At 38.4% G+C, this 51,359-nt stretch overlaps 1 protein-coding gene across 1 annotated transcript; it reads left to right on the top strand.

The window, feature by feature from the left end:
- Positions 1-3,269: 3,269 nt before the first annotated feature.
- Positions 3,270-50,265, top strand: LOC122975189 (NACHT, LRR and PYD domains-containing protein 3-like). Its single transcript, XM_044343475.1, has 8 exons — positions 3,270-3,515; positions 6,534-6,928; positions 18,671-18,685; positions 37,015-38,800; positions 40,998-41,171; positions 43,249-43,410; positions 47,920-47,966; positions 48,992-50,265. Exons 2-8 carry the CDS (start codon positions 6,652-6,654, stop codon positions 49,531-49,533), a joined length of 3,003 nt encoding a protein of 1,000 aa, XP_044199410.1. The 5' UTR covers positions 3,270-3,515; positions 6,534-6,651; the 3' UTR covers positions 49,534-50,265.
- The last annotated feature ends 1,094 nt before the right edge of the window (positions 50,266-51,359 follow it).

The following is a 51,359-nucleotide window of genomic DNA, read 5'->3' as shown; positions in this document are numbered from 1 at the left end:
ATAGATGAATATACTGTAAGTAACTGACTAATGTTATAATATATCAGATTTATAAAAGAGTGTCTGACAAGAGTGGAAAAAAATCTACAAGATACAAGGCTCTGTGTTTTTTGTGGTAAGAGACTCTGATATCACCACTAGTATTTCAAATAAAGTTCTGTGAGTTTGAATGATGTTGAACAAAACAACATGTGGTTCTCTAGTGCCTCCATGTGGCTGCTGGAGCAAATTACACTAAATTAGGAACTGAGCCTGAAGACTCACAACATGTTAAAGGGATGAAGGACAAAGAGGTAGAGGAGGAAGGGGGAGCCCACATGGAGGCACTGGTATTTAAGTTACTTATTATGTATCAAGTGTCCAAATTACCCTAAAGTGTTTCAGGCTAACCATTAGCTTTCTAGCTATGTTAAATTGTATCTTTGTAGATCGTATTTGGACATAGTTATAATAAATTGGATAATTTGCATAATTGGATAAAATTGTGTTTGTTGTGTGGTTAATAAATTGGCCTGCAAGATACATATAACGTACCTATGTAATGTCTCATGGCCTATATTTAAAAAATCTTAATTATCTGATATATAATCTTCTCAGGGGCGGAACTTCCACTGTACCAGGACTGTCTACGTCATCAGCTGACATGACTGCTGCTGAGGGGACATCATCAGAGACTTCAGAGGCATCTACTCCCTCTTCTGATGTGACTGCAGCTGCAGAGGTCATAACAGAGGTACTACAGCCTTCTACATCCACCTCCAACAAGACTGCGTCTACAGTGTTTGAAACACCTGGAAAAGTTAAAAGCTTTGGTGTACTGCTAAACTTCCCGACCTTGGATGATGAAACATTGGAGAAACAATGTGAGGAGCTTGAGAACACACTGACGAGTGGCGAGGAAGCCAACATTAATGGGAAAGAGCTGGCTATGGAAATCAGAAACCTTCTTCAGTTACAAACAGGATGACTGCATTTGAACTGCTGGACTTTATCCAGAAGAGGGAACTGACAGAATTGCATCCAAATCCTAGAGTTCACTTTGTTTAGAATATTTTGCACTCTTATTGATTGATTTTTCATTGCGATTTATTTGGCAAAATATTTTTGCTTTTATTGGTGTTCATTTGTCGTTGTCTTTTTTATAGACCTTGGTATGTGCAAGTTTGTTGCTTTTGATAGTTTAAATATATTGACTTTATTATTTATTAATTTGAATACTTTCTAATTTTTAATTGTAACTTAACTGCTCAAACTTTAATATATTTTTAATAGACATTGTTTTGTTCGTGTTTATTCAGTTATGAGCAGTGTGTGTGATTTGGTGGTTGCGCTGGGAGTTTTTTGGGGGGTGCTATAGACAAAATCTTGTTTAGGGCCACCAAAATCTAGGATTGTAGTCAACCAAAGAAAATCTTGGTCCACTGAAATTGTACTGTGCTGTATTTTTAGATCTGTGTAAAGCATTCAATACAGTCAATCATGATGTTTCAATATTGAAACTCTCTAAATCTAACTTCTCATCTAGAGCACCGGCATGCATGTCTTCATATTTATCCAATAGGATACAATGTGTTAAAGTTGGTGACACACTGTCCAGTAACATGAAGTGCACAATGGGTGTTCCACAAGGGTCAGTGTTAGGTCCCCTATTATTTAGCCTATATATTAAAGATCTCTCTCAACAGTGTCATGATGCAGAGCTACAAATGTTTGCAGATGACACCGTTGTGTACACACATGCAAAAACAGCTGAGTTAGCTGCTGCTAAGCTAACAATTGCATTGGAAAGGATCACACATTGGCTTGGTCAATCATGTCTGAGTCAAAATGTAAACAAGACAAAAGGTATGGTTTTCTCTAAAACTATGGTACAACCTCCTAACGATGATATTTTCATCAAAGGTGAAAAAATTGGCATAGTTACTGATCTTGGTGTGACACTGGATCCAAATTTGAACTTTAAGAAACATGTTTAAAAAATGGTTAAAACCATAATGTACAACTTAGCAAATTTTAGACATATTAGAAACTGTCTCTCCGTGGATGCAGCCAAGATATTTATGCGGCTATGATTCTGTCTAATATGTCTTACTGCATCACATGTTGGGGGCAGGCTGGAGAAACAGACATAAGACCTCTTGAGTCCTTATACAAACAAACTCTAAAAACTCTGGACAAAAAGCACTTGGGGAAACAACAGACGTGACTTTTGAGCATTCATTAACTGTTACACTGTAGTCTGTACTGTACATTTACTGCCAGACTGACAACTTACTACAAACCTTTTCCCCTGTCCCGCTTGCATCCACCGTCACTTTCCTGCCGGTCGCTCTTTCCCACTTGCTGCGAAAACATACTACATAATATTCCTATTCCTAAACAGGGTTATGCTACCAATAGTTTCCTAGGTAACAACACAGCAGTTGACTCACATTTTAGAACAGCGCTGCACAGAGACTCCCGAATGCTTTTGATTTCCAAATGAATGGATATTTGGCCTTATTTTTGGCATTAAAAAATATTTTTTTGGCCTGGTTGGGGTTCTCGTTGTGTCATTATGGAGAAACACAGATTCAGTAAACGTTGAGTACAGTTAGACCCAGCAGTCTCCATTAGGTTGGGCGAGTTCAAAGTTGTGAAAACAATGAGGGTGTTTTGAATACACCCCCGTTTTCTTAATTTGTTAGTCTGTCCCTCCTGCTGCAAGAAATAATGGATTAATCTTGAAAAGCTATTGATGTAGCACTTTTCTCCTTATGAAAGTAACATGGCAATTATTCGACCAATGAGAATTTGGTCGGACGAGACCATATTGACCAATCAATCGACCAGTCGACCAGGAGACTATAATATAATAACATTTATGATAATAAAAAGCAGGAGAACCAGTCACAGCTGATCAGATCACTATTTATGGTCCTAAAGTCAATACACAGTTTAATGATTGTATAAATAAACTTCACAGTGTTTCAGGTGGAGAGTCGTGGAGAGAAATATCAGTGAGTTCTGAGTTTAGATTTGTTCAGTTTAGACTTTGTGTTTGCATGTGGTCATGGTGAGAGTGTGTCAACTTTGAATCTGTTTAAAGTTCACCTAAATTAAAAAAAAAAATCACATTTTCTGTCTTCTTTCTAGTGGTGTCAGTCCAGACAGATTTGGTTTTATGTGTCCATGTTCTGAGCAATTTGTCTCCATCCTGATATGATGCAGGTGAATGAATTTAGTGTCTCTGTCGCTGTTTTAATGTGTTGCAGAAGTCTGTGTGTCAGCTGCAGTAACAGGATGTGGAGAGTCAGTGTGGCAAAGTTACAACTACATTTCCTGGGTGTAGTGACATGACATCCTGGTCTACTTTTTACCAATCATGTTCTTTCTCTCTTGCAGGAGGAACTGTGAAGTTTAGTTCCTGTTTGAGGTGTAATCACTCTTCATGTTCTCATAAAGACTCCACAGATTCAGTTCTCTCAGTCTGCAGGAGAATCTACAATCAACAAGACTTCAGTTGTTGTTTCTCTGTGAGTGTTAAATACATTTCTATCCCTTCACTGTTTTAAGGAGTGGACGACCTCATTCAAGCTAACCAACCTATCTGATGTTGTAGTGGAGTGTTGAGTCCTGTAGCATTAACGTCATTAACTCTGCTGAGACAGTATGAGACCTTTTGTTTACAAAAATATGGAAGCACCAAATGTGCTTGTTGGAAATCTTCCTGAACCTTTTCATGAAGAAAACGGACGGAATTGTCATAATGTGTGCTATCTTCTTAATGATTCACCACACATTCATCAAACAATCTGACAAACTTCCTCAAACTGATATCATACAGTCTGACACAGATTCTGACCAAGACTTTATTGGAACTGTCTCACACAGTGTGACACAATAAACTTACACAACTGATGTTGTTAAAGAGTCTCAAGGCACCTTTAGTCTTAGTGGCAGCTGGTTATTGTGAGGTGCCCCCCCCCCCCCCCCCCCGTTCCAATTATCCAGAGAAGAAAGGCTGTTATGTTAAACATAAATTAATAATGTACAACAAAATAACTATGAAATAAAAAAGTTAATTCTTAATCTGTGTCTCGTAGTCATATCAGCATTAATTTAAAATTTGTTTTCAAATTTCATTTGGTTAATTTGGTATGACACTTCCTGTTTGAGGGGCGCTGGCCAAATGAGACTGTGTTTCATTAGTTGTGCAACATGCCCTTGTTAACTTCCCCTCAGCATGTGACCTCAGGGAAATCCCTGTTGCCATGATGAGTGTTGTTTCAGTTCTCTTGAACTCTTCTTCTCTTCTTGAACTTTGTGAGATTGACCCTTCAAGGGCTGAGGATCTGTTAGTCGACTGTCTCTCCCTTTCCTGTGGTTTTGCTGTAACAAGGAAGACCTTGGGCCCTATTTTAACGATCTTGATGATGATCTTGATTATATAGTTATTTCAGGGGACTTTAATATTAATTTTGACCATGATTCGAGAGAGTTCATAAGCCTAATGGAGGCTTTTGAGTTCTCTCAGCACGTGTCTGGACCCACCCACATCCAAGGTCACACTCTGGACCTGATTATTGCAAAGGTACTTAATATTACTGTAACCTCAATCAAGGATATTATTGTATCAGATCATTTTTGTATTTCTTTTGATGCCTCCTTTACTCCCAGAAAATGAATAAGGAAGCAAAAATGTGCAAAAACCCTAAATTGGTTTTGACACTGCCGAAGCCTTTACTAGCTCCATGTCCGATCTGGTATTGTCCACTTCAATATCTCCGGATGTTCTTGTAAACAACTTCAACTCGAAAGTAAAAAATCTTATTGACAAAGTTCCTCCCTTGAAAACAAAAAGCTGCTTGGACAAATGATATTTTTGTAAAACAACTAAAAAAGCAAAGTAGACAGGCAGAGCGTAAATGGAGAGAAACCAAGCTGCAATGACATTTACAAAGATTGCCTCATCAATTATAACAAGGCAAAATCAAAATCTAAAATCAGAAATAATAATATGAATAACACACGAGTGCTCCACAGATGATCGGCTCATCAATCCATCATCTTCGACCCACCCTGACCTACTATAAAATACAGGGAATTTGCAACGTTTTTCAACAGCAAGATCACCACCATCAGAAAAACATAAGTTCTTTTAGTTTTGGCAAAGAAGATGTGTTACCTACTCACAAGAATAGGACTTGTGATATGTCAAATTTTGCTCCTGTGGACTCCACAGCACTGGAGGATGCGGTGCTGATGCTCAAGTCCTCCACCTGCTGTCTCGACCCATTTCCTACAACCTTTTTTAAAATTGTTTTTAACTGTTTAAATATGGAGATACTACAAATTGCCAACTACTCCCTCCAGTCCACACTTTTCCCAAGTGCTCTTAAAACTGCTGTCATAAAACCTTTGCTAAAAAAGAACAATCTAGTTCCCTCAAACATGAGTAACTACAGGCCAATCTCAAATTTCCCGTTTCTCAGTAAGATCCTCGAAAAAATTGTGTATAATCAACTGAATAGCTACATAACAAAAAATGAGCTGTTTGATGTTTTTCAATCTGGTTTTGATCCCACCACAACACAGAAACTTCCCTTATTAAAGTTGTAAATGATCTCCGCATAAACACGGCCTCTGGTAAACTCTCAAACCTCGTACTCTTAGTTCTCAGACCCATGTTCGACACTGTCATTCATGGGATTTTGCTAGACAGACTACAAAACTGGGTGGGATTGTCTGGTCCTGTTCTAAATTGGTTCAGAACCTACCTACTAGACAGGAATTTCTATGTCTCTATTTCATTGAAAAGGTTGCATCTGATAAAGTTGTTGTGTCGTGGGGTTCCACAGAGCTCAATCCTTGGTCCACTCCTGTTCAATTTACATATGTTTCTACTTGGGCACATCATAAAGAAACACAATATACAATACCACAATTATGCAGATGACACGCAACTTTACATCTCCCTCTCTCCTGATGATTTGAGCCCTATGGAAACACTGATTAAATGCATCAAGGGCATTAACACATGGATGAACCAGCATTTCCTGCAACTAAATAGTGACAAAACAGAAGTTATTATTATAGGTGTAAAAGCAGTGAGAGGAAATTGCAGACTCGACTATTGCAGTGGTGTCTTTTCTGGACTCCCCTAAGCGACTGCAGCTTATACAGAATGTTTTGCACATATTTAAACTGGGACTAAGAAAAGTGCACTGTCTGCTCCTGTTGTAATCTGAATCATTATGCAATTTAATTACCTATGCATCCATTTATGCAAGCGTATGTTTGCTTACTTTTATGTATGATAATATGTATGTTCATATTTTGTCTTTGTAATTGTATTGCTTTCTGTATGAAATGTGCTCTATAAATAAATTTGACTTCACTTGACTTTGACTAGCGTTTCATACACTGTCCAGCCATATACTTGGTTTTGACCTAGTCTTGTTTAATTTTCATGTGCAATGTACTCATGTAATTCTTAACTGTTTGTACATTACATGTGCGATTCATTTATAATTTTCCAATGTTTTTGGTAGGTGATGTTTGGACTCAAAAGCAAGACTCAGCCACAGAGAACATCTGGCTGTGGACTGGTGTTTATGGAAATGGCAAGTCCTTCATGTTGAAAATATTCTGGGATTTTAACAGGGAGAAATGAACACGAAGGAGGACCTACTGAACACTCTGGAGGATTTGAAAGACGATAAATTCAAGAAATTCAAATGGTTTTTGGAGCAGCCTGATATCCTGGAAGGCCTCCAAGCCATCAAAGCATGCAAGCTGGAGAAGGCAGAGAGACAGGACACCGTGGATCTGATGGTGCAGACCTACCAACTTCCTGGAGCTGTGGAGGTGACCAAGAAGCTTTTAAAGAAGATCAACAGGAATAATCTGCTGCAGAGTTTATCAGACAGCAGCTCAGGACCAGAAGGTCAGTCACAGGAAGAGAGAAACATGATGTCACTGCAGGGTGAGAGGTGCATTTTGATACTGCAACGATCTTATGCAAACAAGATATTAACTTGTTTGAATAAGATGCCATCTCTCACATCCAGACTGTGGAGGTCAGACAGAAACGCTACGTTCATGTTATTTTTTTTGTTTTAAGACTGATTAACACAAACATTTCTGCTTTCACTGACAGTGGAAAAGTCTTCACTTTCACTATCATGCCACAGGAATGAAGCACTTGAAAGCGCAATACATAAATCAGCCACTTTATTCGTCTATATGTATAGATTTGAAAAACAGCAGAGCAATGAAAAACATCAGCAGCTTTGGGCCCTCCTCACTTTGGAAAGTATTTCCAGGATGTTTCCTGTTGTCCCACAGTGAGGAAAAGGAGCCGTAAAACAGCATAAAGACAAGATAAACAGAAACAAAACAAGTTAACAATTCTTCATTAATAAGGGCTGAGTGACAAACCTAATTTAAAGAGTGAATACTCAACAAAAGAGTAAGAAATGTCAAAGTTAATTGTATACAGAGGCAAGTTAGACAGAATTTGAAGGGCTAAAATAAGAGATTGGTTAATGAAATGTTCCAATATATGTATGCAAGTATGTTGACAATGTATAGAGGCAGACATACACATTTATTGTTATTACTGCCTTTGTGTTTTTTTTGTAATTAACCTGCTTACGTTCCATCTATGTTGTTAGTTTTATCTGCAAGCCTATAAATACCATCTCTAGAGTAAAGTAGGGGTGGGAATCTTGGTATTCCACTGACCTGCAATCTGAAACAAGCTAACGGGTGTTGATGAAGGTCACTGTCTGACCAACAGAAAAGACAAAAGTGTGTGAGAGTATAACAGTTTCATGTGGAAGCATCTTCTTCCAGTCTTCTGAAATCAACTTCTGAAGTCATTTACTGACCAACATCACTGGTTCAGTGTTTGTTGTAAAAACACCAGTTAGTGAGTGATGGAGGAAGAGGGGAAAGTGAGTGAGTGACCTCTCAGCGGAGTTCCACCTTTTTCATTCATTCAACATAAAGCTACTTATTAACATTGTGTTACGTCCCCAGTCTAACATGTTTAGAGCCCCCGCTTTTCCCAGGCCCAAGAACGGTCAGCCTGACAACCATCAAAGTTCTCTGTAGCAGTTTATTTTGCAGAACTTCGGAGTTGAGCAAAACAACAAACAAAACTAAACTAAACCCCCACCCTAAACTTCCCTATCGAAAAACAAAATAGAAACAAAAGACAAGGCATAATCTAACTCCTACTCAAGAAAAACAGGAGAAAAAGGTTCACACAAAAAAAGGGCTTCTCACTCCTACGAATTAAACTGCTACCTAAGTTTGTGCAAATATTTACAATGTACAAGAACTCTCATCTAATGGAGAAGAGCCTGCCTAGCACTTTACCACCCACACACACACCCACACACACCCACACCCACACCCACACACACACACACACACACACACACACACACACGACTAGCAGGATGGTCCTCCATTGCAAGAGCCGGCCAATCAGCTGTCCCGGCACCCAGGCCAATCAGGGAGCACCACCTGCACGCAATCAGACATGCACACACTAGAGGGGTAAGGAAGAGAGAGAGCGGTTATTGTAAAAATAGAAATACAGATGACCTGCAGGAGCAAAAAACACAATAGTGACCAAGGGTCATAACACATTGTTACAAAAATCTATGTTTTGGCTCAGAAGTGACTGATAGGGGATGCGGACCTGTGACCCCTAACATCTCTCTGTCTCTAATTTACTTAATTTGATGCAAAATATTTGCACAAGCCCCTGTTGCAATTGTACTGCATGATACAACATAGAAATTATGTAAAAATGACAAATGGTCAATAAAAATGATCAATTCAAAAGGCAAATATAAGACACTGAATCAATCTCTCAGTTCTCAATTCAAATCAGCTTTATTGGCATGAATGCTGTTAAGTTATTGTCAAAGCTAAATTGCATATTATTACATTTTACTGATTATTAATTATCTCTCTCTCAGTGGATGTCAGCGATGCCTGGGAGACTTCAGAGAACAGGGGACCTTCCTCCTCTCAGACTCGTCCTCCTTGTCATCTTCATCCTGTTCCTGAACTTCCCTCACACACCAGTCAGAGTGAAGGTAAAGCTGCTGTAATCTCTGGATTGTATTTGTTGGTATATTTGTTGGTGTAGTTTCCACATTGTTAACAGATGATAACTGGAGTTCTTAAGTTAAAAACACTGCAGCAGATTTAGTGGCTGCAAATCAGAACTGTGGCTCATTAACATCACAAATCTTTCTGTGTTGATGCAAAATTTTGTGTCCCGCATGCTAATTTAATGCAGGGTTAATAAATGTCCAAATTATGTCTCTCTGTTTCTCTTTGTGTCAGACGATATCAATGATGATGAGGAGGCTTCAGAGAACAGAAAACTTTCCTCCTTTCAGCTTCTGACTGACAGCAGTCAGAGCGAAGGTAAAGCTGCTCAAAGCTGCACATGCTCAGTGGCGTCTGCCTTACACAGAACTACTCTCTAGGGACTGAAAACCTGATCGCTGTTATTAGTCTTTTGAGCTGTTTCTAAACAAACTAATGTGACCAAACTCTTCATAATGAAGGAACATGTCACCCAGTGCAGCTTTGTGACTGCCGTGTTTTAATAGTTTTTGGACAACAATGGAGGTCTACAGCACAGAGGAATAAGATATATCAGACTCTGAATACACACACAATACTTTTTAGTAGATCAGTTCATTGTTGGTTTAGATCCAAACATGAGATTTGCTGTTAAAATGGTTTCTGCCTAGAGATAACCAATACCCCCTGCTGGTGTGGATAAGGTACCGACAGAAGGTTGTCCTCTTCCTCTGACTGAAGTATCGAACGTAGTTTCCAAAATCTACACGCTTGACCCTCCAAGCCTTGCTTAGGGAACCAGATTCACAGTTATCACAGTGGCAATGGTTTTTATCTTTTGTTGTGATGATCACGAGGTTAACAGTCAAATATGGCATTCATGTAATAAAGACCACCAGGAATGTATGTGATTGGCCCATGCAGCACCTTTCTGGATGGCATCACATTGCAGCAAAAGTTGGGCCCAGTTCTACTTTTTTTGAACAGCAGTGTTTTTCTGGGCCATCTGCAATGGCACCCTCACTGCACAACGCACTGCCCCCATTCAAATAAAGGAGGAGAGAGGGAAAGGAGAGGGCTGCCTTTTTTCATGCAGAGCATAGATTTGTCTGTATGCCCCTTAATACTTTGTTTTTTCTATTTATGTTTGATACAGATGTGATGGTTCCTGTACCAGAGCCAAAACCCATCACATATTACCAACACATGCTTAAATTAAACCTCCAAGACAGATTTATGTGTGCACAAGAGGGTTGGATGGCGGATAAGCAACGTCTTGATCATGTCTACACAGAGCTGTACATCACAGCTGGTGGTGATGTACATATCAACACACAGCATGAGGTCAGACAGATTGAAATGGCAGCGAAGCCAGCAGAAACAGAGAAACCAATCAAACCCTGTGACATGTTCAAACACCCTTCTGGAGAATACAGACCTATAAGAACAGTTTTGACCAATGGAATCGCAGGAATTGGAAAGACATTCCTTGTACATAAGTTTGTGTTGGACTGGGCTGAAGGAAGGGCTAATCAAGATGTGCATCTCATTTTTCCCTTCACCTTCCGTGATCTGAATCCACTGAAGGGAGAAAAGATTAGTTTGGCTGAGCTCATTCATGAATGCATCCCAGAAACTATAGACATCAAGGAGGAGGCTCTAAATCACATCTTTACAACTCTACAGTCATCAGGAAACACCAACTATGACAAGAGCAAATACAAGCTTCTGTTTGTTTTGGATGGCCTGGATGAGAGCCGCCTTCAACTGGACTTAAATAGCAACGACATTCGCTCCACTGATGTAAGAAAGCCAACTAGAATAGAAGTATTGCTGTGGAAACTCATCAATGGGAAACTGCTACGCTCAGCTCGCATCTGGATAACCACACGACCTGCAGCAGCCAGTCAGATTCCTCGAGATTTTGTCAACAGCATGACAGAGGTCAGAGGGTTCACTGACCCGCAGAAGGAAGAGTACTTCAGGAAGAGATACAGAAATGAGCAGCAGGCCAAAACAATCATCTCCCACATCAAGACATCACGAAGCCTCCACATCATGTGCCACATCCCAGTCTTCTGCTGGATCACTGCTATAGTTCTGGAGGATGTGTTAAAAAGCAGAGAGGGAGGAGAGCTGCCCAAAACCCTGACTGAGATGTACGCAGAATTCCTGGTGTTTCAGATTGAACAGACAAAACAAAAATATGGCCTAGAAAAGTGCATTCAGTACATTAAGTCATTAGCAAAACTGGCTTTCCATCAGTTGGAAAAGGGCAACCTGATCTTCTACGAGAAAGACCTCAGAGAGAGTGGCATTGATTTCAATGAGGCCTCAGTGTGCTCAGGAGTGTTCACACAGATCTTTAAAGAGGAACGTGGGAAGAAGAATGACAAAAAGATGTTCAGCTTTGTCCATCTGAGTGTTCAGGAGTTTCTTGCTGCTCTCCATGTGAAAATGTCACTCATCAACAGCAACAAAAATGTGATGCCTTTTCCACGACCAACAGTCCAAAACGTGCAACTACTTGTAAGGAAAACCTCTACAAAGAAAATCCACAGTATTTCCATTGACAAGGCCTTACAAAGTCCAAATGGACATCTGGACCTGTTCCTTCGCTTCCTCCTAGGCCTTTCACTGCAGACCAATCTTGATAAACTAGAAGACCTGCTGACAAAGAGAGAAGGTAGCTCAGAGACCAATCAGGAAACAGTCTGGTACATCAAAAAGAAGATCAGTGAGAACCTGTCTGCAGAGAGAAGCATAAATCTGTTCCACTGTCTGAATGAACTGAATGATCATTCTCTAGTGGAGGAGATCCAACAGTACCTCAGTTCAGGAAGTCTCTCCACAGATGAACTGTCTCCTGCTCTGTGGTCAGCTCTGGTCTTCATCTTACTGTCATCAGAGAACGATCTGGATGTGTTTGACCTCAAGAAATATTCTGCTTCAGAGGAGGTTCTTCTGAGGCTGCTGCCAGTGGTCAAAGCCTCCAACAAAGCTCTGTAGGTGCACAGATAACTGCAAATACTAACTCTATCACATGTGTAGGTTTGCTCTCAACTAATGAAAGTCTTATGGTGTGTTCAGACCAAATGCAAAGCAAATATTTGTGTGGTGTGATTACACACAAAATCGATGTAAAGACATGCACCAGTTGAAAATGTTTTAACTTCAGCAACAGATTTGCACATATCACAGGGCTTTATGAATGTACTTCATGAACATAAAGAGGAGAGGGGAACAGGAGAGAGACTGGGACAGAAAGAACTGGAGTTCCTGGTGAGTTCTGAGTTCATTCAGAGGTCAAACTGAACACAAACACAAAGAGACACTCCCTCAGACATGGTTGGTGCCTTCTTTTGCTAGCTAGCTTACAGCTAATGTACAATAATGCATGTTGGCTGTTTGGGGTGAATAAACACAAATGATCCAGTGGTCCAACTTACACAAGTAACGTGAGGCAAAAATTTGCTTTGCATTTGGTCTGAGCACACCATTTGTCAACTAATAGTAATAAGATTTAGTCAACTAATTGATTAGTTAGTTTATTTTTAAAGATTTAGTAGTTTGTGTCTTCAGTCTTATATCTCAACAGATGAAAACAGCCATGCATAAATGATCTGTTACAATCCGTTCTCTCACTGATTCACCAGAGGATATTTGTGTTAATTGTTATGATCCGAGAGATGTGAGAATAGTTTTTCAAGTAATGATCTTTGGTTGTATCCAATGTCAGTTTTCTATAAAAAACTTAATGACTAAAAGTTTCTTAAGGCCCTTTCAGACATGCTCTTTTATGTTAATCTGATCTCAGTTTAACATGTTGATCTCGTGTCTGAATAAGCAACCGAGTTACTTTTAAGCAAAAATAACAACAGAAATCTTACAGGTCTGTCGGAGTAACATTTCTATAACTTTTTGAACACATGTCTGTGCTAAAATCCTCTGAGTCTTCATCTCTGATGTACAAATAAAATAGATTATGAAACACTGTGAAAGAGACAATTTGAGGAGATTCTTCTCATATAAGATCAGTCAATAAAAACAAATTTCCCTGAAAAACCCCTCACAGAGCCATAATAATAATCTGAGAAGTACTCTTTTCGTGTATTTTACTTTTTTTTATAACAACTGCATGGATGAATAAATGAATATCCAACAAGAGCTAATAGGAATTAAACTTCACTGCTTGTGCATATGAGACTTTATAAAAGAGGCAGCAGAATTGGCTCTCTAATAATGTTAAATGATGAAATGTAGAAACAGGGTGGTGCGCTCTAATTAAGAATTTAACAGCAAAATAAGTTAACTCATCAAAATAACCCATCACCCACCCTGATCACAACATTTTCAACTCACAGCTGCTCTCTCTGCCAAGTATTGCACGATAATTAGTGTCTCTTTTTCCATACATCTTGTTTGAATAGATAGATAGATGAATAGACAGTGCATTCAGAAAGTATTCAGACCCCTTCACTTTTCATATTTTGTTATGTTGCAGCCTTATGCTAAAATTGTTTAAATTATGCAGAATTATATGCTGAATTTATTGATTGATAGGATAAGTAAGTAAAACTTTATTTATATAGCACCTTTTTTAAACGCAGGTTAGCAGTACTTTACATTGACATTGGCACACATAGAAAAGAGGACAAGAAAACCATAAAAGACACATTCAAGAACACATACAGGCATCACACACATACAAACACAGCAAGCATACAGTCATCACCAAGAGCACACGCTTGAATTTATCGAATGTTATGGGGAAAGCCATTCTAAAAAAGTAGGTTTTCAAGTGTTTTTTGAAACAGTCAACAGACTCAGCTGATCTGATGGAAGTGGGGAGATGTGCCAGGGCAGCAAAAGCACAGTCGCCTTTGGTTTTTAGTTTGGCACGTGGTACGGCCAACAGTATTTTGGGTTGGAAGACCTAAGTGACCACTTGGTAGTATAAGGGCTTAGTAGCTTGGAAATGTAGACAGGCAGCCAATGCAGTGAGGCTAAAACAGGAGAGATGTGAGATATACAGCCAGTCCTAGTTAATAGCTTAGCTTCTGCATTTTGTACAAGCTGAAGATGTGACAGGGCGGCTTGGCTAAGGCAAGTGAAAAGGGAATTGCAGTAATTGAGGCAGGAAAAAATTAAGGCATCAATGACATGTGCTAAGTCAGAGGTTGACAATAATGGTTTGATTTTTGCAATGATCCTGAGCTGAAAAAAGCAGGATTGAACCATTTTATTGACATGATGTTCAAATTTCAATTTAGGGTCAAATACAATGTCAAGATTCCTGGCGTGAATGATGCCTTCAGCAATATTTCAGGGCCAAAAATGAGAAGCTCAGTTTTGTCAGAATTTAGTTGAAGAAAGTTGATAGACATCCAGTCTTTTATCACAGCTAAACAGCTGTGGAGAGTATTTAGGTTGCTAAAATCAACTGGTTTTACTGAAAAATAGCCCCTTGAGATGTAGCATCTCATTTTTGAGGGGGTCTTATAGACACAAATACACAATTATAAAACACATACATACAAACAAAAACAGCATTACATAACAAGCATACACAAATGCAGATACAGAAATCCCGCTCACCCTCTCCCATCCACACCGTCAGCCCTCAGCTGTTGTACAAGAAAAATAGGATCCAAAGACCTGGACATTAAATCAATTACATCAACATAGAGAGCAATTGAAGCAGTTTGTCTACAGTTTATTTGTAACACAAATAGACTGAGGATTGTAAGTACACACAAATGAAAAGCAAAAACAGTTTGTTTTACGATGAGAAAATAAAGATGTCCTGAAGCAGTGTAAAGAGGTAATAGATCTCAGAAAAAGAGGAAGAATATTCCAGTTGGATGGAGTTTTATATTGGAAGGACCTGCGTCTGACTTCTTTGAAAAGTGGATATGAGTGGATATGAAGATCTACATGGAACCAAAAACTGTTTCAAATAGAAAGGACAATTAAAGTAAACACATTTGAAGATTAACTGAACCCAGTGAACTTGCCTTCTAGATTTAGGCTGCAGCCAATTGAAACAATGGTGAATTCTATATGGACACTTCAAAACAAATCTACATAGAGAATTTTAGATGACATTAAGGGGCAAAAGATAAATGTCAGAGGTGTTCTGATAGACAATGTCAGCATAATAATAGGTCAACTGAGAAATTATTCTTTTTCTGACTTGAAATTTAAAACAATTAATTGATCGATAAAGTGAACTAAGACAGATATGTTCTTTAATTAAATAAGAAAATAAAATCAATGTGGGACTTAAAGGAGAGTTCAGGGTCAATTCCAAGATATTTGAGCGAGTCAGCTTTCTCAAAGGGTAACCAATCAGTAAGATTAATATGCAAATCAAAGGGTTATTGAACGACTGTGTCTTGTGCCAAACACTTTGCAGGAAGTTAAAATTGAACTGTAAAGAATTCTGGGTTTGTAATATATGAGGGTTAGAAGTGTAAATAACTGTCATCAACATAGAGATGAACAAGACAGTTTGAGCATATTTGAGGTAAGTCATTAATAAAAATAGAAGAAAAAGTGGTCCCATGGTGGAACCTTGTGGAACACCCTCTTCACCAATTAAATAGTCAGACTGAGAACCCTGAAACACAACACACTGAAATCTATTATAAAGATTGGCATTAAACCAGAGGAGAGCATTTTGAGTTAAACCAATTGAATAGAGCTTATCAAGGAGGAGGTAGTGATCAACCATATCAAAAGCCTTAGAAAGATCGATAAAAATTGCACCTGTGAGTTGGCCTTTATCAAAGCAAGAGAACACATCTTTGGTGAATTGTAGAAGAGCGGTGGTGGTGGAAAAGTTAGGTCTGAAACCTGATTGGGATGGAGATAAAATATTAAACAGATTAATGTACTGTGATTATTGATTAAAAGTAAGTTTCTCAAAGATTTTAGCAATAGTACAAATCATAGAAACTGAATGATAATTATTTACATTGGATGGGTCCACCTTTTAAAAGAGGGGTAACTCTGGCATATTTCCATATGTGAGTAGACACAGACAAGTTAAATAAATCTGCAAGGGGATACATTATTACATGAATGGTAAGTTTAACAAATTTGGCTTCCACACTGTCTGGACCAGCACTACTACTTTCTTTTAACTCACATACAGTATGAAAAAACTCAGTAGGCAGGATTTTTCTAAAGGAAAATTAACCATTGTAAGTAATGAAGTTTGAGGAACCAGCTGGACCATAGGAATTAAAGTGTTGGGAACCACAGATAAACAAGAAAATGCTGATTAAAAGCATGGGAAATAAGTAAAGGATCAGAAATAATTTTGTTATTAATTCGTACCTGGTTTATGAGGCTTTTGTTAGTTTTGTTGAGAATATGGTTCAAGTGATTCCGAACTGTCTAGGGCTATGAAAATCCTGAGAAAAGCTATCTCTATAGTAGTTGAATTTTGCATTCCTTGTTTTGGTCTTATATAAATTCCTCAAGTATCTGTAGGTTTCCCAGAATTTTTACACCAGCAATATTTTGCCCAGGCTTTATCCCTTTGTTTGGAAAGGCTGATAAGATATGAGCTGATCCAGGGTAAATGTCTGCCTTTAACTCCAATTGTTTTCATGGGAGCATGTTTATCAATTACGTTCGTAACTTCAGCATAAAAGAAGTTCCGTGCATCATCAACAAAAGGAATTAATTGAAATCTATCCCAGTTCATAGCAATTAAGTCTTGAATAAAACAATCTACATTAATATTATTGCATTGTCTTAGTCTCATATATTTAGGAGGAGAACTTGGAATTTTAATTTTTCAAACACAAAATATAATAGAGTGATCACTTATTATAACAATCTGACATAACACCAGATTTAATTATCCTTTCAGAGTAAGTGACAAGTATCCAATCCAACAGGGATGAATCCACTCTAGTAGGTTCATCAATTAACTGAGTGAGATTTACACTACCCAATAAATTTCTATCATTGGAGGAGGAATGATCAAGCCAATTATTATTGAAGTCACCTATGATAATTTCATTATGCGTCTCAAGAGAATTAACAGTTGACAGAATACATTTTGTAGAGTCAGTTGGAGCAGAGGGAGGCCTTTAAATGTTGCCAACAGTTAAATATTTGTTGTCATGAAGAATAATGTTAATGAAAAGACATTCAAAATTAACTGGCTCTACATTAGGAATGACAATTGAAGCACAGCTCCTAATATTAAGATGAATAACCTTTAAACCTTTAGCTGATTAAATTGTACCAATAGAAAAAGCAGCAACCAGCAGGACAGACAGACAAACACCATACGTACATACACACACACACACAAACATGCACAAAACACAAAAAGAAATGAGTGGCAGGTAAACTAAAAGAGAGGAAATAACCATGGGCTCAGACTGCTACATAGCTTACGTATGGGCACAAAGGGAGGGCCCTGCTTATTCCAAATCAAGTGAAATAGATTATCCAAAAATCATGCAGATTATATTCAAATTGATATAAAAATATACATGGCTTCAGATATCCACAAAAAAGTGTAAATAACAAAAGAAAGAGATTTCATAACATCTAGAGGCAGAAATTAGCAAACATTCAATGTTCCAAGGTTTAACAACAATGGTTAGCCTACGACATTGCATCATTACGACAGTCTTGAACGGAACTGATGCCACTGGCATCAAAGTTTATGGTAAACACTGACTCACACACCATGGCATTATCACATTGTAGCATGTAGGCTAACTAAAATAAAGTTTGTAATGAAGTTCTTGTTTGCAAATAACAGAATAGAGAAGTAAACTGAAGTTACTGAAATAATATAGTCAATGTTCCAGTTACGCGCTGTGATCCAGGAGAAAAGAACTAAATTACATCAGTCAAGCAAACAAAATTAGGAGGTTAGCAGCTTGCAGGCTCTACTCACAATACTGTGTACAATACTGATCCTCTGTATCAATGACAAAAAGACATCACTTTAAAATAGATGAAGCCAGCGATGTTACATATTAATGTATATATTACTGTTACATGTTACCATTTAGACCATTTAGTTGACTTATTGACTGACAGAAGGAAACTCTAAAATAGTTTTTTACATTGTATACAAAAGATACAGGGTCACTGTTTTTCTTTATCACAAACTCTCTTTCAGGTTGAGTGGCTGTAATCTGTCAGAGAGAAGCTGTGATGCTCTGTCCTCAGTTCTCAGGTCCAAGTCCTCTAGTCTGAGAGAGCTGGATCTCAGTAACAACAACCTGCGGAATTCAGGAGTGAAACTGCTCTCTGCGGGACTGAAGAGTCCACACTGCACACTGGAGACTCTCAGGTCAGAATTCAACTTCAGTTTTGTAAATGGCTATTTAAATATCGCTGAACATACAGGTTAATGTCAATGAAGATTCCCAACATCTGAAGGATACACTATGGTGCTGACCTGCAAAAAAAACCCCAAAACACACACACACACAAAACAGGAAATGACTGAAGAAAATTCATTATTTTCTTCAATTCTTCAGCAATTGATGAAGTGTTTGTGTCTCCAGACTGTCAGGCTGTCTGATCACAGAAGACGGCTTCATTTGTCTGGACTCAGCTCTGAGATCCAACCCCTCCCATCTGAAAGAGCTGGATCTAAGCTACAATCATCCAGGAGACTCAGGATTGAAGCTGCTGTCTGCTGGACTGGAGGATCCATGCTGGAGACTGGACACTCTCAGGTATGAACAGACAACACAAGCTCACACACTGTTTCTCTGTTACACTGACAAGCTTAGGACTGTTAGTTCATAGTCTGTACCAGCAGCACTGCTGATAACAGTGAAGACTAACTGATGTGCTGAGATCATTTGGACAAGGGTTTGGGATTCCTCAACCAAGAAAATGTTATTTGACTAAAACCATACATTTTCACATAATTTGAGACTATTATCATTGCAATATTTATAAAAAAGAAAACACAGGTTATACTTTTTTTTTTTTTACCATGCAGTAGCAAGAAGAAAAATGAAACAAATACTCTCACTGATGGAGTTGATGTGAGAGATTGTGCTGTGTGCCATAAAAAACAATAATTACAAAATAACATTGGTTTAACAAGGTTTGAATGCATGTAAATTGCGATTTTCTCATCCTCCTATGGTCAGGGTGAAGCCACAGATGTACAGTACAGCTGTAGGGATGGGTATGGCTAGAATTTTATGTTGTGTTCACACCAAATGCGAAACAAATTTTTGCCCCACATTACTCATGCAAGTTTCAACATGAGAGTATTTATTTTTATTCATTTAAAATAGCACAAGTTTTGCTGTGGGATCATTTGTGTTTATTTGCGCTAGCCAGCAAGTTGCCTAGAACTGTGTTACCTTTTTGCAAACTGGACTTCCAGAGGAAGGGTGACTTATCTATACAGAGCTTGGGATTTAGCCAGATACCGGCAGACCTGTGAAGATAGGGGTCAGATTTGAAGATCTGAGCTATTCTCTTCCAAACTCAATGAATATGGGACAAAATAGGAGGTGACTGATTCTGTGGGGCAGGTTTGGCTGTAATATAGATCATGGACATAAGAAGGGTGCAAATGGTGCTTTCGAGATGAAACCACGGGCAAAGATCACTGTGCTATATACCTAAGAGTGAAAATGTAATGGTAAATAACAAGTTAGGCACTCCTTTGTCCACAGGCCTCTGCAATTTTCACAGGTTAGTAGTTGTCTAGGAGTAATGATGCTAGTTCCTTGGCATAAACTGTCTAAACCTGGTGCTTGACTTGAAGGTAAGTGCTTGATAACGTCAGTTATCTCCTCAATAGTAATGGGTGATTCAAGATGTTCGAGCTGGTCCTATGACAACGATGGAAGATTGAGAGTTGACAGAAAGGATGTAATGTCTTTTTGTCCACCTTTGACTCAGAGGTATAAAGTTTTAGATAACAGTCTCTAAAAGCCCCATTTATCTCCTTGGGGTCAGGAAGGCGCCCATCATCCCTGCTGATGGCTGGAATAGTTAAATAAATGGTTAAATAGTTTAATTTATCTGGTGAGTAATCTACCAGCCTTGTCTCACTTCTCTAAGTATTTCTGTCCAGCATGAAAAAGAGAGAATTCTGCCCTTTGGGTCATAATTGAATTGAACTGGTGCTTCAGTCTAGTCAACCTGGTAAGATTTATGGATGACGTGTTTTTTTTTTTAAGTTTGACTGTAATTCTGTTTTCCTTCTTCTTAAATGAAGAGTATTAATAATGTGACCCTTAAAAATTTGCGATCTAAGTGATTTCTTAACAAAAGGAATAACACCATAAAAGGAATAACGCACACAGTATAACACCTTGATTTGTCTAATAAAAGGCTAGAGTTTAATCTCTGTCTAGTGGATATATCTGGTCTATTAAAGGACAGTATATGGAGAAATATTGGGCTATGGTCTGAAAGAAGTATATTACCAATGTCACTTGATACTATAGTGGATATGAATGACTGAGATACCAGAAAGAAATCTGTCCTAGAAATAAGCTATGGGGTGAAGAGAAGAATGTATAATCCCTTGATGATGGATTTTGTAGCCACCAAACATCTGCCAAATCAGACGCCTTAGACATATCTTTGAGCACCACTTATGCTCTACAAGTGCAGGCTGATAGAGAGCTATGATCTAATACTGGGTCCATTACTTCATTAAAATTGCCATCCATGATGATTGGATAGTCTCCCATATCATTGTTCTTCTCAGTCTTTATTCTTATTCCGTCTTCCGTATGTTTTTTGCCGCGTTTCAACTGCTGCATACTTTGTGCTATAAAAACCATTCAACTGTCAATCTGTGCAACTCATTCAGCAGATGTGTGCTAGTATTTTTCTGAAATGTAACATGTTTCAGTGATTTTATATAATTTTCTCAAACATTAAAATTTATAATGGCAGTTTATGGGACGAACCGTCCAACTGAGTTGGAACCTTGGTCACTTTGACACTCAACTGCTCGGAAGTCCCTTATCATACAGACGCCATTCAAACTGTAAAATGTTTACAAAACTTTGAACTTTCAAAGTTATCAGATTGTTTAGTGATATCTTTGGTAGTTTTTCAGCAATTTAAGCCCAAAATCAGGGGTTTTTAAGACTTTTTTAGGTCTCACCAGTGTGTCATGTGATCAGGCACAGTGGAGAGCACAGATAATTTTAGACCAGAAATGTTTTTCTAAACTGCTGTCACTCCCACGATTTTAACTCCTCACGCACATATCTTACCTCATTATGTTGCCACAAGCCTCCTCTCTCTCAAAATGTAAATACATTTCACATAGGACTTATTGTTTTTGAGATCTGAACCTTAATTGATAGAGAGTCCCTGTCATGTTCTCATTGACTGCAATACAGTCTGCAGGATGTGTGTCTTCTCTCACTGCAGTTTCTTAAACTTACAGATTCTCTCTTCCTTCAAACACTTTTTACACATATCATTCATTCTCATGTTAAACTAGTCTTGCTTTCACTAATGATGTACAAATCTCTGGGCCTCAAGCTCTAGTTTGAGACAAATACATTTTCATCATCAAAATGATGATCCTCTCATTTTTGAGAATGTCTTTTGGCTCAGTGGTTAAGAACACTGCTCTCATGATCAGCAATACCTTAGATGACAAGGTTGTGTGTTCAATACCTGCTCACTGCAGTGCTCCTCATAATATTGCCCTCATGTACAAAGTTGCCTCACATCTTTATCCTGTACCAGAATTCAGTTCCTCTCTAGCTTACCCTAACATTACTACCTAGAATATGGATTGATATGCTTGTTAAATACATCTTTTCCTGTGCCACAAAGTATGTGTGAGTAGTCCAGTGGTTTAAGAACTCCTTTTAGATCCAAAAGGTTGTGAGTTTGAGCCCTGATTAGGGCAGAACTCGGTAGAGTTGAAGGATGAAGGAGTCCAGGTGATATCAATCTGCTTGCTGAGCTGCTGTTTTGTCAATTTCATTCAAGTGACAGGCTAAATACCAGAATGTGGCCTGACATTTATGTGTGACATGTTAGCTCAGTGCATAGCATGTCTGTCTTACAAACATCAGGGTGTAGGTTCAATTCCACCCATTGCTGATTTTAATCTTGCTAGATTTTTCAATAGTGTTCAGCTTCCAGTTATGCAATCTAAATTCGCTTTCAGCAATCACATGCAATTTCTACAGAAATTGCATTTTCTAGTTCTTATTCCGTATTCCGTACGTTTTTGCCGTGTTTCAACCATTCAACTGGCAATCTGTACAACTCATTCAGCAGATGTGTGCTTGTATTTTTCTGAAATGTAACATGTTTCAGCGATTTTATATCATTTTTTAAAGCATTAAAATTTATAATGGCAGTTTATGGGATGAACCGTCCAACTGAGTTGGAACCTTGGTCACTTTGACACTCAACTGCTTGGAAGCCCCTTATCATACAGACACCATTCAAACTGTAAAAGGGGGACATACCAAATACTAAGATATTCTGAAATTTATATACATTTTTAAAAGTTTCAAATTTTCACTCAAATTGTAATGTGATATGTCATGTGTAATGTAAAAAATGTGAAACAAATGCAAAATAGGAGAATCTTGACTAGGGATGTGCTGAGGGTCCGGTATTTGTATTTGTATCTGTATTTTTTGAGGCAGCAAAATTATTTGTATTTGTATTTGAATAAAAGTGGAAAAAGTCTTAAAAATCCTGTTTTTGTTTTATTATGCTTTTTATTTTAGAAAATTAAAATGCTTTTGATTTTAGATGATTAAAATGTTATAATAATAATATATAATATATAATACCAATTAGTGTTCCTGAATAAACTACCTTATGAAGGAGGTCCCCACACCGAGTCTTGAACTGGAGTCTCCCAGATCATAGACGACTGCGCTGATTACTGAGCTAAAACCTCATTTGTCACCTCATTGCAGACAGACCTCTACCTATTTATACACCCATAACACAGAGACAGCACAGCGTGTAACATGTAGGGAAGAACTTCAAAGGTGATTATTGCTTTGCACTTTTCATTTATTGCCTATTTTTTACAACCGAACTTTGTGTAAAGGAGAAGGGGAACAACAGGTTATGGAGAGTCGCTTGGAAGCACTTTGCGTGTGTCAGTAGCTCAGTTTTATCTGTGGGGAACACCCCCAACTCTGGGAATGATGTCCAAATAAGGAAATGTGCGTCATGTAGCAGGTGGATGTAACCCCCCTCGTTGAGACCTGCTGATAGATGTAACAGCGGAGCAGAGGAGAGAGACTGAGATAGTGATGTACACCGACCTGCGCGCTGGTATTTGACAAATATTCATAAAAAAAACGACAACAACAAACCCCCCCCCCCCCCCCCCCCCACTATTTGTGCTTTGCCGAATAACGTATTTGTATTCGGGCACACCCCTAATCTTGACTAGTGGTCTCAGATTATTGGACCCCACTGTATATGTGACTAAATGTAAACAAAAGGTTATTAAACCTGACAGGGCCGGCCCAAGGATTTTGGTGGCCCTAAACAAGATTTTGTTTGTGGTCCCAAAAAACTCCCAGCACAACCACCAAATCACACACACTGCTCATAACTGAATGAACACGAACAAAACAACGTCTTTTAAAATATATTAAAATTTGAACATCTGAGATACAATTAACAATTACAAAGTATTCAAAATAATAAATAATAAAGTCAATATATTTAAACCATAAAAAGCAACAAACTTGCACATTCAAGGTCTATAAAAAAAGACAACGACAAATGAACACCAATAAAACCAAAAATATTTTACCAAATAAATAGCAATGAAAAATCAATCAATAAGAGTGAAAAATACTCTAAATAAAGTGAACACTAAGATTTGGATGCAATTCTGTCAGTTCCTTCTTCTGGACAAAGTCCAGCAGTTCAAATGCAGTCATCCTGTTTGTAACTGAGGAAGGTTTCTGATTTCCATAGCCAGCTCTCTCCCATAAATGTCGGCTTCCTTGCCACTCCTCAGTGTGTTCTCAAGCTCCTCACATTGTTTCTCCAATGCTTCATCATCCAAGGTCGGGAAGTTTAGCAGTACACCAAAGCTTTTAACTTTTCCAGGTGTTTCAAACACTGTAGACACAGTCATGTTGGAGGTGGATGTAGAAGGCTGTAGTACCTCTGTTATGACCTCTGCAGCTGCAGTCACATCAGAAGAGGGAGTAGATGCCTCTGAAGTCTCTGATGATGTCCCCTCAGCAGCAGTCATGTCAGCTGATGACGTAGACGGTCCTGGTGCAGTGTAAGTTCCTCCAAAATATTTCAGTAACACCCCTGAAAAGATTATATATCAGATAATTAAGATTTTTTAAATATAGGCCATGAGACATTACATAGGTATGTTATATGTATCTTCCAGACCAATTTATTAACCACACAACAAACGCAATTTTATCCAATTATGCAAATTATCCAATTATTATAACTATGTCCAAATACGATCTACAAAGATACAATTTAACATAGCTAGAAAGCTAATGGTTAGCCTGAAACACTTATGGGTAATTTGGACACTTGATATGTTACATATTAAAATAATAAGTCAAAACACCAATTTAATGTTGCAAGAAAACATTGGTTGCTAGTTAACAAGGAAAGCTGGCCTTTATGAATTATAAATGATGCTTTCAATCCTACTCATGTTAGCTAGCAAGAAAATAGCAAGAAATCAAGCTTGTTCTAATAAAAAACATTTCAGCTAAAATAAATAATACTACTATATTCACTACTTTCTAGCCAGCTTGCCAAGTTAAAATTATTGTGGCTATGTTTAGTTTAATTCGTTCAAAAACATGACTTAAATGTTACAAGAAAAACGACTAACAAATTCATTCAAACAGATTCAATTAACAATAACATTCCTATATCCTGTGTTATTTTCCATCTCTATTTTCTCTTCTTTCGTCCTTGAGCACCACTCCTAAACTTTTTTAGGAGCCATTTATGCAACATTACTCGGTTCATCTAAAGAAGTTGCAAATGGAGATTTATTGCCGCATTAACCAGCAGCAGACTCAACAAGATGGCACTGCTACATAACAACAAACCGTTGACCAAACGTTACCCACAATGCCGCTAAGTTACCGTGGCAACACACTGAATTTCTTGCTACTGTTGCAACTGTAAAACGATGGATAAATTGTTTTCAGCATCACACAACCCCCGTGAAACGACTCATCTCACTATCAGAATTTGATCCATTTGGACCGATAACCGTTGGAAAGAGCTGCACGACTGAATTATTTTATCCCCGTTCAAGTTAGCAGAGGGCTAACCGGAAGTTAGCTGCTCGGCCAGTGGACGTCTCTGGCATGCATTCATCCGGCCAGTACGGGAAAGTTGCCACAGATTTCAGATTTAAAAACTCTTTGTGTGATCTACAGAGAGATTTATCTGGTGGTGATAGTCTTAATCAGCGTTGTGTGAACTTGTTTGGCAAGGGCTTAAATGTAACAGACGTTCATTTATATGTAAAAGTCCCACACTACTCAACCAGAGTAACCAGTGAAGCAGCGTCCAGTTGTCCTGAGAGTGAATTTGTCAGGAAGAATAAGGCAACAGGTGGTGTGATCAGTTTGAGCCCTGCAGACCTCTGAGGTCGGTCAGCTCTGATGCTTCTTCACAGAATCCAAACATGCTGAAGCTGCTTTTATGTGTTTATAAATTGAGCTGTTTTGTCTTAATGTTGGATCTGAGTGAAGTTTTATGAAAATCATTGATGAGGAAACTTCTGAAGGTTCATTCTGACTTTGTTTCTTCCTCCAGGGTGGATCACTGTGGGGAGCAGAGGCTGAAACCTGTTCCAGTGAGGTGTAAGTGTGTGTTCACTTTGATTCATGAAAACAAGGCAGCACATGTTAAAGTAGTTTAAATCAAAAGCTTGATTATCTGCATTCAATTCTCAGTTTGAAAGAAGCACCAAAAGATGAGTCAAGTATTTATCTAAATAAGAATCAATCTGTTAATAAAGCAACAAGTGAACCATCAGGTGTGTTAGATGATAAACTGCTGCTGTATTGTGTCTTGTTCTCTCCATCAGATTTCTCCGAACTCACACTGGACACAAACACAGTAAACACATACCTCAAACTCTCTGACAACAACAGGAAGGTGACATATGTGATAAAGGAGCTACCATATCCTGATCATCCAGAGAGGTTTGACTACTGGCATCAGCTGCTCTGTAGAGATGGTCTGACTGGTTGCTGCTATTGGGAGGCGGAGTGGAAAGGACTGGTTTATATATCAGTGAGTTACAGAGGAATCAGATGGAAAGGAGCTAGTGATGACTGCAGGTTTGGAGGGAATAATCAGTCCTGGAGTCTGAGGTGCTCTGATATTGATGGTTACTCTCTCTGGTACAATAACACAAGAACAGACCTCCCCTCCTCCTCCTTGTCCTCCTCTGTCTCTAACAGAGTAGCAGTGTATGTGGACTGTCCCGCTGGCACTCTGTCCTTCTACGGAGTCTCCTCTGACACACTGATCCACCTCCACACCTTCAACACCACATTCACTGAACCTCTGTATCCTGGGTTTGGGTTTGGGTGGTCTGGTTCTTCAGTGTCTCTGTGTTCACCGTAGGAGGGAGAGTCTGCTCCTGTGTAGAGAAACACTCACACTGATGACAAACACATACTAACTCAAAATCTACAAGAAAATGTCTGTTCATTTCTTTCATGAATACAATGTGTTATGGTCCATCTCTGAGACCATAGCAAATGAGGGAAACACACATGAAGGATTAGCTAAAACACAGGAATTTTATTTAACAGATTAATTTTGTTTAACTAAGGTAAAAAAAAAAAAAAGAAGGTAAATTTCAATTTAATGGATACAGCTGGACTAATAAAGGAAATGCTAAATTAACTGTACAAAAAAATCAAAACTCCAACATAACACAACTTGGTTTAAGGGGAGAGAGAGCCTTCTGGCTGCCAGGATGGGGCAGGTCTTTTATCACCTATTGGAAGACAGTGTCCAGCTCCACCCAACCAGGAACGTGCAACACTTAAACACAGACACACAACACAGCAACACCGCAACACACACAAACTCCAGGGCCATGACAAATGTGCGTTTTTGATTTTAAATACTTTGAAACACATAAAAATATATAAACATTCAGGTTTTTGGGGTGAGAGTTAAAATCTAGTTTTAGGATTCCTTTACTTTATAATTTTCTACACAAATAAGTACAGTATGTAGTTACACACACACATGCTTACAAATAAAAAATGTGGATGTTTTTTCTGACAAATGTACCAAATTATTTCACTGAAATATGTCTTCACAGTTTTTGTAAATAAGATGTGTTGTTAGAAAATAAACAAGTCATGTATATAGCCAGACAGTTTTTGTTTTGTTTGTTTATCATTGATCATTTGAAGGTTGAAATATCTCATATTAGTGTTTTACTTATCCCCTGAGCTAACCCATCCATCTCCCAAAATTAAAGTTGAAGTGATCGATATTTTTTGTTTGAGACAGGAGCAACTTAAAAATTTTATGTGAAAGTTTTGTTGAAGGGAGGGTTGTCATAACATTTGAGGAGAGCAGAGGAGGATTTTTTAATTTCTTCATTTAAAGTAGGTTTTATTTCTTCCCTTGTGAGAGTTATTTTGAAAAAGGTTACAAAAAACATGTTTTTCCTGTTCGCCACAACGTGTGTTTCAAAGTATGCAGAAGACAACGATTTTACAGTTTAAAACAATAATTAAATCATTTTAATGCACACATGATTTCTTCAGTCCACAGGTGAACACACATTTAGCTGAACTGTAACCAAACCAAGATCCTGAAAACTTGGTTTCAAAGTATTTATAACATTACATATTCATGATTAAATAATCAACAATCAAAGTTTGGGGAAAATAATATCTTTAGTTATTATTAATGAAGAGTTAAACACTTAAAAACAAAGCAGTTTGATCAGATTTGACTGCAACATAAGCAAATGTCTTAACAATGATAGAAATGCTGCTCAATTCTCATTGGTGTACGGGAGTATGTCAGTCAATCAATCAATCAACCAATCAATCAATCAATCAAACTTTATTTGTATACCACCTTTCAAGAAGGTCGGTGCAATTCTAAGTGCTTTACAGATGACTGACAAGCTGATAAAACACCACAAATATAAACAGTAAAACAATTTGAGACTAATGCAACAGAGAAATAAAATGATGACGATATAATAAAACTTTTAGAAAATCAAAAAAATCATAAAAAAACTGCGTGGTTGTCTTGTCTGTATGTTTAAGATCATTGCTGCTTTGTCCTAACATTGAGGGACCGAGTATAGAAAGGACTACAAGTCAAACCAGTCATCTCAGCTGGTAGACAACTAAGTACATTTACTCAACTAGTGTACATAAGTGTTAGTGTTCTGTGAGGGACTACTTGAGAGGGTGTTACGACCCTCTATAACAGCTCGTTCCAAAGAAGGCCCAACATAATTAAAGAGTCAGGAGCATCATTAACATTGAACTAATTTATTAACCAAGAAAACAACAAAAGCTGGTGGACCAGCCAAAATGAACAAAAAGAAGGGAAGACACCCACACCAACCCACAAAGGGTCATAGGATCTGGGGTCTCCCCTCTAACCCAAAGCCCACATGAAAACTAAACCTAACACATTCAAAGCTGCGAAAACAGGACTACCAGACCTGTCAAACAAACAAACGACTAACAAAGGCAAAAAACTAAAGCATAGCAAAAGCACACAAAACAAGCAGATGCTGCCACAGCTGGGAAGTGGACAAGAGAGGGCCCCCCTCAATCGAGCTGGATCAGGGCCACATGGGAGAAAATACACCTCCCTCTTCTTTCACTCTCTGGCTCGCTCGACCACTGATGCTCTCTCTCTCTCTCTCTCTCTCTCTCTCTCTCTCTCTCTGTCTCTCTCTCAAATTCAAATTCAAATAAGCTTTATTGACAGATCAGAAACCTATATTGCCAAAGCAGTACAGAAAATTATAAACATTGAAAGATGATTAATAATTATAAATTATCTATATATAAACAATAATATTAAATACAATATGATAAAAGGCATTTTTACACAGACACACAAACACACAGAAACGTTTACTACAGAGGTTGTTTCCCTAAGATTATGACAAGATGTAATATATATTTTGCAGCTTTTACTATACATTGACTTTTCTCCCCACATAGATAGGACAGTTTCTGAAGATCAGGGAGGTGGATAAATTCAGGATATATATGATTTATTTTTTCAAAGAAAACTTCCTCACATACTTATATTTGTCACAATATAATAAGAAGTGATATTCTGTCTACATTTACTGTCTACTGTAGTACATTTTGTGTAATTTATTTATTTCAATAAATTTTCTGCTTGCAGTTATTTTTTCTGGTTCTGAATCTATTACACTCATAAACATCTTTAGAACAACAGAAAAAACTGAATTGATTTATGACATACTGGATATCAATTGTGATCATGTTTTTTATATCTCCTATCTTGTATACAGTATATGTGGATATGTTTTCTATGTTCCTGTTTAAAAGGGATCCTGATCTTAGTTAGACCACCTGTTTAAATAAACCTACACGTCCATGAGATCTGCCATCATTGTATGAGTCATTACTAACATGAACACAATTATTTATCTGCAGAATCATCTGCTGCACATTGACCTGATTTGTTTGTGAATGTTGTTTGATTATTTTATGAGGAAACCGGCAGCTGCTGCAGTAACAGTCGTCCAGAGGCAGGTGGAGCTGCAGACTCTCAGGTGAGCTCTGATGGTGTCCTGGGTATTATGGCTGGAAGTTGATGAAATGGTTGAAATATAATCCAAAGAGGATGTTTATGAAATGGTCTAAGATGAGCACATTTATGTGGCTTCATGCACAGTTTTATTTCCTGCAGGAAACCGCTGAATCCAGAAGAAGAAGAAGCCAAACAGGAAATAATGAAAGAGAAGAACTAGAGCTTTGGGATTTCAGGTGAGGATTTACAATAACTCCAAAACAGACTGCAGGTTTCACATTATATAAATAAATGTTACCTCACTAATGATATAACACCAAATAATAACATGCTGTAATGACTCTGATTCAGAGTCAGTGTTTTTCGTCATCTGAAAATTCTTTACTTCCCTTAACCCTTTCAATTACTGCAAACAGTTTAGTGTTGGTCAGCACATTAAAACTGACTGTGACTGATTAAACTGTCAGGAGACAATAAAACATTACAGTCCTGTGACTAAAGTCATGAACATGTTGGTTTGTTGAGACGTTTTTACGGCTGTTAGAATCAGAAATCATTTCTCTGCCACAGGGAGGGGTTGGACTTTCATACTGAAATTACTTTATGAAGCCTGTTTATTGTGTTTATTGAGGCCTCTGTCGGACACAGAGTTTCAAAGGTCCCATCATTTGAATCTTTATATTTCACCAGAATTTGTCTGGTGCGAATTTACCACCCTATCTCACATCTGGAGGCTACAGATGTTTCTTTAAGAATCCTCACGTCCCATTTCTTCCCAGCAATCTAATTACTATAGTAATGTTCATATTTTAAGCCATCTGCAATATTCGGCTCTGGTTGTCTAAGCAGGTAGAGAGCTGTCAGTCTAAATCTGTAGTTTCTTTTGATTATCAATGAAAGAGGGTCCTTCAGCTCTTAAATGTGCAACAAAAAGTAGTTTGGGTTTATACTTTGGAAGTCCAGTTTTCTTTAACTGTTTTCTGTTGCCCAAAGAGAAAGAAGTTAATGATGAACATTTTGAACAGTTTTAATGAGAGCAGGAAGGCTGCTGTAGATGAAGGAGGGAAATGTATCACTCCATCAGATAATAATAAAACAGTAAAAGCTGAACTTTGTCCTGTGCTGCGGGTTCAGCTGCTACGTGTTTTTATTGAAGCAGGTTGTTACACTGAGATCATTGTTTTTCTACACAGACCTGATCAGGACACAAGGGAGCTGCTGGAGGAACGGACATAACGGGAGCAAGTTGAGTAAGTGTAACTCTGCTGATTCTGAACTCTCTTCATTATTTATTTTATATTTGAAAATATCTAAATGTTTGAAGGTGTTTCTTTAAGAGTTGTGGCAGCTTGAAATTCAGTCATAATTTCAACACGAATATCAGCTTCCTCCTCAGTCAAAGATGGTGTCTGTGTGAGCAAGAAAAGAAAAACTCAAGAGTTACAAAATGGTTTTTTAGGTACAAAAGGTACAAAAGGACATATTTTGTAGTGGGGAGGGGTACCGAACCTTATGAATAAAAAAGCATGACCTTCTCAGTGTCAACAGAAGTGGTGAAATAGTTACAGAAACACTCTTATGTGTTTTAGTTTGAAACGACTGTGTTGTTTTAAATGATTTTTGAGGTTATATCACATTTAATTGTGAAATTAAAAAGTGCTGTGTTCTGGTTAAAGCTCAGTCTTAGAACAGGACTGTTTTTTGTTGGCTCTTTACTCAGTCTGAGCTTCATCTGGACTCACTCTTTTACTTGGACTTTACTTGGTCTTTGTTCATTCTTAGGATGAGGTGGTTTGGACAACCCTGTCAGTATTAATGTGCATTAGGGCAGGGCAATATTGTTATGTTTTACAAATTTCTGTCGTCCAAATTAAAGATTTCAAGCAAATGGTAAATAAAGCTACAAAAATTAGTTATGTCAGGTTTTATTTAAGAAGTGTGGGGGGGTTTGTTTCATGTAATGCATAACAGTGGAACACAGTTCATTGCATTCAACATTTTGATTATCCAATATAGATAATTTGCGCTTTTGTCAAGTCAAGTCCCTTTAATGGGACGACACCTCGGGCAGAACCAGACTCTAGGGGCGCGGCCATCTGCCTTGACTGGTTGGGTTGGGAGAGAAAGAGGGAGGGAGGGGGAGAGAGACACAGGAAAGCACAGCAACAACAATAATAACAATAACAACAGTAATAATTAAAATATGACTGTAACTCAATCAAGTCATAATAAAACAGTAAATGCTGAACTTTGTCCTGTGCTGCAGGTTCAGCTGCTACGTGTTTTTATTGAAGGAGGTTGTTACACTGATATATATATATATATATATATATATATATATATATATGTATGTATGTATGTATGTGTATATATGTATATATCTATATGTATATATCTATATATCTATATATATAGATAGATAGATAGATATATATATAGATAGATTTATAGATAGATATAAATAGATGAATGTGTGATTTGAGAGTGACAGTGTGATGAAGGAGACGGTTGTGGACGTTGCTGTGCTCTGCTACTGTTTGAGTAATGAACCTGACAGTGTTATGAAATGATGTGTCATGTGTTCAAAGGTGATTACAAATTTGCAGTAAAATTGTTTGTCAGTAAATTGTATCTGTACATAAACAGACATATTTCAGATCAACACTACAGTCGGTGAATTTCAGAGATACAAGTTTCTCCTTCTTCAGAGATCCATCGCAGTCCTGATCTGTGCTGTAGTTCACTGTAGATTAATGAGGACATCTAGTGGATTTATAGCAGAACTACACCAGCTGCTCTGTGATTCTCTGACTGATTGATTTATTTGATTGACCAATAAGATGCCTCCTCTCTCATTGTTCAGGCTTCATCTGACCATTATTTTCATTATCAACTCAGTTAAATCAGTTTTTCTAAAAAGAGAAACAATCAATTGTTCTGACTACTTAAGTCTGACATCCAACGCAGTGTTAAAATTAAAGAACAGGATGCAGAGAAAAGCAATAACATCTCACAATGAAGAAGCTTGTTTTCTCTTTGTTGTCTCTGTGGACAGCAACATGTTCTGTTTGTTTCACTTGTAATTTCATTCAGCAGGTGGATTATAAAGGATATGCTTTATCAGTGTCCTTGCAGTCAGAACTCTGTATGTTTGACATGTGGCTGAGAGGAATGATGAGAAATAATGTGTCGTTGTGTTTGTGTGAAGGTGTTTCTCTGCTATGGATCAGTATGAGGAGGGGAGAGTCCCTCCCTCTAAAAGACCTCGGTGTGAGGAACATGACAGCCAGACAAAAGCTCAGAGGTGAGATGCGGATCTCTAACCGTCCATCACTGTTCTCCACTCACATCACTCCACCATCATTATTCACACTCAAAGCTCTGTGTGTATGTTGTGTTTAAGCCCAGAGCAGCAGCACAGACCAGACTCTGCAGGACCTGGACCCAGCTGTGTGTCCATGAAGACTAACCGGTCCAAGACTCCACCTCTTGACTTCATAGATGGTCACGACTCTGCTGAGGAAAGGTAAGAATTTAAACTAGGTGAGTTTGTTATTCTGCAGCTCTCCAGAAAAAGAGGTAACAATGATCCACTTTTAGTGTTTAAAGGTGAACTTCTTGCTGAGACTTAGTAAGTCAACATACACAACAACATACACAAAAGCATATTTTCCATCTATTTGATCAAACAGCTGAGCACTTTCAGTAAGATATTATTCAGAAGACAGAAGTGAGAGAGAAAGCTGTGTGTGGCATGCGTTCTCACTCTATTGACCAGTAAGATCTTTTACACATGGTGACATGAACAGGTGTTAAAACAGTAGCTCAATGCACAAAATATGCATAGACACCCTGCAAAATAATACAAATAAATACGCATCATATCACATATTATCATTATTGTTTTATTATATTGTATTATATTGTAGCCTGTATTAGCTCAAATGAATGTCATAAACCAATTAAATGATGCCTAAATTGCATAAACCTTTTGTCATAACACACGCTATCTCGGTATGGAGGACCACACATTCTGAAAACTTTCACAATTAATGAACCATCCATTTATAAAACAGATAATGAACAGCCTGAGATGTCTTAAGAAAAATAAGTTCAATTTCAACAAAATTATGTCTCAGTTTTTTACAGATTCTTTTGTACTGAAGCTGCTGAATGACAATATTTTGTGCAATGTTCAATATCTTTAAATCTGACCACACTTAGTATTCATTGTTTTTTCAGAAAAATGTATTCTGGTCAGGATGGAAAAGCCTCTGATCAGCGTTTTACATGAAGTAGGCTACTCCCTGTTTAACTTGCTCCTGAAACCTGGCACTTCTTAGCCTTCACAGATGCATCAATATTAGGTTTCAAACCCTGAGCAGTTGCCAATTTTACACTTAATGCAATTTAAGTGCCTGTGTGTGTCAATTTGGGGTAGCCTAAGAGATACGGATAAAATGTGTCCAATACCACTGAGGCAAATTTGTCCTTCAAATGTGAGTCTCTTTTCAAGTCAGTTATCTCAAGTATGATGTCAATGGGTAGATCAGAAGCCTTGACTGTGAATGGCGAGCTGTGTATTCTGTCTCTAGTTCACCAAAGTCCTGAAACTGTTGCTGAAACTGTAGAAATTCCATAATTTTATCTTTGTACCAATTCATGTCAGCATCAATTCCAGTGGCACACACATTTATTAGACAGGGAAAATGAGCAGGGTCACAATTTGACAGCTGCATCTCCTGCAATTCAGCTTCAATTTGTAAGTGCGTATGCTGTCATAATTCTGTGTGACAACTTTGTTGCAGCCTTGCGTCATTTTGTTCAGATTATTCAAGTGGTCCACCATAAATGCGAAGTCCTGCAGCCATTCTGATCCTGTAATTCCGCTACTGGTTTTCCCTTTTGCTCCATAAATTGTCCGATTTCCTCTCATAAATCAAAGAAATGCATCAGCACAGCTCCTTGGCTTCACTACCTTACTGCATCGTGGTATGGCAAGCCATGGGTAATGTCTTTGTCAGCAAGAAGGCTGTCAAATTGATAATCCTTAAGACCTCTGGCTTGAATGAAATAAATAGTACAGACAACCACTCCCATGACATGATCCATTCTTAATGACTTGCAACACAATGCTTCCTGGTGCAAAATACAGTGAAAAGTCCAAAAACTATGCCCTCCACTTGCGGCCTGTACTTTCTCTCTGAATTTTGTCACAACACCTGCCTTTTTCCTGATCATTGATGGTGCACCATCTGTAGCTAGGCTGACAGCAGGAGCACAGTCCAAGCTGACCCTGTCCAGTGTGCCAACAAGACAGCTGAAATTTTAATTTGCTTTTGTGTCTGTCACAACACCAGCACCAATTCAAGGAACTCCTTGATGATATTCAAAGTCTCATCAACACCACGAATGAAAATGGCCAGTTGAGCAACATCTGTAATGTCTGTGCTCTCATCAATTACAACCAAAAATGCAACAACTGACTTAACTTTGTGCTTAATTTGGCTGTCCAAATCTTCAGCAAGATCTAAAATCCTATCTGCCATGGAAATTTTTGTCAAGCTGATGTTGGCAAAAGCGTGTTGCTTGTCGGGACACACGATTTCTGCAGTCGTATGTCTCTGTATGTGTGACACCCCAAGGTGTTCTGATACAAGGTAAATTTATGAACCACATTGTGCTTGAAAATCATGTTTATAATAGACAGTCTAGACTAGGGCTCTACTTTACTAGCAACACCCTCTCCAGGACCCCATGCAGAGGCTCTAATAAGGCTGGATTCTCTGAACTGCTGTACAATGTGTAAGCACAAACAGTCCAAGCCTTCCTCTCAATTCCCCCATAGTTGGGTAGGCGACCCTATTGTTCTCTGTAGAAAACTCCACTGTAGGATTTAAGTTAACAAAGAGAGGCAAATAGAGACAGAAACTAAATAATAATACTTCAGGGATGATTATCACTTATTGTCCATCAGGGTCTCAATGAAAAGTTGCTCTTTGTATTCATGTGCAGAATGTCATTCTCACGTGTCCATATCATTACTCTCCTTTTTGGCATCTGCCCTCTGGCATGCTCATTTTACATAAGGCCCACCCCCTTGAAGTTTAGCAACTAATAAAAAATGACAAATAACAACCTGTGACTGTGACACCCTAACGGGGGCTATTGCCCCTAACAGCTCTGATAGTCATGGAGGTTTGCAAATCCCTCAACCACATTAAGATAGTGATTCACTGTGGACTTTAAATTTTGTATATTGTTTTGAATGGTCACCAATTGTTGGACACAAAATATTGCTTATTTTTGCTTAAAGGATACGTCATACAGTACATGTGATGTGATTTCTGCTTTTCTGCAAATTTCCTGATCAGTTTCTTTCCATAGGCTTTTTTGGTTTTCTATCTGTTGGCACCAGATAAAGTTAAGAGACAAGGCGGAGTTTTCCAGTAAAAATAGATGACATGGTTTCCTTCAAAGAATTGTGGATAAACAATGAGACACTTTCACACAATTGACAATAATTCTTAGATCAATGTAAAGGTGACTTTGTTGATACATGAAAACTCATAACACCTCATGCAGAAAATGTCATATGCAAGCATGTGTATTTGTTGATATTTTTAGAAATCATGATTTCTGTTTTCTCCACAGAGTTCAGCAGCAAAAGTCAGAGGTTCCCAGTGGTCAGTCTGTTCAGCAGCATCCAACAGACTTGAACTCCATTTTTATGGTGTGTAAATATACAGGAACTTCTACTTCAACTGCAAATGAAATGAAACAAAAATGTTTTACATATCAGGTTTTATTTTTCAGCGTCTTGAGGAGGACATCACCGCTTTTGTGAAGAACGAGCTGAGGAAGATACAGAGTGTTTTGAGTCCAGATTACCCAGAATGCTTAGAGAGGCAGAGTGAGGATGAGAAGGTGTTGGCTGGTGAGGAGGAAGAGCTGATGAGGAGCAGCAGAGAAGCATTTCAGAGAATCATACTGCACTTCCTGAGGACAATGAAGCAGGAGGAGCTGGCTGACTGTCTGCAGAATAGTAAGAGGATTTTCCACACTCCACTTTTCTCATATTTTCACTAACATCCACTCACTGATCTTATTTGTTGTGTCCTCATTCAGGAATTACTGCTGCAGTTTGTCAACGTCAATTCAAATCTAACCTGAGGAAGAAGTTTCAGAGTGTGTTTGAGGGGATTTCTAAAGCAGGAAACCCAACCCTTCTGAATCAGATCTACACAGAGCTCTACATCACAGAGGGAGGGACTGCAGAGGTCAATGATGAACATGAGGTCAGACATATTGAAAAAGCATCCAGGAAACAAGACAGACCAGAAACAACCATCAGACAAGAAGACATCTTTAAAGCCTCACCTGGAGGAGATAAACCAATCAGAACAGTGATGACAAAGGGAGTGGCTGGCATTGGGAAAACAGTCTTAACACAGAAGTTCACTCTGGACTGGGCTGAAGACAAAGCCAACCAGGACATACAGTTCACATTTCCATTCACTTTCAGAGAGCTGAATGTGCTGAAAGAGGAAAAGTACAGCTTGATGGAACTTGTTCATCACTTCTTTACTGAAATCAAAGAAGCAGGAATCTGCAGGTTTGAAGAGATCCAGGTTGTGTTCATCTTTGACGGTCTGGATGAGTGTCGACTTCCTCTGGACTTCCACAACAATGAGATCCTGACTGATGTTACAAAGTCCACCTCAGTGGATGTGCTGCTGACAAACCTCATCAGGGGGAAACTGCTTCCCTCTGCTCACCTCTGGATAACCACACGACCGGCAGCAGCCAATCAGATCCCTCCTGAGTGTGTCAGCATGGTGACAGAGGTCAGAGGGTTCACTGACCCACAGAAGGAGGAATACTTCAGGAAAAGATTCAGAGATGAGGAGCAGGCCAGCACAATCATCTCCCACATCAAGACATCACGAAGCCTCCACATCATGTGCCACATGCCAGTCTTCTGCTGGATCACTGCTACAGTTCTGGAGGATGTGTTGAAAAGCATAGAGAGTGGAGAGCTGCCGAAGACCCTGACTGAGATGTACATCCACTTCCTTGTAGTTCAGACCAAAATGAAGAAGGTCAAGTATGATGGAGGAGCTGAGACAGATCCACACTGGAATAAAAAAAACAGGAAGATGATTGTTTCTCTAGGAAAACTGGCTTTTGAGCAGCTGCAGAAAGGCAACCTGATCTTCTATGAATCAGACCTGACAGAGTGTGGCATCGATATCAGAGCAGCATCAGTGTGCTCAGGAGTGTTCACACAGATCTTTAAAGAGGAGAGAGGGCTGTACCAGGACAAGGTGTTCTGCTTCGTCCATCTGAGCGTTCAGGAGTTTCTGGCCGCTCTTCATGTCCATCTGACATTCATCAACTCTGGAGTCAATCTGCTGGCAGAAAAACAATCAACCTCCCTGCACTCAAAAAGAAGCAAGACTACTAAACTGACACATCTCTACCAGAGTGCTGTTGATGGGGCCTTACAGAGTCCAAATGGACACCTGGATTTGTTCCTCCGCTTCCTTCTGGGTCTTTCACTGCAGACCAACCAGACTCTCCTACAAGGTCTTCTGACACAGAAAGGAAGTAGCTCACTGACCAATCAGGAAACAGTCGACTACATCAAGGAGAAGATCAGTGAGAATCTGTCTGCAGAGAGAAGCATTAATCTGTTCCACTGTCTGAATGAACTGAATGATCATTCTCTAGTGGAGAAGATCCAACAGTCCTTGAGTTCAGGAAGTCTCTCCACAGATAAACTGTCTCCTGCTCAGTGGTCAGCTCTGGTCTTCATCTTACTGTCATCAGAAAAAGATCTGGACGTGTTTGACCTGAAGAAATACTCTGCTTCAGAGGAGGCTCTTCTGAGGCTGCTGCCAGTGGTCAAAGCCTCCAACAAAGCTCTGTAGGTGCACAGACAACTGCAGATACTAACTGTATCACATGTGTAGGGTTGTTCTCATGACATGAAATTCTTAGTCCAATAACACTCACAAGATGTAGGAAACTAACTGATTAGGTGATTTTACCAGAAACAAATTGAAATTGTTTGTTAAACCTCCACAAATTAATACAGTCATTGCTTACTGAAGACCAAAGCATATTTGTGTAAATTATTTTAAGAAAAGTAACTTAAAAGATATATGTGGCGATTTTCTATATTTTTCTTCATGTCAACAAATCTCAGGTGCAGAGACAGACAAGCAATGAACTGTTTTAGTAAGTATTGTTTGTGCATACAAAGGCTGATATACTGTATTAGGTGTGTCATGACGTAACAGTATTGACGATAACCATGTAATATTGATATCATGTTAATGATACAAATACGATAATATCGCATAAATAATCTAGCACCTCTTGAAACCCCTTAACCTTGTAGGAGAGTGTGATGGCCCGTCCGCCGTTAAGTACACAACTATGCTAAGTACACAACTCCTGTCTTTAAGTGGGTACTCATATGACACATCTTTGGAAAGCTAAGACACTTGTGATTCAATTGATGCAAACCATTTCAAGATAGACCACCAACAAACAAACAATTACAAAATTCACGCCACTCCACTGTGAAGCCTCATATTACTTCACTGACTGATACAACTCCAACAAAAACAGTCTTGTTACATTGGCAAAGGTTCAGTCGATTAAATCTGGTAAGCAGGGGTTATTTGATGTCTCTAAATGGCTTTTTTTTTGAAAGACGCCCAGACATACCCTTGAAAAAACATGTAAAATATTCATTTTCTGTGGTATTGTTATTAAATTTGAACTTGGACCAGGTACAGCTGCATGCTGTGCTCCCATTGTGTTTTCCAGCTAATAAGTCACAGCTCTAGGCAGAAATAAAAACCTTATACTTCAGTGTGTTCAAACTATGTATAGGTTACCGACTCTCTCTGTGAGTGTAATTAATGTGTCAGAAAAGTGGCAAAACACAATAACCAAAGTTAAAGATGATTTGACTGATAGCATTATTTCTTTTCTATAAATGTACATATATATACTTTTTCTATAAATATTGTGATAATACCTGTATCGTAAATTCTTTTGGGCACAATAATCATGTTGTGAAAATCTGATATCATGACAGCTCTAGTCTCAGTATCTTATTGCTCTTTGCCATAGACCTCCGTTGTTTTCCAAAAACTAAAGACTAATAATCTCTGGAGAGAAATTCTATATGAGGCAAACACCACTGAGCAGGTGCAGGAATGCAGTTCTGTTTACAGAGATTTGCTGGATTCTTTGCTACATATCACTACCTCTTGACTTTGTGCTGAAATTCTTTGAGAAGTGTACAATATTTGGGACAGAGTCTTATTGATATGATCAGTATGAATATACATCTGACACACAAGAAGAAATGGTGGCATGCAATGGATTCATGTTTATAGGAGCTGGAGTATTCAGAAAAGGAAATGCAGAAGAGACGTGCAGACTAACTTTACCTTTGTTGTTAGGAAAAAGTGGAATTTCTGATGTGTATATAATCATGCGGTTAGCACATTTCCACAACCAAGTTCCAGAACTTCACTTTAATTTCATACAAGCTAGAAAGACATTGAAAATATCAATAATTTACAATACAAACAATTTTCCCAGGTGTGCTCAGTGGTGTCTGCCTTACACAGAACTGTTCTCTATAGACTGAAAACATGATCACTGTTTTTAAGTCTTTGGTGATGTTTCTAAACAAACTAACGTGACCAAACTCTTCATAATGAAGGAACATGTCACCCAGTGCAGCGGTGCAGCTCACTGACATGTTTTTACTAGTTTTTGCACAACAACTATTTACAATACCTGTTCAATTCATTGGTGGTTCGTCTCACAGGAGATTTCTTGACAATAAGAAAACTACAGATAATCGCCAACCATATACTATATTTGGAAGTACTGAGTCCATTGCTATTCCCAGTAAAATACAATAAAAACTTTGTTAACTTATCTCTTTACCAACAACCTAATGAGCAATCAGTCGACTCATTAAGTAACAGAAAGCAACTCAAAAATTTGATTTAAAAACTGATATTTTAAAATTGTATTCAACAGAAACAGTGTCAGTGCTTGTCTTTTGTCATTTGTCACCTACTATCTCTCAGGCTGAGTGGCTGTAATCTGTCAGAGAGATGCTGTGGAGCTCTGTCCTCAGTTCTCAGCTCCCAGTCGTCAAGTCTGAGAGAGCTTGACTTGAGTAACAATGACCTGCGGGATTCAGGAGTGAAGCTACTCTCTGCTGGACTGGAGAGTCGACACTGTACACTGAAGACTCTCAGGTCAGGACTTGGTTATAAAAGAATACTTTGACATGTTTGGAAATACAATTATTTGCATTCTTGTAGAAAAGTTAGATGAGAAGATTGACACCACTTTCGTGTCTGTTTGGTAAACATGAAGCTTCAGCCATGTGACGTTAAAGGATAGATCTGAAATTTTCCTTTTTTAAAATATATTTTTGGCCATTTTATGACAGTGAGGGGAGTGAATGACAAGGAATGGCATGCAACAAAGGTCTGCTGCCAGAATTGAATTGCAGATGTAGTGGTTATGAGGCATGCATCCTAACTAACAGTAGGCTTCTGGGACGTACCAGGTTTGTTTTTGGGGTTTTTTTACAGTCTGTTCTCATACAATATTGATGTGCCATTATGTACTTTGAAATGGGTCTTGATCACTGTAACGATTCATACTGACTTCACAGTAAGAGATAGAGGCCAAAACTCTCGGCCCTTAAGGCCCAAACACACTGACAGTAATAATTGGCACGCATCATTTGATGCACATTATTTGATGCTCCTATGGTGCACTGCAGGCATCAGATTTGAAATGCCAACACCACAGAACCAACACAGATTTGTTCTGTTGTTCTTTGTATTTACTGCTGCATTAGTTGATTGTAATGAATGAATGAAAAGGAGAAATGCAGAGGAGGAAAATTAAACAGAAACAAAGGGTATCTGTTTCCACAGTAAGTCTGTTCAGTATTTGATGGTTATTTATTTGTGCTTTAAAACATAACCACCATGAAACAATCAAAAAATAACATTTTATTTCTCTCAATTACTCTACCACTGCTCGCTCTCCTTGCTCAACCACTGCTGCACTGTCCCTCTCTCTCTCAATCTATCTATCTCTCTCTCTCGCTGGTGCTCTCAGCTCTTTCTATCTCTCTCTTTTTAGGCAGCAGAAAACATTTAAAACAATAGGTGTACCTTTTTTCCAAAGTTCAGCTGATGCTAATATGATTCTTCAGAAATCTCAGTTGACTAAATCAAGTGGATGTGTTCCAGAGTTACAGTCTGTTTAGGATGAAATTCTCTCTTTTTGTTTCAAGTAATATATGAATATATATTAATATATTAGTAAAACACTGATTCTGGCAACAAAGCTACATGCAACCATTAGAATGTATCACTCCACTGAAACTTGGCAAGGAACATTCTGGAGAATTTTGTTCTACACAGGCTGTTACTTTTGGAATACATCGACTCAGACTGCTGAAGTGTCATTTTAGCCTAAGCTGAATCTAAGAACGAAGGCTGTGGATTTTGGCCTCCATTTATTACAATGTGGTCTTGTTCCAAGAGAATATCTTTGGGGTCAGTATGGAGAGTAGGAATTGTTACAGTGACTGAGACCCATTTCCATGTACATAATGGCACGTCAGTATGGTATTAACAGACTTAAAAAACACAAACCAAGGCTTTATGATTGAACAAAGACTGTAAGCAGCACAGACATCAAAGTCGTACCAATGTGCAAGTTAAGTTAATAAGCATATTTGATATTGAAAATGTCAAATTGCTCATTTTCTTTGTATTCAGTTAAATGACAGTGAAAACACTGAACATATGTAGGATTTTATTGTGTAGGTTATCCTCAGTTGTTGTATCAACCATCGGCAATACAATTTCTGGTCCCAGGGAATTATTTAAGAAAATTCATTTTTTCCGCTAACTGTGCATTTGTTTTGAAATCCATCAAAACCAGATGCACTTTCTAAGATTCTCCAGCAAAGGTAACACTCACCAGATGATTAAGTCAACTGATTTTGTTGGTGATGGTTACTGATGTCATTTTACTGTGTTGTAAAGGGGCACAGCTCTGCTGCTGACCCAGCATTTCACCTGTGCTGTGCAGTAGTCTTATGTTTGTTTCAACGCTATTTGGTGAATTCAAAGACAGTTTTCCGCAATGTGAACAATAAAGTTCCTAACTAAATAAAAAAAAAAAATTAAAGCAGTGGACCAATGAGATAATATATCACTTAGTTCATTATAATCAGATAATTTACACAAGGAACAACAAACAAATTATCATTTTGTGTGTGTGTGTGTGTGTGTGTGTGTCCAGTCTGTCAGGCTGTGTGATTACAGAGGAAGGCTGTGCTTCTTTGGCCTCAGCTCTGAGATCCAACCCCTCCCATCTGAGAGAGCTGGATCTGAGCTACAATCATCCAGGAGACTCAGGGGTGAAGCTGCTGAAGGATCCACAGTGCAGACTGGACACTCTCAGGTATGAACAAACAAGAGCTCACACACTGTTTCTCTGTCTCACTCACAAACTGAGGACTGTTGGTTCTCAGTACCAGCAGCACTGCTGATAACAGTGGAAGTCATTTACTAGAGAGGTCAATTAAATGTAGTTCCCCAGTTTGTATAAGAGATGTCACCTTTGTAATGTAATCAATATAGGGTATAGGTAGGAACTTTCAATTAGCTGTCAGATTTTGGTAAACAAAAGGAACAAACAGTTTTTGACTGTTATACCAGGATAATGCTGCTGCGAGGTAATGCTTCTTCCATGAACATTTTAAGATCATTGTTCTGTGAGCAATAAATATCACTTAAAGCCAGAAGAAAGGAAGATTGGACTCTGGAAAGTTATTGAGGGAGCAATTATTTTATCTTTCATCACGATGAACATGAGGTAAACAGCAGAAACAAGGCATTTGTGTAACAAAGTAATCCAACAGGAATGCACGCTTGCATGAATATAATTAGCCAATGCAGCGTCTTTCTGGATTATGTCATGTTGCATTGCAGCTAAAGGTGTTTGGACAACCCTGTGTTGTTTTGCCAGAGCCCACTATGTTGGCACCCCTATTGCATCAGTGCTGTCCCCATCTCTGTATATAAAGCAAGGAAACTCTATCTGTCTGTATGTATGTTTGTCCTTTGCATATCTCAAGAACCGATCATCTGAACCACTTCACACTTGGCGGGTGCATTGCTGAGGATATAGTGGAGTGCATTATCAAATTTGGTGCAATTTGGACACGTGACACATTCAATATTAATGAACTTGGAATAAACAAGCGATCTGTGAGCCGCTCCGCTCTGCAGCAGCAGGATTAGGCTTCTCGGCTCTGCGACTGATCAGAGCTGTACAACCTTGCCATGAGAGAGAAGAAGGGATGACATCTCTCTTTGTTTAATAATGTTAAAAGTTAGGCTTTGCTGTGGGTTTCCCGACTCATTCAAAGAAAAGACAAGACACAAAGAGAGAGAAAAGGCAAGTGAGCTGAGAGCATGACCGAGCGACAGAGAGACAGCGCTGGAGAGTTTTCTTTTGAGAGAAAGCCCGTGAATGACAGAAATACGTTATTTTCTGATTGTTTCACGGCGGTTACGTTCTAAAGCACAAATGAACATCCATCTAACACTCAACAGGTGACGCGACAAGTTCAGTATTAAAAACTGTGAATAAACATGCAAATAGCGAACTGCTCAGCTCTGTGTGCAGTAGTGTGGCAGGGGCTGTTTGATATAAGCACCATCACATCACAGTGGGACGGGGCTTCTGGACTCTGACTTGAGTTCACACTTGGTGGGTTTACTGCTGAGGACCCAAGGAAGTGCAGTGTCGAGTGTGAAGTTGTTTGGACATGCGCCACATTTAATATTAATAAACTTTGAATAAACAAGCAAACAACGAGCCGTTTAGCTCCATGTCTGAGTGCAGTGGGCACTGTTTGATATAAACACCATCACATCACAGCGGGGCGGTGCTTCTGGGCTCTGACTTGCTGAGCGGGACAAAGGCACTCGCCCTGCTCAGTTAAACTGCCCGAGAGAGAAGAACGACCATACACAGGAGAAAAATTAGCGGCAGAGGCAGTAAAACTAGCCAATAGGAGCACAGACATGTTTTATTGGCAGCAGTATCAACCAATGGAAGGCTGTCAACTGCTTCCACGTTTCAACCTTAGTTTAGTCTTAGTTTTAATTCAGGCAGTCTCAATTCTGCCTGGATTAAAACCATTTCATTTATTAAAATCCTCATTGTTTTAATTGATACATATATATGCAGTTCTCGAGAAATAATAAGCAATCGGCCTGTTCAGAACAGGCACGTCTTGAATGGGCACTGCACTAGTTCTAACGAATAAGAGGACTGTGTTTTTTCATGCAGTCTCATGTCAGTCTGAACATGGCCTTACGGTGGACATGTCAGTTACTAGTCCATCTGCAGCCCCTCAGTGGCATTAAGTTCAGGCCTAGCTACTACAACAGTGAAGAAATAAGGAATGTCTTTGGTTGGAGAATGCTGTTTTTTGTTCAATAATTTACTACTGTTTATAATATTAATTTTATGTTTTAAACAGAAACTTGGGTAGATTAAAACAACAATGCAAGCGATTTTTGTTGATTGAGCCCTCACTTACTTTAACTTTATGAGTGTGAGGAGACATATCATTAGGAAAATTTGCATCCGTTGAATATTATTCATTCATGTTGAATAGCTTATTGAATTGATATGGCTGTCAAAAACTATTTTTCTCAAGTCTCTCTCTCTCTCTCTCTCTGTGCTCCTGTCCCTGTGTGTGCATCCCACCCCTCTCCTTCTAGCTGGCTACATCCTCCAATAACAAAGTGAGTCAAGCACTCCACTTTGTGAATAAATTTCCACACTTAAAATATCAAACTAGCAAGTCCAGCACTGTCTTAAATACTTACTCTGCATTTGTGTATGAGTGAAAAATGTGCAGCAATATCATAAAATATGCAGGTAACACTATAAACTTCCATTCTCATTCAAGAAAGTTACAGATAAGATCAGAACAGAATAGTAAAATACAGCAGTGATGATAAGTTGAGTTGTTCCTTTATGCTACACAGACAGCATAAGACATAAAAGGGGACTTATATCATCACTGAAGTGTTGTAAAGAATCAGAAAACTTGGTCAGACCTTGAATCACATTTAGACAATTACAAAGTTAGCCTATTCACGTTGAAACATGATTAATAAATTAAGTTTAAAGGTTAATTTTTGACTAGGGCTGTGAATCTTTGGGAATCTCACATTTGTGTCCAAATCCATTGAGAATTATTGATTGAATGAATAGAAAAGGGGGCACTATTTTCAGTCTCCAGAATAATATGTGCCAAACCATTCATTGGTGTCCTTAGTCCACTGAAATACAATGATACATAACTGGCAGTTAAGCTAAATGGTCTGCAGCCTTTTTATTTGAAAAGTTAACTGCATTAATTCATGAATTAATGAATTTGAAAGCATCTTAGTGTCTCCTGCCTGTATGAGAATAACAAAATGAGGGGGAGGCGGAGTGCTCTGCTGTATTGTTAACGTCATGTCCCCAGCAGTGGGGAGCAGCCTCTCTGCTGCACTGTTAGCTCTGGGGAAAGACATCGCTGCACAAGATGCTTAGTGGGCGCAGGGTTTTTGTGGTGAAACAGACTATTCAGAGTTATTTTCTCACCTCAGAGTTGGTTTAAGTTGATTAATACTGCAGTGTGTGTTGGTCAGCTGGTCTGGTTTGTTACTGCTGGAGTTCGCTACTCTGCTCCACTAACATTAGTCTGTTAGTGATAGTGTGGAAAGTTCACAATATACTTTGTGTTCATCTTGCAAATTTAATTATTTAGACATTAAATCAAATCATGCTTGCAACCTCTCCCTTTTTTGAAGATAAAATACAAGATGACTCTAACGTGTGCATGCTGTAGACTGTCCGGGTGCTGCACTGCCCTCACAGTTGAGTTCTGCCTTTTTCATTCTGTCACCATCATGTTATTTACCACACAGAAAGATTAATACAGTTGATATGAGGTGTGAATGAGTATATACACCAACAGCATGAAAGAAACTAACATTCTGTTATACACAGACGATATAAATAATAGGCTAAGCACTCTAATAGTAAATACATGTTCTTTTCTCATTTCAAGTAAAATAAGGGCTGTGTTCAAAAATAAAATAATATGCATCGTAAAATAAAGTGGATCAGTTAGGGCTCTTATATCATTCCTTTTTTTCTGTGCCCTCCGTTTGGATTTGAGTGGATATGTTTACTCCAGAGATTTGTGCTTTGTCTGTAGTGGCGTTTCACAATTGCCACGGTCTTGGAGCATATGAGACAAACTGGTTTTGAACTGCCTGTGGAAGTATTTGCTCCATATTACGTGCATATTTTATCACGTTTTACAGGTGTATTGGTCTCTGAGTGCTTCCAAAATGCAGGTGACCTTCGCTCAACAATGTATCTGAGCGCCTCCTGTGTAGTCACTCACTGTTGATCTGCTAAAAGTGCTGCTAATACTTCGCTTTATGTCTAGACACGGGGTAAGAGTGTCCATTCTTGATTAAAACCTCTGTTTTCGCTGTCTACGTTTCTATCTTTAGAGCACTTTTCTCTGACTTGTGTTGTGCCTCGTCTCTGGTCTCTCCTGACATACTGGAGTCAGTCAACAGAGCTCTGAAGCTCCGTCCTGCCCCTGCATAGAGCGGAGCAGCTCACAGATTGCTGTTGTATTTAGAGTTTATTAATATTAAACATATCGCGTGTCAAAATTGCACCAAATTCAACAGTGCACTCCCTTTGTTCCTCAGCAATGCATCTGCCAAGTGTGGAGTCGTGTGGAGTCAATTGGATGAACGGTTCAAGAGATATGCAGACTTACAGACATACTTTGCTTTGTTGTCAGAATTGTTGTTCTAGGTAAAGATCATTTTTGAGGAAGCTTCTGAAAGGTAATCCTGACCTTATTTCTTCCTCCAGGCTGGATCATGGTGGAGAGCAGAGGCTGAAACCTGGTCTGAGGAAGTGTAAGTGTTTTTTCACTTTGATTCATGAAAACAAGGCAGCACATGTTAAAGGATTTGGCTGGTGACTTTCTGTATTTTTTTTTATTATCAATAAATCTCATGTATGGATCCAAACCAACAATGAGCTGATCTACTAACAAATATTGTGTATTTATCCAAAGCCTGATATATCTTATTCCTCTGTGTCATAGACCTGCATTGTTGTCCAAAACCTTCTAAAAACATGTCAGTGAGCCACACCGCTGTACTGGGTGACATGTTCCTTTTTTAAGAAGACGGTGGATATGGTAGTTTGGTATGGTAGTAACCTTCAGGAGTGAGATTCCTAGTACAACAGATGCTATGAGCATGCACAGAAATGTGTTTCTGTTTACAGCTTCACTAGCTTGTGGTGCTACGTATCACAACCTCTTGACTTTGCACTGAAGTTCTTTGAGAAATTTATAATGTAGTACAAAGTCAAGGGGTTGCCATATGTAGCACAGCAAGCTAGGGAAGCCGTAAACAGATCCGCATTCTGCACATGCGGAGTGCTGTCTGCTGTGCTAGGAACCTCTCTCCTGAGGGTTATGATCTTAGTGCTGTTTTTACTCTTTTGAACCATTTACAAACACTACAGTAACCATTGCCCTCAGGGATGAAGGAGGATGTCATCCAGTGCAGTTTTTGGACAACAACGGAGGTCTGTCTACAGCACAGAGGAATAAGATATATCAGGCTTTGATACACACGCAATACTTGTTAGCAGATCAGTTCATTGTTGGTTTGGATCCAAACATGAGATTTGTTGACAGTATGAAAAATATAGAAAATTGGCAGCCATATGCTTTAAAATAATTTAAATTAAACGTTTGTGTATCTACATTCAATTCTTTGTTTGACAGAAGATCGAAAAAGTGATTCTGAAGTTTTTATCCAATTAACTTTTATCTAATTAATTCAGTCTGTTAGTAAATCAACGAATGAACCATCAGGTGTGTTAGATGATAAACTGCTGCTGTATTGTGTCTTGTTCTCTCCATCAGATGCCTGTGAACTCACACTGGACACAAACACAGCACACAGAAACCTCAAACTGTCTGACAACAACAGGAAGGTGACAGCAGTGGAAGAGGAGCAGCCATATCCTGATCATCCAGAGAGATTTGATCACTGGTATGAGCTGCTGTGTAGAGATGGTCTGACTGGTCGCTGTTACTGGGAGGTCGAGTGGAGAGGAGAGGTTCAAATATCAGTGACTTACAGAGGAATCAGTAGGAAAGGAAACACTGGTCTCTCTATGTTTGGAGGAAATAATCAATCCTGGGGTCTGAGGTGTCATGATGATGATCCCTACTTATATAATGTCTGGCACAATTATGTTACAATGTATGCCCCCTCCTTCTCCTCTGTCTCTAACAAAGTAGCAGTGTATGTGGACTATCCTGCTGGCACTCTGTCCTTCTACAGAGTCTCCTCTGACACACTGATCCACCTCCACACCTTCAACACCACATTCACTGAACCTCTGTATGCTGGGTTTAAAGTCTGGGGGGTCGGTTCTTCAGTTTCTCTGTGTTCAGTGTAGGAGGAAGAGTCTCCTCCTGTGTAGAGAAACACTCAGTGACAAACACACTAACTACATACTAACTCATACTTACAAGAAAATGTTTTAGGCTCTTCAGTGATTTTAAATATCTTGAAACACCTTTAAATATGTTTTCATTTGGGTTTGGGGTAATAAGATAAAGATAAAAACAAAGATTTTAGTTTAAGGTTTTCTTTATAATTGTTTTCAGACAAATGTACTGGTCATTCGACTTTGTAAAAATATGATTCCACATTTTTGTAACTTGAGTAATTAGAAAATAATCCAGTGATATATTTAACTTAAGACTTAATCAAGTTATTGTTGTTTGTCCATTGTTGGTCATTGAAGGTTGAAATATAATTAATTATTAATTAGTAATTTACACAGTTAATATGTATATAAATGGATAAAGGAAAGTGTCAGTGTTCCAGTGATATAAGAACCGTGTTGAGACATTCTGAGTCTTAGTTCTGTCAAAAAATGGACTGATAGTGTAAAACATAATTATAATGTTCATGCATTTTGTAACTGCTTGCTTTGGGGCTTTTTGCCTTCAGTTTGTTCATCAGCAGGGAAATGATTAGTTTGATTGACCAGTCAGGAACTCCTTGGTTGTCTTGTCTGTATGTTTAGAATCACTGTCCTGTTGCTTTGTCCTGAACTTTGGGGACTGTTTATAAAAAGGGCTACGAGACTGTTTATCCAATATGGATGTGAACACCCTCAAACTAAAGCTGAAAGTCAGCACTTCAACCTCATAGTCACCCCTCTTTATTTCTTTCAATCAATGTCTGTAAACGACTCCTGCATTTTTTTCTTTTTGGCAAAGTTAATAAAGTTAATATTTTCAACAGATTTACAACAGATGTAACATTTTTTTATAAGTGTTAAAAAAAAGAAATGATAAAAAATATGTTTTATTATATTCAGCAGCCATTGAGGATGTAATGAAGCCTTGTCTTAAAAATAAAAGTATGTTGCACACATCTAAACTTGAAAACGGGTCAAATTTGACCGTAACACAATAGAAGGGTTAAGTAAAAGTATCAATACCACAATGTAAAAATACTAATTACAAGTAAAAGTCCTGCATGAAAAATCCTACTTAAGTAAAAGTACAAATGTATTACCAGCTAGGTTTACTTAATGTACTAAAGTAAAAGTACTAATTTTGCAGAAAATCAGCCTGTGACTGATATATTAAATAAATTTAACAAACTACATTGTTAACACTGATGAGTCAACTCATAAGCAGCGTTGTATTGTTGTAGCTGCTTGAGGTGGAGCTAGTTTGAACTACTTTGTGAAGGTCATAAGATAAATCTGAGAGGTCATCAGATGATAGATTGGGTAGAAAAGAAGATAAAAAATTCTGCTACATATATTTGGATTAATTTTTTTTCAGGACTTTTCTTTAATCTTTGCATTTTTGTGAAATGTTGGAGAGTTTTATCTTTTTGGGTCTCAAACAATTGTTTATTTGAAACCATGTGAGGGGAAATTTCTCTTTGGTGGAACTGCAAACGACTCAGAGACATCTGAAACATGACGAAGAGACACAAATACACACTGAGAGTTTTTGTAAAGAGTGACAAGCCATAAGTTTGGGAACAGCTAGTTTAACCTTTAACAAAGCAGTGTGATTTATAAGCTTGTCATTATGTAATTATGTAATATTTAGATCACAAAAGAAAAAATCTAATCTTTGATTTTTGCTGAAATATTGGATCATTTGAACATTTATTGAAATGAAAGCATGTGAGAAGTTTAGAGGGAAAAATCACTATTTGGTGGAGCTGTTAACAACTCATAGACATGTGAAA

Source organism: Thunnus albacares, chromosome 3, assembly GCF_914725855.1.
Source record: "Thunnus albacares chromosome 3, fThuAlb1.1, whole genome shotgun sequence".
Classification (NCBI taxonomy): Eukaryota; Metazoa; Chordata; class Actinopteri; order Scombriformes; family Scombridae; genus Thunnus; species Thunnus albacares.
This window is presented reverse-complemented; position numbering and strand designations above follow the sequence as displayed.

What these genes read in the sequence shown, in the direction of transcription:
- LOC122975189 (XM_044343475.1), top strand. Translation starts at nt 6,652, where the DNA reads ATGAACACGAAGGAGGACCTACTGAACACTCTGGAGGATTTGAAAGAC. An exon ending in AAAGCCTCCAACAAAGCTCT is followed by an intron (nt 38,801 to 40,997) that starts GTAGGTGCACAG and finishes ACTATCTCTCAG; the next exon opens with GCTGAGTGGCTGTAATCTGT. An exon ending in TGTACACTGAAGACTCTCAG is followed by an intron (nt 41,172 to 43,248) that starts GTCAGGACTTGG and finishes GTGTGTGTCCAG; the next exon opens with TCTGTCAGGCTGTGTGATTA.